Source organism: Saccopteryx leptura, chromosome 5 (genome assembly GCF_036850995.1).
Source record: "Saccopteryx leptura isolate mSacLep1 chromosome 5, mSacLep1_pri_phased_curated, whole genome shotgun sequence".
NCBI classification, from domain to species: Eukaryota; Metazoa; Chordata; class Mammalia; order Chiroptera; family Emballonuridae; genus Saccopteryx; species Saccopteryx leptura.
The window spans coordinates 44,383,539-44,455,627 of NC_089507.1; the positions used below are offsets into that span (position 1 = coordinate 44,383,539).

Sequence of the window (72,089 nt, forward strand, 5' to 3'; positions counted from 1 at the left end):
AAAGCATCGACCTGGAAATGCTGAGGTCGCCGGTTCGAAACCCTGGGCTTGCCGGGTCAAGGCACATGTGGGAGTTGATGCTTCCTGCTCCTCCCCCCCTTCTCTCTCTGTCTCTCTCTCCTCTCTCTCCCTCTCTGTCTCTCTCTCTCCTCTCTAAAAATGAATAAATAGAAAATAAATAAAAAATAAAAAATTTTAAAAATTAAGATGTGAGATATTTCAAAATGTGATTGGTCATCATCTGTGCATTTGAGAGATGGGGTATATGGTGCACCTGTGTTTAAGCATGATATATACCTCTCATTTCATTCATAAAGAGGACAAAATCAAATTGCAGTATAACTTGCATGGACAAGAGGATTTCTCTCCCCTGGAAATTCTAGTAGTTTGAGCAGACTAACCATAACATTTTGAGTCAGAGCAAGTGAAGTGGTAGAATTGATTGACCTGGTTATAATAGTTGAACACTTCCTACAGTACAATTCATCCTTTTACCAATTTCACATAAATTAAATTATTTAATTCTGCATTGTAAAGTAAAAATATTCTGATATGTCTCATATGCTATTATTCTTAATGATTTCCTTTATAATTGACTTAAAATAATTTTTTAAGTTTATTTGGTATTGTAGTTCAATAAGCACCCCACTTTATAGATGGATAAAATGAGAGACATGAATACGGAGTCACTTATTGATAAATTTAGTTAAGTCATCCGAAACTTGGAATTAGAATTGTAGGTTAAGGTTAGAAAGAGAAACAATTAGCTCCAAGGCCAGCATAACGAATGAAATGAACAGGCAGTCATTGAACATAATATGATATGATAATCATTTATAGTTTTTTAGAATAATTTAATTCAATTAATAGCTACAATATTTCTTAGTGAGAGAGTGAGAGGAAGAAGGATAAGTGAGAGTATTAAACCACTTCATTGTTTTGGTATGAAGGTAAAGGGAAAGATAAAAATCAGTTGAGACTACTTCAGTGTTGTTTCAAGTCTTGTCTTTTACAGCCTTATTATGGTCATCTCTAATCTTCTGTAGTGCTCTGTAATCTCATTCTAATCTGTATGAATCACAAAAAAATACAAGGGCACTTCTCATTTTTCCATTCCATAGGTACCTCATCCTGGGTAGCACCTATCTGGTTCCTTCCTTGATTACTTTAAGCATTAAATGATTTGCTTTATTACTTTTTCTTTCAAAGATACCTTCCTCTGTGCCCCTCTTCTTCCTGCAGGTCAGACAACTGTAAGTTAAGTGTGTCCCCAGCTGGGATCATCATCCCCAGCTGTATTCACCATCACTTACATGGATTTTAACAATCTGTAATTTTACACTCACTGGATTTAGCTGCTCTGCTTTTAAACAGGTTCCTAAAATCTAGTTTTGACTCATTTCTGAGGAATTATTTTTTAAATACCAACAAATGACTACGCATATAGATCCCATGTCTAAATTTTTCATATATTCATATATATATAGTACCTTAAGACTATGTAATGATAATTTATGTTTTCAAATAATAAAATTATATATTTATAAATGTTATTTATTTTGAAAATAGATACTTTATTATAATAATATAAAAATATTATTCTTAGCTAAATGATTTACTATATATTCCACTATGTAATTAGAGATATGCTATGAAATTTATCATATATCAATTTGTACACCTTTATTTTATTTATATATATATATATATATATACATACACCATATATATATTTTCACGGATGCTGATAAATTTTTTTAAGACAGGGAGGAAGGGAGAGAGAGAAGGTGAGACAGGAAGATCAATTTGTTCTTGTATATGCCCTGACCAGGTATTGAACCAGTAACCTTTGTGCTTTGGGATGAAGCTCTAACCAACAAAGCCATCTGGCCAGGGCCTGATAATTTTTCTGAACAAACTATGGAGTTGACCTTTGTGTCTAAAGCTTTGAACCTCAAATCCTTTTAAATTTCAAAGTGCTAATAATGACAACAGTGTCAGATACAATAAAAAATTCTTAAATACAAATTATCAGTAACTTAGAAATGAATTACATATACTTCGTAACCAAAATCTTTCTCTTCTATGTGAACATCTTTATAATGTTCTTTTTTTTTTTTTTTAATTTTTATTTATTTATTTATTTTTTATAGAGACAGAGAGAGGGATAAACAGACAGGAACGAAGAGAGATGAGAAGCATCAATCATCAGTTTTTCGTTGTGACACCTTAGTTATTCATTAATTGCTTTCTCATATGTGCCTTAACCGTGGGCCTTCAGCAGACCGAGTAACCCTTTGCTTGAGCCAGTGACCTTGGGTTCAAGCTGGTGGGCTTTTCCTCAAACCAGATGAGCCCGCACTCAAGCTGGCGACCTCAGGGTCTCGAACCCGGGTCCTCTGCATCCCAGTCTGACGCTCTATTCACTGCGCCACCGCCTGGTCAGGCTATGTGAACATCTTAACATGAAGAATGTTACAACAATAATCCCAAACTGTAGAAATACAGAATAATGAAAAATTATCATGTTTTATTATATAAAATTCTAAGAATTATTTATTATAAGAGAAAAATTAAATTCAGCTTTTAAATGTAACTATATGTAATCAAAAATTGCACATTTCAGCTATGTTCTTGCAAGTCTACCAAAGGCAAACCTGTTGCATTGAAAACAATATTTCATAGAGATTAATGTTAAATAGGGATAAATGCATAGATTCCAACTTGATAAAAAATTTAAAAAGGAGAGGGAAATTATATTCATACCTTTTGAACTATTAGTACTTGAAAGAGCTTGGAGCAACTATACACACCAGTGGGAGCGTTAACCTGTCCTTAGGCACTTCTATAAAACCAGATAACATACTGAATGACAAAACTAAGAGGGGGGGATGAGTGGAAAATTATCCTCTTTAACATTAAAAATTCTTTTGTTTGAATTACACCTTTCAAAAACCAAAATAATTATGTCATATAAAATATAATTGTATATGGATAGGGTGTTTTTTATCCATAATCTTAGACAAAACCTATTTAACATCTGCCTGACTTTATGATAAAAACTTTTCAGCACAGCCTATTATCAGATATTTAGATGGGAGTATCCTAAATTTTTTGAAAATGAGCCTCAAAATAACATCATTTCCTGAAGTGTAGATAAGAAAGGCTCTTAACATGAATAATTTTGGGCAAAATTTACTTTCTCTAAAACAAAGAGACTTTTAGCAGGCCTTACTTTTTCTGAAAAGACTCCCTATTCCTAGCCTTGAGGCTGGTCTCCCAAACTGTGGCCTTGGACTAGCTTTGCAAAGTTGCAGGTGTTCTCAGAATGTTTCTCCCTGAATCAATGTTATAGATAAACATTGTAAGGCAGCTTGTTTCACTGCTGTGTCCTACTGCTATGCTTCCTCCCCTCCCTATTCTTCAATCAGTATGTAATTTTCCCTTTAAAAAACTAGCCCCAAACTGTCCCCACTGCATTGATTAGAAGGGCTTCGGCCTCCATGTGGTCTGCAAGCATAGCTAGCTAATAAAGGCTACCTAATTACCAAATTTGGCTTCGTGATTGTGTGGCAAGATGTTTGTTTCTCGCTGTTCCGATGCAGCATTCTAATCCAAGCCAAGTGAAAAGGGAAGTAATATGAAGAAACTGAACTTTCATGTACTCACCACTACCTGACATTAGAGTGTTTTACAAATACATATAATTTACTTTAAATTTAATTAAATTTATTGGGGTGACATTGGTTAGTGAAATCATATAGGTTTCAGATGTACAATTCTACAAATATATCTATTATAATTTAAATTGTATAATAATCATATGAAGTACGCTATTTCACCAATTTACAGATGAGGAAATTGAACTCTCATGTATTTATTAGTAAATGACATTGTTCAGAGTATTTTACAAATATATCTAATTTAAATTACATGTTAATCATTTGAAGCATGTACTATTTTACTTTCCCCAATTTACAGATAAGGAAAATGGTCATGGGACTACCCAGAACATAATTCCATTTCTTGATATGAAAAAAAAAAAACTGCAGACATCTAAGAAAAAAAATAACTGCAGTTTGCATATGAGTATAAACATTTAGCCACATATATTGTATTGTGCATCATAAAATCCACAGAGCACTTTATCTCTCCCTCTCTGAATGCATTTATTTCACTCTATCTAGTACTATAAATATTGTTTACATATCTCTTCTCCCATAGGTTTACATAAAGACCCTAAGTTTCTTGACATAAAAACTGAGCCTGACTTTTTACATCCTCTAAAATCCCTAGTAAATTGTTATATAGTTTTTAATCACTTATTCAGCATTTTAAAATGATAGAACATAAATCTGTTTCCTTCATTAAGAAATAGGAAAAAGGAAAAATATAGTTAACAGTGTCAACTACAGATATGGATTGAATTTTGACTCTCCTTATAATTACTCCCCTCACCCCCAAAATAAGTAGAAATAGATATATATGCTCCCACTAAGAATGAATCCAAAAAAAAAAAAAAAAAGAATGAATCTACCTAATGAAAAACTGAGCAAAATTGAATATATACTTTCTATCTACAGTGTTCTTATATTTAAGTATTTTGTAATTTTAAAAACATAACCTACTATATTTAAAATTTGGTATACTACTATTTAGTCACTAACTTCCAGTCTTTTGAATTTAACTGGTAAAATGTTTTAGAAATTATAGAATTTTTACAATAATTGTATTTTTAGTATTTTGGCATGCAAAGATAGGGAAATGGCTTAGGTCAAGAGCAGAGAATGAACCAGATAACAGAAGTCAGAAACACCAGGAAGGCATGTTGATAATATGGCAATACACTCATAATTTGAATGGTATCTAGGAAAATAACAGGAAGTAATAATGAAGTTGTAGAGATTAAGGATAATGATAGATTTAGCATTTAACCTCTTTTAGGATAAAGACAGACTTTTAATATTAATTACACTTCATGGGCAACAGAATAGATGTGCTAAAGAAAGGAAGAAATGGAAAATAAATTTCTGGCACATTAGCTTAGATCATTTTAAAGAAAGCAAGTGAACATATTTTTCAGGAAATAGGGAATATGGAAAGATCAAGTTAAATACTGTAAACAGTACAATGAGAAGTGAAAAGTGTTCTCTTTTAGTGATTAAACATTTTTAGTGTCCAGAGAACGGTTTTATCTGAATTTGAGAAGTTATGTCATGGCTGGTAAAGAATGAGGATTGTATGAGTACTGAGAGAAAAAATACACACACACACACACACACACACACACACACACACACACAGATTGCTTTTTAAAGAAATATAGTGATTGAGTGGTCAACCTAGAAGTATACAAAATCATGGTCTGAGCATTAATAACTATTATTAGAACTCATAGCAGAAGGAAAATGATTTTACCTCTAAACTTATAACTATAATCATTCTTGAGGTGAAAGTCATTACAGTTCTTCCAATAGCCCCCCAATGTATATTTGATTCTGAAATACCTTTAAAAAGATGTTAACCTTTAGAAATATAATTTTACATTTATATAACACTTCACATTTCCCAATCTTTCTAGCTTCAAATATTGTGATCTCACAATAACAATATGAGTTAAGGAGAATAACTGCCTATCTTTCCAAATGAGGAATTTTTTTTCTAAGAAGTATCATTTGACCTTGCAGAACTAGTAGCATTGCCTGAGCCACAACTCAGTACATCAAATCCTAGGTCTAACGTTTTTTGGGTTTTTTTATCTTTTTATTATATTTTGTATAGGGGAAGTAAAAGCAAAGATAAAGAATGGGACTACATCAAACTAAGAAGCTTCTGCACAGCAAAAGAAACTGACAACAAAACAAAGAGAGAACCATCTATGGGAGACGATATTTTTAAACAACAGCTCAGATAACGGGTTAATGTCTAAAATATACAAAGAACTCACAAAACTCAGCAACAAACAAGCAAACAATCCAATAATAAAAAAAAAAGTCTAACGTTCTTTCTACCAAAAACAACAGGGGTTGGAACACTTCAAAGTCATAACCAGCACTTGACTTAAAATAGCCTGATATCTCAAATATGTGTAAATTCAAAAAGTTAGATACCCTTTCGTCTCCAGTCTCGAGGCTATGAAGTATTTCAATAGCTTCTTACAATTTTTTCATTATTCTCTCTCACAAAACCACTTGAGTTCATGTAGTAATCTCTATTTTAGAGAAGAAATAAACAGAGTATGTTATTTGTGGAACTTCACACAACAGATCAGTGACAGAACAGGCATTGGGAATTTTAAAATCTCAATTCCTGCTCTGGTTAGTTAGCTCTCAGTGTGTTAGAGCATGGTCCCAAAACACCAAGGTGGTGTGTGGGCTTGGTCCCTGGTGAGGGCACACACTGGAAGTGACCAGTGAATACACAATTAAGTGGAACAATAAATGAATGCTTTGCTTTCCCTCTTTCTCCCTTTCTTTCTCTGCCTCTCTAAAATCAATAAATTAAAAAAATTAATAAAAAAATGACAATTCCTTATCCAGCCACTCTTACTAAATAATCCAGTTCTTCACAAAACTAATTATACTTATTATAACAGGTTTATTATCTTACAGTAAACATATAAATTATTATGTATACATTATATGCATATACATATATCAAATATTTCATTGTGTATACTTGAATTATGTAATATTGGCAATTAGAAGCATCAAAGCAATTAGGAGGATCAAAAATTCCTTTTCCCTTTGAACCACGTAAAACCAAGAACTGAAAAAGATCTTCCTTCATTTTTTTACCTAAGTTAATGTACCCTGTTCTGAACTTAACTTTGCTGTCCATGATGCTGTGTAAGTTGTTAGATGAACTAGTGGTATGCTTACTTCAATGTAAGTGGAGGAGAGAAGTATGCAAATATGATACATATAAAGAAATGCAATATAATTAGAGATTAGATATCAAGCATGATTTCAAAATATAAACAACGTGGGTTGGGGTTGTCTGGCTCCTTATCATATTCTGGCTCCTTATCATATGTAGGAACAATAATGACTCCCTGAAAGCAACCAGTACCCATGAAGCTGTAACAAAATATTGTTCAGAGATATCTACTGATTGTAAAATTAACTTCATAGAAAAAAAAAACTGAATGTATTTTTCACCAAAGAAAAAAAAACATAAATATATCATATAGCATTTACAGGGTATATAAAATCTTATTGGATCACTAATAAATATTTGTGCTTCAATAATGTTACTATTTTATAGACTACCTTCTTTGAGAATGTTACAAAATACATGGACAATTTATTCATCAGTATTAAAGCACATTTTTAAATCCTATAACATGAAATGTGGGCAAAGCAACCACTTGGAAAAAAATTATTATTGAGATAAAATTCTATTCAAAAAATCATTTTCTTGGAATAAAGTTTCCTTTACCCAGATACATTTATGAGGGACATGAGGACCGGATGGCTCTTGGTCAGAAAAGAATGTTATACAAATTAAATGTGTGCTTTTTTAATACTAATTCTATTTTAAAATACATTGATGTATATATTAAATTTTAAATAGAAAGTTTCTATTATATATGACAGTTAGCTGCATTTACTTCTCCTGATTCCTAAAAATTTAAGTAATTTTTTTTTATTATTCTTAGTTCTCATAATTTCTGCCAATCAGATTCTACTCTGGTGCTACTAGTTCACAAGAATGTCAAGGAGTTATTTAACTTTCTATTTAATACTCCTGTGTTCATTATTTTATCAATGAATTATTCATTACTAAAAACAAATCACCCATGAATACAAGCAAGTAGTAATAATGAAGAAATAATTAAGGTCATGAAGCTGTCATTGTAAAAATCTAAAGACCAAAAAGAGGAAAATGTAAAAATTTAAAATGCAATTAGCTGAATGATGGACAAAAAACCCTACATATCTTTTTTTTTTTTTTTTTTTTTTTTTTTGGTGACAGAGACAGAGACAGAGAGGGAGCCAGATAGGGACAGAAGACAGGAAGGGAGAGAGATGAGAAGCATCAATTCTTTGTTGTGGCTCCTTAATCTTCTTAGTTGTTCATTGATTGCTTTCTCATATGTGTCTTGACCAGAGAGCTACAGCAGAGCAAGTGACCCCTTGCTCAAGCCAGTGATTTTGGGCTTAAGCCAGTGACCCTGAGCTCAATCTGATGACCCTGCACTCAAGCCAGATAAGTCTACACTTAAGCTGGTGATCTCTGGGCTTTGAACCTGGGTCCACTGCATCCCCAGTCTGACGCTCTATCTACTGTGCCACTGCCTGGTCAGGCAAAACTTACATATCTTGAATTCTTCCTCGGCAATCATATATAAGTCATGACATCTCAGAAATTCCTAAGGATTTTAATTCTTATTCTACCACTAAAACTATGTGGCCATTTTATTAACAATTATCTCAGCCTTCCTCAACCTTCAGAACTAAATTCTACTTTCTTATGCCTAGTTTGAATTAAATAGAATTGTAATCTATGTTTTCTACAAAGCAAATTTTTTCTAACCAAGAAGGCAAACAATAGTTTAAAATATATTGGTTCCTAGTTATTTGAATACTCTTATTCAAATTAAATAAGAATATTACATTTTTAAGTAGCTGAACAGTTTCAAACACTAATCAAAGACACTCTGGGCCATACTGTTTTTATTTGGAGTCAGGGTACGATGATGACGGTGATGAAGATGATGATGATGATGATTACAATGATGATGATGGTGATGGTGATGGCGGTGGTGGTGGTGATGGTGATGATGATTACAACCACAAAGAAGCAAGCCATGAAAAGCCTGCATGTATTTTTTTCTCATGTAAGACCTATGAGATAAGTATTATTATGCATTCTTTTCCTTTGAGAAAACAGTAGCTCAAAGAAAATATGTAAGTTGTTTATTATAACACCATCAGTGTGAGATTGATTCAGTACTTAAACTAAGATTTGTTTGACTAAAAGTTATATTATTTTTTATTTTATGACCTACTTTTAAGGGGCTATAGTGTAAGATTAAACATGGTAGATTAAGTAATTATATTTATCTTTGCTCCCTCTAAAATTCTACCACAATTACAATAAAGAAAAAAAAATAGCATAAACTCAAGAAGACAGAGCAAAGAGGAAAGGGGGAGATAATATACAAAAGAAGTAAATATTTGAAAAATGAAAAGCAGATGGAGGATAACTGACATGGCAACTAAGCAAAGGTAAATTCCTGTTGGAAAACTCAGAAAAGATAAAGGCCGAAATATAGGTCAGGTTTTAAAAAAGATAATTGATTACAAATCTTTAAAAGGTTGAAAAACTTTTAAAATTTCCCCCTTAAATCCCTTTATCTACATTTCCCATTCAGGAAATCACTCTGTCAACTGAACAGAGGACTCCAGTTTTAGAGAAATTGAACCTGAAAAGAATCTAATCTTGAGAACACTGGCAAAATTTGGAGTGGAATAAAGATGCTACTCTGAAAAAAGGAGATAGAGAATTCATATCCAAAATCATGACATCCTTCTCTGGTGCAGCTGCCCGCAGCCTCTCAGAATGTTAGCTAGGAAACTTAGATCACACCAACACCATCAAACCTGTATCCACTCCGCCACAGATACAAACTTGAATATTTCTCTCTTGAATAACTGACCAGTGCTAGAAGAAAGCCATTCAGTTACTGCAAATTGGTTCTTCAGGAAAACAGTAGTCTGTAGTCATTCACTTTGATAATATCTAACTTTTGATTTTATTATTTAATTAATATATATTTAATTTTGTTATCAATATAGTTAGATTTATGGCTGCTATTTTACATTTTTTCTATATGATTCATATCATTTTTCTTCCTCCTTTACTGCCCTCTTTGTATGAAATGGATCTTTTCTAGTAACATTTTAATTGTTTTAATAATTTTTAATTATATTTTAAAATTATTTTCTTAGTAATTGCTCTAGGATCATATATATATATGTATGTATATGTATATGTATGTATATTAAATATATATGTGTATATATATTTATATATATGTAAATATATATATGTATATATATGTAAATATATATATATATTTAATAACTTCCAAAATCAAGTTCTAGTGACTTGAGTCCTTTAAAATATAAAAGATCCACTGCTATATAGCTGCACCCTTCCCCATTTTTGTGCTGTTTTTGTAATACATACTATTTTATATATCTTACAAACCTTAAAATACATTGCCATAATTAATACATTTTATATAATATTATGTCTTTTAAAGATAAGAGAAAAAAAAGATCAAATATATATTTATAGATTTTGTAATATTAATATTCCTGTTTATAATTTCTTTTACTCTTTATATTTTTTCTTGTGGATTCAAGCTACCATCTGATGTCATTTTCATATTTGAATAAAGCTTTATTCACACTCACCTGTTTTTGCTGTTTTGTCAATACATTACATTACTATATGTTATAACTTCAACAATATAATATATTCATATTGTTTTATACAGATACTTTTTAAATGAGTTTTTTAATAGAATAAACATGCACTTATATTGTCATGTATTATTGCCTACATAACTGCCTTTACGGATACTTTCTACATGTGTGTGTGGATTTGAATCACTGTCTGGTGTCACTCACTTTCAGTCTGAAGTACTGTTTTAGTATTTTTTTAAGGTAGAATTGCTAGCAAGTAATTCTCTCAGGTTTTGCTATTTGAGAATATCTTTATTTGACCTTAATTTTTAAAAGATAGTTTTGCTAAATATAAAATTCTTGGATGACTGATTGGTTTTTTACTTTCATCACTTTGACTATATTAAATGTGCTGTGCCACTGTCTTCTGGCCACCAAAAACTTTACATTTTTTTCTATATGATTCATATCATTTTTCTTCCTCTTTTACTGCCCTCTTTGTATGAAATGGATCTTTTCTAGTTAACTGTTAATTATATTGTGGTTAGCTTATACGAACTGAGTCATTTTTCTCTTTATAATTTTAAGCTTTTCTTTCTTTCAGTATTTTGACTATGCTGTATCTGGGTTGATTATCTTTATATTTATCCTACTTGTAATTAGTTAAGCTTCTTAGATGTGTTGATTATTGTTTTCAGCAAATTTATGAAATATAAAGAGACAGATAGTATCAGGGGTGCTATTTTTTTAAAGGTGGTAAAGAAAGGAAAATTTCTGGATGTAAAGTTTGACCAGAGTCTTGAGTTAAGTGATAGTAATTTTAGCCTGCTCATGAATTTAGAGCTTCTAATCTGCTTTGTGTTGTTTCTCTCTTAAATAGGAAAAGACAAAACATGAACTCCAGATATATTAGTGTCCTATTTTTGTGTGAAATATTACCAGAAATTTAGCAGCTTAAAACAACATCCTTTTATTAGTTCATTCACAGTTCACTAGGCCAGAAGACTAGAAATGGCTCAACTGAATTCTCTGCTCATTGTTTCAAAAGACTGAACCAGTGTCTCAGGATGTCAGTGAGGCTGTATCTTCTTCTACAGTTTAAGAAAGAATTCACTACTAAGATCATTAATGTGATTGTCCAGATTCTATTTCTTATGCTTATACAACTGAGGTCCTTTTTCCCCGTTGACTTTTAGTTGAAGGCCAGTCTCAGCTATGTGGACTAGCCCCTGCTTATAACCTCTGGTCCTTTTCATGCAGGGAAGTTTGCTTCTTCAGGGCTAACATAAGACTTTCTCTCTTATCTGCCAAGATGGGGTCTTTTAAAACATAATTTCATCAGTGACTACCCTACCACCTTTGGCATATTATATATACTAATCAAAGAAGTGACAATTCTATCATACTGAGAAGTCTCAACACACCCAAGAAGAGAAGATTAGGCATATATATCAGGTACAAGAATATTGGGGCCATTTAGAATTCTGCCTATAACACAATATATTTGCAGGTATTTGAAACAAAAATAAAAACCTTATAATAAATTTAGATAAAAAGAAAACTTCATAAGAAATATCTCTGTTTAATATCTTAAGAGAGATGAGAGAAAACCTTGACCTCAGGAAACAGGAATAGGCAATGATAAATAATAAATAATTATAAAATCCCCAGTCAGGCACATGTAAGAAGCAATCAATGAATGCACAACTAAGTGGAACAACAAATGAATGTTTCTCTCTCTTTCCTTTTTTTTTCTATTTCTCTAAATTTAATGAATAAAAAGTTTTAATTAAAAAAAGTACTACCTATGGTCAATATCCTAAGAGAAATGAGAGAAAACCTTGACCTCAAGAAAAAAGAATAAGAAATGATACATAATATATAAAAAGAGAATAAAGAGAGCTTAAAAACTAAAATTATAATTGAAGATTTCTTTAAATTTATATAAAGTTTTAAAAGTAAAGCTAAAGACAAATTCCAGAGGTATGGAAAAAAGAAAAAAAATAAGGAAATTAAAGGCACAATTCAAAAGCTTCAACACCTAAATACTGCAATTTCCATGAGGAAAATTTAAAAAATAAGCAAAAACATTAGAAATGAAATAATATAATATTTCCTAGAATGAAGAAAGATGTTTCCAGATGCAAAAGACCAGTTAAATAAGAGAAATTCTATTCACAACATGTCATATCATTGTATAAATTCTGAGACTACGTAGGAAACCCAAATAAAAATTTTAAAAAGATAGAAGGTGACAGAGGACAATCTGACTTTCGGTGGTGGGTATGCAACATAATTGAACGACAAGATAACCTGGACTTGTTATCTTTGAATATATGTATCCTGATTTATTGATGTCACCCCATTAAAAAAATAAAATAATTAAAAAAAAAAAAAAAAAGCAATGTCACATGAAATATCTGGTATAAGAATGCCATATAACATACCAGCTACACTGGAGATAGAAGACAGTGGATCAGTATCTCTCACCTTCTTTGAGAAAAATATTTGCAATATAAAATCCTATATTTACCAGAAATATTAGTCACAAAAGAATAGAATAAAAAACAGATTAGACATTCATAATCTAAAAAGTTGTAACTCTCATTTACCACTTATCAAGAAGTTATTAAGAGGTGTACATCACTAAAAGGGGGGAGTGAGCTGAAAGAGGAAGAAATAGTATTAGGAATCATGAAATTCAAAACTAGAAAAAAGAGATTTCCCAAAATTAAGGCAGAGGGAGATCCTAAAACAGCTTCTGTATTTCAGCCTAGAGAGAAATCTATATTTTATAGTAAAGATCCTAGGAGCAATGGCTCCAAGAAAAATTGGATGACCTAATGTGAATAAATGTATTGACAAGACCACTATAGGTTTTCCAGAAATTTTGGAGTATATTAGTAACATGTACATAAAAGATTTGCCCCCCAAAAATTAACTAAGTGGAGATGTACAGGGTGGCCACAAGTCATTGTATTAAAAAGTAATATAATCATAGTTAACTATATAGCTCTGCTTGAAAATGTATACTAACATAGAGTATACTCCCTAAAGAAAAGCTTTTCTGTTTCCTAGGAATGGAGAGCAATTCATCATCAGTTTTTGAAAATCCCAATGCCGTTTATCCTACATGCTAAAACAAGATCATTAATAAAACCCTGTTATAAAAATTGCATTGATGAAATGATGGTGTCCTTCCTCTCTTCCTAAATTCTATATTAGATTGTGTTCTTTTCTTCTTTCTTTTCTGGGTTTTTTGTTTGTTTGTTTGTTTGTTTGTTTGTTTTGTGATAGAGAGAGGAACAGATAGGGACAGACAGACGGGAAGGGAGAGAGATGAGAAGCATCAAGTTTTCATTGTAGCACCTTAGTTGTCCATTGATTGTTTTCTGATATGTGCCTTGACTGGGGGGGGGGAAGGGCTACAGCAGACTAAGTGACCCCTTGCTCAAGCCAGTGACCTTGAGTTCAAACTGGTGAGCTGTGCTCAAACCCAGATGAGCACTCACTCAAGCCAGTGACCCTGTGACCTTGGGGTTGCAAACATGGGTCCTCTGGGTCCCAGTCTGACATTCTATTCACTGCACCACTGCCTGGTCAGGCTCATTTTTTCCTTTTTTTAAGTGAGAGGAGGAGAGACAGAGTCAGACTTCCTCATATGTCTGGACAGCATCCACCCAGAAATCCCCATCTGGGACCATGCTCAGAACCGAACTATTTATAGCAGCGGTCCCCAATATTTTTTTGGGCCACAGACCAGTTTAATGTCAGAAAATATTTTCATGGACCAGCCTTTAAGGTGAGACGGATAAATGTATCACGTGACCGAGACAAGCGTCAAGAGTGAGTCTAAGACAGATGTAACAGAGAGAATCTGGTCATTTTTTAAAAATAAAACATCGTTCAGACTTAAATATAAATAAAACGGAAATAATGTAAGTTATTTATTCTTTCTCTTCAGATTGGTACCAAATGGCCCACGGACAGGTACCGGTCCATGGCCCAGGGGTTGGGGACCATTGATTTATAGCACCAGAGGCAGAGGTTCAGCCATCCTCAGTACCTGAAGCCAACTTACTGGAACTCATCGAACCATGGCTACAGAAGAGGAAGAGATAGAGAGAGAGAAAAGAGGGAGGGGTAGAGAAGCAGATGGTCACCTCTCCTGTGTGCCCTCGGACATCCACAAACTGGGCCGATACTCTATCACTGAGCCAACTGGCCAAGGCCAAGATTGTATTCTTATGTGTTATATTAGATTGTGTTATATGCTTAAATCCCTGAGTGGCTTCTCTTAATTTTTAAAAACAATTTGAAACTCTGAGATTTTTATCTCTACCTATTTTTCAAGGCTCACTATACTCTCTTCTTTCTGCTCCATACGCTCTCATCACCAGTCATACAGTGAGAGACTCATGATGTTTAATATCTCTGCACAATGGCACATGCCAATCATTCCGATAAAAACATTGTCATTAACTCTGCTTCTCTCTATATATAATTTTCACCCTATCTTTAAGTCTCTACCCAAAATTCACACAGCCTAGATAATTCTTGAATATTGAGCAAACAGCTCCTTCCTTCACCTTTGCAAATGCTTTCTAACTCAATAAGCAATGCTAAAGTCCAATTTTCCAAATTCTAAGACTAGATGTTACTCAACATTTTTTTTCTCTCCTCTATGCCCCTCATAAAATCAGGGATTAAATTCCATTCATTCTACTGAACATCTCACCAGATAGATTCTCTTTTTTTCCTATCTCAATTGCCTATCTCAGTCTCAATTAAAAACAGTATTATTTCTCCTGTAAAATGTTACAGCATCCTGTGTCTGGACTTCCTGTCTTGCTTCTTATTCCAATCAATCACCCATAACAAAGCTACAGTGTTAAAGGGATTATGTTTACTATCACCCCAGTTCAGAGCAAAATGTCAAACTAATTACATCTTATCCTATACAATGGACATTAAGAAAGGCATTTCTTTCATTTTTCCACCACCACTGTTGTCCAAATCTTCACTTTCTGTTCTACTAGAGGTCCCAATTAAACTTGTAAAGCTATATGTTTTAGCTTCTTTACAAATAATAGGATAATGGAGCTGAGGAGAAGCAAAAGTTGTGAGTCAAATGTCACTTTGAATTGATGGGTTTTGGTCAAATAAGTTTGCAAATATGATATATATGTTTGCTAGCTTATTGCTTGCATTGGGTGTGGGGGACAGGCTGTAAGCAGGCAGGGTCATTATAGCCTAAGGCTTAGTTTTAAGACTAAGACTTTCTCACCCTTTTAATACTAAGATCTTTTCAAAACTAACCTTTTCCCCACACCCTTGACTGTTGCATGAAGAGGGATGATGCACTTGCATGAGGAATCTCATAATGCCTCAGATAAGTGACTTTGTATCAGAGACTTCTTTGTTTGTATATTGGATTAAAGGTTTTGATTTCTACATTATAAAATGGGGCAGAGGAGCCCATGTTGGAGGAGAGCAGATAAAGGCCATGTGGAGGAGAGGAGAAGCAGCCAAGATGGTGGAGTGCTGAAGGAGAAGCCAGTTTGTGCAGAGTTTGTGCAGAGTTTGTGCAGAGAGAAGGAGATGGGGAACAGAGGTGAATAAGGCTGGTGTAAAGCCAGGAGCCTCCATCATGGCCATTCACATGCAGATTCGCATTGGATTCGGACAGACGGTAATGAAATAATGGAGCCAAGAGCTGGTGGGCCATGATCTTTAATCCTAGCTTGTACCCAGCGGGCAAGTAAAAACACATGCTGGGCTCCAAAACCCACTCATTCAGTGCTCACAAAGCTACTGACTTTATCTGAGTTTCCTAAAATCAAAGGTTTCTAGCTCACCAGACTTATTCACCTCTGTTCCCCATCTCCTTCCTTCTCCCTGTACAAACTCTGCACAAACTGGCTTCTCACTCAGAACTCCACCATCTTGGCTACTTCTCTTGGTCTCCTCCACGTGGCCTTCTCTGCTCTCCTCTCTAATGCTAATCTTTGGAACCAAGAGAGCAAGCTCCTGGTCTGCCCCACTTTATATTGCAGAAATCAAAACCTTTAATCCAATATGCAAAATAGGGAAGTCACTTATCTGAGGCATGATGGGATTGTACCACCCCACATCAAAAAAGATTGGGAAAGGCTTAGTCCTAAAACCAAGCCCCAGGCTACAAGGATCATTGCCTGCCCACAGCCTGCCCCCAAAACTCATTAATATCACCTAGGTGATGGGCATCCACGTGGGCAGCACCATCTTTAACAAAGTGAAAATAATATATTTTATGTGCCCTACGTGAGGTAGAAAGCTTTGATTCTAGGAAACTTAGATAAGTCAGTGGCTTTGGGAGCCCTGAATGGAAAGGGAAGTGTTTTTCCACTGTGTGTATTTCTTGCCCACCAGGTACAAGGTAGGATTAAAGCTAATGGCCCACCAGTTCTTGGCTCTGTTGTTTCATTACTGTCTGTCTGAATCAAATATGAACCTGCATGGACCAGGCAGCTGTGATGGTGTCCGCGGCTACTAGTCATACAATGGCCAATGGAGTGATCATTGAAGATTTGAATTTTCCTTGGACAATGTTGGGCGGATAAAATGTATTATGCTCACTTTGTTAAAGATGGTGCTGCCACGTGGAGGCCATTGCCCAGGTGATATTAATGTGTGTTGGGGGAGGCTGTGGGCAGGCAGAATCCTTGTAGCCTGGGGCTTGGTTTTGGGATTAAGCCTTTCCCACCCTTTTTGATGTGGGGTGGTACAATCCCATCATGCCCCAGATAAGTGACTTTGTATTAGAGACTTCCCTATTTTGTATATTGGATTAAAGGTTTGGATTTCTACACTATAAAATAGGGGCAGAATGGGAGCTTGCTCTCTCTTGGTTCCTGAGATTAATATTAGAGGAGAGAGCAGAGAGGAGAGCAGAAAGAGGCCATGTGGCCAGGAGAAGCAGCCAAGATGGCGGAGTGTTGAGTGAGAGGCCAGTTAGTACAGAGTTTGTGTAGAGAGAAGGAAGGAGATGGGGAACAGAGGTGAATAAGTCTGGTGAGCTAGAAACCTTTGATTCTAGAAAACTCAGACAAGTCAGTAGCTTTGTGAGCACTGAATGCGAGTGGGTTTTGGAGCCCAGTGTGTGTTTTTACAGCCCATCAGTTTTTGGCTCTGTTGTTTCTTTACCAACTATCCGAATCCAATGCAAACCTGCATGGGCAGGGCTGCTGTGACAGTGGCCTTGACTACTGGCTTTACAGACAGGTACACGAATTGTTGGTCAAGGAGTCAACTTCCAAGTAGCTCCTTAGTATTTGATATACTTGTAACTGAAAGTGGGGTCATAGACCACTAGGTATTTCATCTCCTGGTACCTTAGAAGAAATGCATACCAGGCTTCATTCCTGTTGGGCAGATAAAATATATTATGCTCACTTTGTTAAAGACGGCGCTGCCCACGAGGAGGCCGTCGCCCAGGTGATATTAATGTGTGTCTCTGTGGGCAGGTAGAATCCTTGTAGCCTGGGGCTTGGTTTTGGGATTAGGCCTTTCCCACCTGTTTTGATGTGGGGCGGTAAAATCCAATCATGCCTCAGAGAAGTGTCTGTATTAGAGACTTCCCTGTTTTGTATATTGGATTAAAGGTTTGGATTTCTTTTTTTTTTTTTTTTTTCTTTTTCTTTCTGAAGCTGGAAATGGGGAGAGACAGTCAGACAGACTCCTGCATGCGCCCGACCGGGATCCACCCGGCACACCCACCAGGGGCAATGCTCTGCCCCTTCGGGGCGTCGCTCTGCCTCGAGCAGAGCCACTCTAGCGCCTGGGGCAGAAGCCAAGGAGCCATCCCCAGCGCCAGGGCCATCTTTGCTCCAATGGAGCCTTGGCTGCAGGAGGGGAAGAGAGAGACAGAGAGGAAGGAGGGGGTGGGGGGTGGAGAAGCAAATGGGCACTTCTCCTATGTGCCCTGGCTGGGAATCAAACCCGGGCCCCCCGCACGCCAGGCCGACGCTCTACCGCTGAGCCAACCGGCCAGGGCAAGGTTTGGATTTCTATACTATAAAATGGGGGCAGAACGAGAGCTTGCGCTCTTGGTTCCTGGGATGATTAGCATGAGAGAGCAGAGGGAGCAGAGCAGAGAGCAGAAAGAGGCCATGTGGCCAGGAGAAGCAGCCAAGATGGCGGAGTGCTGAGTGAGATGCCAGTTTGTGTAATGTTTGTATCTGGGATAAGGAAGGAGATGGGGAACTGAGGAGAATAAGGCTGGTGAGCTAGAAACCTTTGATTCTAGGAAACTCGGATAAGTCAGTGGCTTTGTGAGCACTGAATGTGAGTGGGTTTTGGAGCCCAGTGTGTGTTTTTACTTGCTCGCCGGGTGCAAGCTAGAATTAAAGACTATGGCCCACCAGTTTGTGGCTCCGTTGTTTCTTTACCGACTGTCCAAATCCAATGCGAACCTGCATGGGCCGGGCCCTGGATACTGGCTCTACAATTCCAAACCTACTCAATGAAAATATGTGTTTGAACAGTATATCTGGTGATTCTCTCTAAAGAAAACTCCTTTCTCTAAAGGAAAAGTTTTCTACTAATGGACTCTGCCCCGTGCTGCCCCTCTTCCAGAATTAAATGACATTCCTTCTTTTTCAAATGTCATGACTTCTTCCTCTGGTCTCAATCTGAATCTTATCTAGTATCTAAATATAGAAAAACTTGTTCTGCTAGCATGCATCTAAATGTTCTTGTCTGGAAATTCAGCCAGAATCTTCTTTCAAGTCCCAGCCTCTGGCTTCCAGAATCTTTGAGTCATACTCATCAGAGCGATATGGCAATGGAAAAGCCCTCAAGCAGTTGGTGAAAGAATTTTGAATGCTGCGAGGTGGAGAAACAGATGGGAAACAATAGTTTGAAATTTTGAAATGAATCCTGACACTTGAATATATTAAAATACAAACATAAACTTGCCAGTCCACACCATAAAACACCTTCAGTGGCAAACTGATGCTCTCAGGAGACAATACATTCTCTTCAACATGTCTTGCAAAGCAAGCTATGTTGGACATTTACTAATTTATGGTCCATTTCCTCTCCTTATTTTTCTCGGAGTGACCATGTCTTTCATCCTTAATCCATGTGTTTCAGTTGAAGCAGTTTCCATCTTTAATTCCAGGGGTGGGCATGAAACCTAAACCTAGCCAATCTAAACATGACCAGCGTGACTAGAGAAAAAAAGGGCATATATCCCAAGCCACCTCAGTTAGATTCAGAGATAATCATAGGTCTTTCACTTAAGAAAGGGTGTTGGCCAGATGGCAAATATATAGTTTAGGCTCTGAGGATCCAGTGGTACAGTGTCTCAATTACATATTTATCTTTGTTTGTTTACAACCTTTAACAGGGATAAAAACAGCATTCTTAGCTGGTTACCTTAGTTAGTTCAGGATGCTTAGAACACTATAGATTGGGTGGTTTAGAAACACAGGTATTTATTTCTTGCAGTTCTGGAGTCCCCGAATCTAAGGTGAGAATGCAAGAGGTCAGGTTCTGGTGAAGATCCTCTTCCAGGTTACAGATGGTTGTTTTCTTGTATAGCCTCTCATGGTTGAAAAGGCAAGAGAGGTGTCTGGGGTTTCTTTTAAAAGCAGTAATCCCATTCATGAGAACTCCACCCTCATGAGTTAATGATCTCCCAAATGCCCCATCTCCTAGTACCATCACACTGGAGATTAAGGCATTAACTAATGAATTTGGGGGAAATGTAAACATTCAGACCATTATCACTGGCCCTAAAATAAAATGCTTTGGAATGGATCTGGCCCTCAGGCTGTACTTTGTCTTGTTTGGGTCGCCTGTTATTTTAATACTGCTGCTGCTGCTTTTTCTAGATCTTTCTCCTTCTTTTAGCTTCTTCTTTATGTTCTTAATAATAGAGGGTAATATTATGATCACCATATGCTGCAATCAATTTCAATGCATTAAGAATTTAATTTTCAGAACAATCTTAGAAAGAACATTTTTTTTTTCCTATTTATAGACAAGAAAACTGAGGCATAGAGATTAAATAACTTACCTCCAGTCACACAGATGGTTGATGGAGAACTCGGACTTGATTGAACTGATGAAGCTACTTCAACTATCAAAGTATCCTGTTCTTAATTTTATTATAATTATTTGCCACAGGGCCTGGAACAAAGAAGTACTCAGTATATACCACCACATGAATCCTGTATGTATTTTAATCATAGAACTTTCAAACTGTATTATAGGAAATTATGTATTAAGCCTAATCCGGAAGGACCCGAAACATTGAAGACACGAACAAAGTCCGTCGATTACACATCAAAGCTTTATTGTCTAGCTTGGCCAAGTGGCGGCAACTCTGAGGGAGAGTGCGCACCGGCCCTTTGTTCTACTTAGTTTTTATAGTTTTGTAAGTGGGAAGTACAGAAGTAAAAATTGTACTTAGGAGCCCCTTACCACTATTGGTTATAGCCATATGTCCTTTAACATGATAGGACTACGTTCAATTTGCAAGCCATACATTATTTTGGAGAAAACAAAATTTACAAGTTAACACAATGGCAGAAAGATATCTTTTTACATATTAAAAGGCATTCCTATATTATCTAGTGTTTATCTGCTATCTTTCTGTCCAGAGTTACACATGTTAACCACACACATTTACATAGGAGAGGTAGTTTCCATGGGAACAAATGCCTGCAAATGGTCCATTGCTATAAGAAAAGGTTTATTTTGGCTTTTCTCTCCCTGTACCTGGCTAGCCATTCACCCCTTTCCCCACAGGTGTGGTGGAATGTCTGGGAATCCATGTTTTCCTCCCCTTTGCATTTACAATACAATGCCAAGGGCCATCCTGGTCATGCCAATCACACAGTACAGAGACTATTTCTCTGCACACCTTAACCCAAATTAATAAAATGTCCTTCAAGCCTCTTAAAATATTAATATTAATTCTGTAGTTTTTGGTACCTTACAACACCTGCTGGTGAAGTGGCTCAGTGGCTCCTCATTATGTATATATTTTCTCCATTTGCAGAGTTGTTAGTTCTATAAGAAGAGGTAGCCTGACCAGGCCATGGTGCAGTAGATACAGTGTTGGACTGGGACCTGGAATACCCAGGTTCAAAACCCCAATGTCGCCAGCTTGAGCGTGGGCTCATCTGGCAAGGCTCACCAGCTTGAGCCCAAGGTCACTGGCTTGAGCAAGGAGTCACTTGGTCTGATGTAGCCCCCCCATTCAAGGCACATATGAGAAAGCAATCAATGAACAACTAAGGCACTGCAACAAAGAATTGATGTTTTTCTTCTCTCTCCCTTCCTGTCTGTCTGTCCCTTCTCTCTGTCTCTCTCTGTGTCATATACACACACAAAAAATAAATAAAATAAAAAAGAAGAAGAAGAGCAGGCAGCTACTCATATGAGTCTAGAAATTCTTAATATTTAACCCAGTTCTTAAAAATGTATTAGGTGTTTAATAAAAATAATGCTAAATTTTTTGTTACTATTCATTTGGTAACTATTTAGTTCTGCTTACAGTGAAGAATTTAATCATCGGTAAGCCAATGATGATCAGGATAAAACATTGCTTTAAATCAGTGGAATACATTTAATAAATACAACAGATTTTTTAATACAATTATAAGATGTTTTCTTTGCTTTGAAATTTAGATACTGGGGTATAAACACACATATTCCAAGTGTTCACCAACCATAAGATTACATGTGTCATTATTTTGTAAAAATCACTTTCAATGTTTATGGATTGCTAAAGTGACCCAATTAAGGGATTAGCAGGCAGTTTCCACTCCATGATACTCACAAACAAAATTAGTTAAATCTCACTTTTGAATGATACATAATTTCAAAACAAAACATTAGCAAGCCAGATTTTGTAGTGTATTAACTGAAAAGGTAATAATTATTTTTTAAACCTTTTCACACTGCAGGGAAAAGACGCATGATGAGATTACTGCTAAGGATAGACATTAATTTAAATAAAAACATAATAAAACAGGAACAGGCCCACAGCCAGGCTTGGAATAGCCCAGAACTATGACTGTGGGCTTCATGATTGGAAACTGGGCTAACGTGTGTGCTCAGGTAGGTTCACTCCTGAGTTCTCCCTGTGCTATCCTCCCCTGGCAGCCAGATCCTCCACTCTCCTCTCCACTGTTCTTTCACTTAATCGCCTCAGCTTCTACTCTTCCTATGCCCTTGACTCTGCCTTTCTTCTTATGGTTTCCACTTATCATACATAGTATTTGTTGCCCATAACTTTTAATAACAAAAATAAAGTTTTTTAAACTGGGCTACATTACATATATCATATGCCTGGATGGTGATTACATGTTTTAAAGACATTAATTCCTACCAGGTTTATTAATAAATGTAATACAGTTGCAATAAAAACACGTTTTCTATGGTTCAATGCAAACCTGGTGATTTTTTGTTCCATTTCTTTAACAAACTATATTAGAACCTCACCAGGCAGTGGCACAGTAGATAGAGCATTAGAGTGGGACACGGAGGACACAGATTTGAAAACCCAAGGTTGCCAGCTTGAGTGTAGGCTAATTCGCCTTGAGCATGGGCTCACCAGCTTGAGATCAGGGTCAGTGACTTGAGCGTGGGATCAAAGATATGACCCCATGGTTGCTGGCTTGAGCCCAAAGGTCACTGGCTTGAAGCCCAAGGTCACTGGCTTGAGCCCAAGGTTGCTGGCTTGAGCAAGAGCAAGGGGTCACTCGCTCTGTTGTAGCCTCCTCCCCACTCCCATCAAGGCACATCATAAACAACTAAGGTGCCGCAACAAAGAATTGATGCTTCTCATCTCTCCCTGTCTGTCTGTTCCTATTTTTCCCTACCTCTAACTCTCTATCTCTGTCAGAAAAAAAAATGACATTAGAATTTTGATGAGAATTGCATTAAATCTGTATATTGCTTTGGGTAATATGGCAATTTTAACTATATTGATTCTTTCAGTCCATAAACATGAAATATTTTTCTGTTTCATTGTGTTCTTTTCCATTTCCTTTAATAAAGCTATATAGTTTTCATTATATAGATTCTTTACATTCTTTGTTAAGTTCATTTCTAGATACTTTTGTTGTTATGTTGCAATTGTAAAAAAAATTACTTTTTTTAGTTCATTTTCCAAAGTTTCACTGTTGGCATATATGTAAGCAATAGACTTTTATATATTGATTTTGTATCCTGTGACCTTACTATATTGGTTTGTTGATTCTACAAGTCTTTCGTGGAGTCTTTGGGGTTTTCCTTTTTTTTTTTTTTTTTTTCTGAAGCTGGAAACGGGGAGAGACAGTCAGACAGACTCCCGCATGCGCCCGACCAGGATCCACCCTGCACGCCCACCAGGGACGAGGCTCTGCCCACCAGGGGGCAATGCTCTGCCCCTCCGGGGTGTTGCTCTGCCGCGACCAGAGCCACTCTAGCGCCTGGGGCAGAGGCCAAGGAGCCATCCCCAGCGCCCGGGCATCTTTGCTCCAATGGAGCCTTGGCTGCGGGAGGGGAAGAGAGAGACAGAGAGGAAGGGGAGGTGGAGAAGCAAATGGGCGCTTCTCCTATGTGCCCTGGCCGGAAATCGAACCCGGGTCCCCCGCACGCCAGGCAGACGCTCTACCGCTGAGCCAACCGGCCAGGGCTGGGTTTTTCTATATACAGGATTTTGGCATCTGCAAAAAGTGAAACCTTTACTTCTTTTTCAATCTTAATATCTTTTATTTCTTTCTCTTGTCTGATTGATTTGGCTAGAACTTCCAGCACTAAGTTGAATAGGAGTGGAGAGAGTGCACAGCTTTTTCTTGTTCCTGATTTTAGAGGAAAAGCTTTCAGTTTTCACTATTTAGTATGATATTTACTGATGATTTGTCATATGTGGCCTTTATTATGTTGAGATATTTTTCTTCTATATCCATTTTATTGAGTGTTTTCAACATACAGGGATGTTGTATCTTATCAAATGCCTTCTATGCATCCATTGATAAGATCATATGATTTTTGTTCTTTGTTTTGTTGATATGTTGTATAACATTAATCAATTTACATATGTTGAATCATCCTTGTGCTCCTGGAATGAATCCCAGTTAATCATGATGTATTATTTTTAAGGTGTTATTGTATTCATTTGCTAATATTTTGTTTAGGATTTTTGTATCTGTATTAGAGATATTGGTCCATAGTTTTCTTTTTTTGTAATGTCCTTGCCAGCTTTTGGTATGAGGGTTATGTTGACCTCACAAAATATGCTAGGAAGTATTTCTTCTTCTTCTTCTTCTATTTTCTGGAAGATTTTGAGACAAATAGAAACCAACTCTTCTATGAATATTTGGTAGAATTCACTAGTGTAGCTATCTGGTCCTGGACTTTTATTTCTGCGGAGTTTCTTTATAGTTGTTTCTATTTACTCCCTGCTTATGTGTCTACTTAGCCTTTCCACTTCCTCATGACTCAGTCTAAGAAGATTGTAGAGTTCTAGGAATTTATTCATTTCTTCTACATTGTTGAATTTGATGCATATAGTTTTCATAGTATTCTACAATGATCCTTTGTATATCTCTGAAATCTGTGATAATTTTTCTCTTTCATTTTGGACTTTTTTTATATGAGTCTTTTTTCTTCTTCCCTTAGTGAGTCTAGCCAGGGGTTTGCTATTTTTACTGATCTTTTCAAAGAATCAGCTCTTTGTTGTATTAATTTTTTCTATAGTTCTTTTTGTTCTCTGTTTCATTTATTTCTGCTCACCAAAGCATTCCTGACAATAAAGAGCAAAACTGGAGGTATTACAATACTTGAATTCAAATTATAATACAGAGCCATGATAATCAAAACACCACAGTACTGGCAGAAAAATAGATACATAGACCATTGGAATAAAATTGAGAGCCTAAAATTAAACCACATAAATATGGACAAATCATCTTAAACAAAGGAGCCAAAAACACACAATGGAGGAAAAAAAAAACTCTTTAATAAATGATGCTGGGGAAATTAGAAAGCTACATGCAAAGGAATAAAATTTGACTATTGTTTATCCTCCTACATAAAATTAAATTCAAAATGGATCAAAGACCTAAACATAAGATCTGAAACAATGTTACATAGAAAAAAAGATAGTCATTAAACTCATGGACCTTGGCTTTAGAGAAGAACTTATGAATTTGACCCAAAGGTAAGGGAAGTAAAGGCAAAAATAAATGAATGGGAGTATATCAAATTATAAAGCTTCTGTACAGCAAAAGAAACTGACAACAAACAGGCAGCCAACTAAATAGAAGATAAAATATACAAAAAACAGCTACAATAAGGGGTTAATATCCAAAATACATAAAGAACTCACAAAGCTCAGCAACAAACAAGCAAGCAATCCAATTAAAAAATGGGGACAGGACCTAAACAGGCACCTTTTTCAAGAGGACATACAAATGGCCAACAGATAGATGAAAAAATGCTTATCTTCACTAGCTATTTGAGAAATGCAAATCAAAACTGCAATGATATACCACCTCAAACCTGTTAGATTGGCTATTATCAACAAGACAGGTAATAACAAGTGTTGGAGAGACTGTGGAGAAAACGAAATCCTCGTTTGCTGCTGCTGACAATGCAAATTAGTACAAACATTATGGAAGAAAGTATGGTGGCTCCTCAAAAATTAAGAATAGAACTAACTACCATATGACCCAGCAATCTCTCTACTGGGTATCTACCCTAAAAACTTGAAAACTTTGGCACATAAAGACACATGCAGCCCCAAGTTCATCACAACATTGTTCACAGTGGCCAACATGTAAACAACCTAAGGTCCTTTTATAGATACTGGATAAAAAATATGTGTTATATATATACTCCTTAGCTATAAGAGACGATGACATAGTGTCACTAAGAACTATACAGATGGACCTTGAGAACATTATACTGAGTGAAATAAGTAAGTCAGAAAAAGCTAAAAACTATGATTTCACACATAGGTGGGATATAAACCGAGACTCATGAACGTAGATAAGAGTGCAGTGGTTACCAGGGGTTGGGAGATATAAGGGGGGTGAGAGTGGGAGAAAGATGTTAAGAGGGACAAATATAAGGTGACAGAGAATGATTTTACTTATGTGATGATATATAACATAATCGACTATTCAAATAATGCAGTGATGTTTACCTGAAATCTATGTATACTTGTTGATCAATGTCGTCCTCTTAAATTTAATTTTCTAAATTAAAAAAAAATGTTGTCTTTAAAAAGATGCTTACGTGTGTGCTTGTGTATCCTAAAGTGAATCTAAAAGGATACAGTGAGAATAACAATCTTAATTTAGAAAATATTAATAAAAATAAAAGAACTCTATTGTGAGCAATTAAAACATATTTTAAAGTTTTAATCATGAACACAGAGTGGTTTTATGGGAAAAAAGTTAGTGAGTTATCATGGTTTTCTGGAAGTATAGTCTAGTAATAAGTAAAAAAATACATATTATAAGTGAGGTATTACAAATTAATAAGGAAACAATACTGAGAAATAAATAATGTTAGGAAAATTTGCTAGCAAGTAGGAAAAACTCTCAAACAGGTGTTTACTTTCCTCATACAACAAAATAAATCCCAGATAGATTAAGTTGGTAAATGTAAATATCCATATAAAACCAAATGTTTACCTTCAATATAGTTAAATAGATGTAAATTAAAACAAAAAATAAATGCAATTTTTTTTACTACTCAAACTAGTAAATATTCATAGAAATTGTACTTTTTTTGCTTAAATACTGCTGGAAACAGATACAATGAAATACTCTCCAGTGATATAGATAGTTATTGCTAGTTACAATATTTTAGAAAATAATTTTTCACTATGAATAAAGAGGTTCAAAAAAGTTTATACCCTTTAACCAAAAACTTGCCTTAGTAAAAACCAGAAATATGTACAAATATGTTCAGTTTTATAATATAAAATATATTTTTTAAAAATAGGAATTTCAAATATCAAATACAAAAAAAATCACTTACAAGAAGATTACAATACTTTTATTAGGACAAAAGTATTAAAATCATATATTTATTTGAATATTTAAATATCTCTTAAAATTTTAATATATTTAAGTCATGCACAACTAAAATACCATACATTCAGAGAATGATAATTTTATATAGTTTAGTAGAAGAGTTTGAGCTTCTAGCTACACCATTTACTAGTTTGGGGGCATTATACATAGCATTTCTGCTTTCTGGGGTCTAGTCTAGTAATAAGGAGGCAGGGGAGAGCTTAACACTATAGTAGATTTAAAGATTATATAAGATGGTTATAGTAGATGTTTAATAATTTTTAGCTCTCTTCACATCCTCCTCCTGATGTTTTCTCTAGAGTTGTATCTAATAAAAATAGGCACATGTGTGTGCTTTCCAGTTAAATTATATTACATTTACAAAGCATCAAATAAATAGAGAAACCCAGTTTTACTTAGGAGACAATTGAAACCAAGAAATAGTTGTCTGTGTTCACACAAACACAAAGCCTCAGAACAGCGATGAGGATCCAGGTCTTCTGGCTGACAGTTTACTGCCACCAAGCACCCATGAAATATCAATGCTATTATTGAGGTAGCCTGTGAAGACCTGAATGCCTAAAGGACATCCTCCCACATCTGAACAATTACCTTCTTGTTTCTGGTATCTCTAAGGCATCCGACTTGGACGTGCCCTAACTTATTATCTTGGTTCTGTTTCAGTTTTAGCACGTATTCAAATGCTGGCAATAATAAGGCTATCTGACATTTGAAATGCAAGAGTGGGCTTTTCTTGACCATCTAGATTGGGTAACTTTATAAGGAGGAGAATAATGGTAATGGAGAATTTATGCAAAAAAGACCTAGCATTTATTTAAAAAACAGTGAGTGAATTGATCCCCATCCACTAAACTGATTTAGTTTTAGAGACTCAGTAACCCTAGGGATGTATTTGCTGAATATTTTAAAAGATCTTTTTTGACCATAAAGATTATTACAGCATCACTATCTTTGTATCTGCCTACTCACCTTTGGAAAACAGGGATATAAAACTGAAATAGATTGTGCTTCATTCTGCATGATTGTTTCGAGATGTGTGGGAGAACTGTGTGTTCTTTCTTGCGTATCTTTGTAAAAATACATTACAGTGATCTTGCCGGCCCAAGGTGTGGTAGTGCAGTGCCGTGTGGAGTTAGTAGTGTATCGTGGGAAGAAAAGCTGTAGGAGGCTGGTGTAATGTGTCAGGAACACACATCAGTTATGAGTTAAAGATGAGTCAAGTGTGTACCTAGCAGGCAGTATAATCTTTCACGCAAGTGGGGCAAAATTTATTCTCAGTATACTTTGAATTCGATTTGAGCCCACCTATTGAAAAAATCTAGGGAATTGCTTCCAATATTACCCTCAGAGTTAAATATAAAGCAAAGGTAGCCATGGTAGCACAGGAGGAACCAATTTTCAAAGGTATGGAAACACTGCACTTCCATTACCACCTTGGAATAAAAGCTAACTTCCTAATTTACCTCTAATTTAGAAGCAGTGCTGGGTTTTAATATGCTGGGCACAATAAAACTTAAATTAAAAAAAATAGAGTATATAAACAGGTGTCACATTATAATGTTGCACACTTGAACCTTATATATAAAAAATTGATTATATAGGACAAACTCAGAAATTAGTATAGAATTGTGTCCATTTTAAATATTTAAAATTGGTTCTTAAAATTATGTCATGTGACAAATAGATCAATAGAAAATATACTTTTAATTGTTCATTACTACTAGTAATGTTGCTCAGAATTTATTAATCAATACATTACACATTGAGAGCCTATTCAATGGTATAAGGTATACAGATTAAATTACATATTCTTCTAGTACCCCAGTCTACTCTAAACAAAATACATTTTTAGTTGTTTTTTTTTTACACTGCAGCCAATGGTCATCTTATGCAAATATTTCACCAAAATTATTAAAATTTTGTCTTCATCTGTTCCACAATTAAATTGCAAATTTGTAAGAGGAGGAATGTTAATTATATTTTTGTTTATATGCTAATCTTGGTATAATATGTAATGCAAAGCAGGCTCTCAATAAATACTGATAAATAGAGTTCAAATAAAATAAACATGTAATAACTGAGGTATGAACTATAAAATACCATGATTATAAACAAATGAAATAGGGAGACAAGAAATCGTCTAAGTCTTAGAAACCTGAGCCCTGATGGGTGAAGAACAGTTTGTAATACAAATGTTTCACCTTGTTTGTCTTCTTAAAGCACTATCACATTAATTCGTACATGAATCCTCAAAACATCATACTCCTATCTATAGAAAGAAGGTATCTGGTCGTAGGCCTTGCTGGCTCCACTGTGGAGATGATTTTCTGTCTGGCAGTGTGTAGCACTGAGTCAACACTTAAGAATAATGCAAAAAAAAAAAAAAAAAAAGCCAAACTGACTTTTAGCCATCAGCCACATCCAAGGGATGTTTTAAATGAAATAAAATAAAATAAAAACATTCTAAACATTGATATCCAAAACAATAATGTTTTACCTTGTTCATTCATTCATTCACTTATTTATTTCTTCATTCACTCCATTCATTCATTCATTTGGCAAAATGAATTATGTACCTACCATGTAACAGGCACTATTCAAGGTTGGCGAGCAGGGAGACTGTCCATTTCAAACTCCTTTTATTACTTTCTAAGGGCAGAGACTGTCTGGGAACAGCCTCATTCAGAACACAAAAGAGGACACATTTCTCCAAGTTTTCAGAAGAAGCATTTTTAGAAATTAACAAAAATAATTTCAAAACAAAGATAAGCCTAGAGAAAATTGTAGATGTTACAATTGTTATTTCCTCTTCCAAGTTATTTAATTGAACTTGGGGGAGAAGGAGATCTTCAGATCCTGTTTAACCAATTATGATCAGTAGTTATTCTACTCTGTTTTCTCTTAAAAAAAATTGTAACTTTGAGTGTCAGAAAATTGCTGAACCCACAGGAATATCTCCCCAAGGTCATCCCATAACTAGCCTTTATTTACAAGGACTCTTCACAGTGAAAATTCAATGAGCATATCCATAAGAGAACTCCCAAATGACATACATGAGAATTGCCTGTATAAAGTGGTGTCAACTCAAATCGTATAGTGAAATATTCTAATGACATCATTTTGAAACTTGTATGCAATCAATCCCTGTATAGATCTAAGGTCTGAATAAGTCATGCTGAATTCTACCACATGATTGACACTCAGACAACCATTTCAAGTGAATTTCATGAATTATGCCTAGAACTTTTTGTCCTGGATTGCCTTTTGGCAGTTCAGCAAGTCTCTCACTTCTATGCTCATCCCTGTATCTCAGGGTCTGAAAGCCTGAGGACTATGTTTTCCAGAATCTCTGGTTTAATTCCCATGCCCACACACAAGAGGCTTCTGTAGGAGATTTGGAAGGAAGAAGGAAAGTAGAATAGGTTTTTCAGAATCTTCCTGTGAATCACTCATCTCAGTTCTGGCTGTGATCATCAGTAGTTCACTACACTTTTAAAAACTTCTGTAGCAACCCAAAAACAATGGATTAATTTTTTTTAAAGAAAGAGCCATTGATTAAGAAAGATTTCTTGAGTATTTCTTATATAAACAAGGTACTGACCAGCAAAGCTTTGTTGATACAAACTCAAATAACCATTTCCCTGCCATGAAGGAGCTTATTTTTTTTTTATTATTATTATATAGACAATTAAATTTAACAGTGACACTGGTCAACCAGAGTACATAGATTTAGAGAAAACATCTCCATATCATTTGGACAGCCGATTATGCTGTATACCCATCACCCAAAATCTAATCATCATTGGTCCACCCCATATTTGTTTCTCTTTATGCCCCTCCCCCTCCCCCAAAACCTCCCCTTTTCTACTTTCCCCTCCCCCTAGTTACCACTGCACTCTTATCTATATGAATTTTTATAACTATATGACTACAACAAAAGACTAAAATGTACAGAGAATTATTTTCTCTCATTTACAGATGGGGAGAAGAGGCATGCTAGTTTCCCTTCAACTGAATACTGACTGCAGGAACTTGACCTTGTCAACTTGCCGAGACAATGCAGAAATCTATGACAGCATATGGGGTAGACAGAAACTCACATATATAGACACAATAATTTTATAAGCCTCCTTTATAAGATACCAAACTAAAAGTAAAAGATATCATCAAGACTACATTTTATCACATTAAAATAGCCTAATTTGTTAGGCTCTGGAGGATTGATTCCGAACCACTTCTGGCAGTCAGGAATGTGATCTAAATGTATAAATATTAGAAGATGAAGTTTCTTTTACCTCATGCATTTCAGAGTCTCCTCATTTGAATAGTATTACAGTATAAACAACTGAATAAAAGTGTTTATCACATTCTTCATTCCTACATTACTTAATGGATACCTACTTCCTCATATCAGATGAAAGAAAACTATAATGAGGAAATGATGAATAAATCATTTAAGTTAATTATCTTTCTATATATAGTTTAAGACATGATTTTAAAACTAAAGTGCTTATAATCCTAACATTCTTTGGGATGCATTTAGGATGTCAATTCTACATTAAATTCAACTAAAAGACACAGAGTTGTTTTTATATAAGAGATGAACTGATTCGGCACTAAACTTTTGATGTTGTCTTTTTATTGAAATCAGTGAAGAAGCCAAAAGGGAAACAGGTTAATTTGTTTTTCATATTGTATTTTAGTTTGCACATTTCTGTTAACAAAATGTATTTTTCTTAAACCCTTTTGACACTACTCTAGCATGAATATTATATATGAAATAATTCATTAGGTTAACCAAGGGATTAACAAAATATATTCAGGAGCACTTCATGTTAAAAAACAAACAAAAGAAAAAAAGGGGACTCAAAATAATCTCAGCCAATATAAGTCATGGACCTTTTCCAAACTTAAACTTTTTCTATTAGGCTTCATGGATTCTCCAGAGCTTTGTTCTAGCAAAAACCCTGCATTTTCCTTCTTTAACTTATTGAAAGAACCCAAACAATAATCTTTTTATTTAAAATGTAAAGCCATATATACTAGAAATCTGAAATATGTCAACGTGAAAATAAGTCATTAATAATAAATTAGAAGCCCTGGCCGGTTGGCTCAGTGGTAGAGCATGGCCCTGGCATTCAGGAGTCCCAGGTTTGATTCCTGGCCAGGGCACACAGGAGAAGTGCCCATCTGCTTCTCCACCCCTCTCCCTCTCCTTCCTCTCTGTCTCTCTCTTCCCCTCCTGCAGCCAAGGCTCCATTGGGCCAAAGATGGCCCGGGCACTAAGGATGGCTCCATGGCCTCTGCCTCAGGCGCTAGAATGGCTCTGGTCACAACAGAGCAACGTCCCAGATGGGCAGAGCATCGCCCCCTGGTGGGCATGCCGGGTGGATCCCGGTCGGGCGCATGCAGGAGTCTGTCTGACTGCCTCCCTGTTTCCAACTTCAGAAAAATACAAAAAATAAATAAATAAATAAAAATAAATAAATAAATTAGAGAACATATCCAGGGCAAAAAGGAAAGTTTATTTTATATTATCTTAAAATAAAACCTAATATTTTGTAACACAATATTGTTAGGATGTGATTTCAGTGAAAATATAACCACCAAGCACAGCAATATAAGAACAAATGAAGTCCACTTTATGGCCACAGTACAGTTCAGGGTAATACCACCATATCTCATGTCACAAGGTTGGTAATTGGAATATTAATCAATGCAATGCCATAATGCTTCCAAAGAAGACAAATGTCTCTAATTTGATCTCCAAATGGAAAGTGACATTGCTTACTATTGTGTCTAAAATAGTAATGATAAATGAATGAATAAATGAATGAATGATGAGTAGACTAGTGAATGAATGATTGTAATCCTGATTAGTCCAAGAGCATGTGAGATACAGAAAATAACAAATACAAAACAGCATTCTCTAACTAGAAAGAAAGCCATTCTCAAGTTAAATAATCATAGGCACTTTGCAGGAAACATCTCAGGAAATAAATGCCAATAAAAATCTTTTAATAAAAAACTCAGTGCTTGAAATGAAATATTAGCAGAAATTTAATTTTAAAAATGTTGAAAACTGAAAATAAGAATCCTAAAATAATAGCATGGTTAATTCACAAAGCACCTTTAGAATGGCTGATTAATGCCCTGCTTCTCATCCTCCGGTTTCATCAAATGCCTAGAGATGATCTTTTCAAAAATATAGATTTATTAAACTGACAGGTGTATTTTGAAAAAAAAAAAAAAAAGAAGTGTGCAGATGATTTATCTGTGACCTCATCACGGAAAAACTGGATGTTCATATCACAACCAATGAATTACCTTTATTGTTGTTAAATATTTGTATGCTTCAGCTAATACATCATAAAATACATAATGATCTTATTCCAGAGAGAAGATTCAGATAGATTTTTAAATTTGTTCAAATGCTTAGGCTAAAAACTATTTCAATTATTGTTTTTAAGAAGTCTCTGGTAGGATACAACTTAACCTGACAATTTCAGTTAAAATTCTCATATTTATAGTGGTCAAAATGATCTAAGCACCACGTCCTAAAGAGTGCTGTCTTAGTCTGATTCCTAGCTAGGTGTGATATGTTACTAAAGAAAAAATGTTTTCCCCTAGGCTTTTAAAATAATTCTTTTAGATACAAACCCATGTATTTATATTTAATTTTTGTAGACAATATAATAATTACAATATAGTTTAGGTTATTTTGACAGAGAGATACAAAAATAAGTAGAAGCTTGATTCTCTTTTTTAAGTAATAGCCTAAAATATAAGCTTGTACACTGATTCAGAGGCTCTGTGGTATCTGGTATCCAGGCTTCTTTTGCCCAAAACTGCATAGGTGGTAAGCCTTCCTCTGTGTAGTAAAGATGGCTCACTACTATCTAGTGAAGGAGGTAAGGGGAAAAACATGACATGATGTTCCTAACATTTAAACAACAATCAGGAAAGTGCAACCAAATTTCTATGCATCTATTCAACAAAGATTGATTACATGATATATGTATATATAACCAATATATGGTTGCAAAGAGGGCAGAGGAATCTAGTTTTTATTGTGAAAGCCATGATCCAGACAAAATTCAAGGTTTCTATTCTATGAGAGAGTAGATAAGAATAGATATTGTTTCCTTGTTTTGGTTTCCCCCTCAAAATAAGTGCTGATACAGGAGGTGATTTTAATATTAATCTCAGAAAGCAAAAACAAGGAAATGGGTAAAATTAAGAAGAAAACCTCAAAATAATAAAGCATCAGTAAGCAGTTTATTTCTATGGGTCATAAGGTTCTAGTCCTCTGGGTAGACTTGGAGAGACGATATGAAGCATGTATCAGAATCATCCCATCTGAGGAAAAGACGCCGAGGCATTGATTTATGCCATCCTCCCCACTGGATGAGGTTTCCTCTATAGATGTTCATTACCTCATGTGCCCTTATGCCATAGAACAAGCTTGTGCCATGTCAGAGAAAACCCTTAGGCAAAAAGAAAAAGAATTACATATAATTGAGGTAGAGAGCCAGCAGCACACCGGGAATTTTACTGCGTTTGTAAGTAATCTCAGGTGAGTTATAAAGGTATGGGACTCCAACAATATTTACAACAGGCAAAAACTAGCATTCTTTGGGTTTCGTTAATATGACTTTTTCAACTTAGAAAAGTTTGTCTCTTGTTAATAACAAGCCTACAGTGGCAATATCAAAAGAATATTCCCTGTAAAATATACATTTCATATGTGTTCATATTTAAAAATAAATCTAAAAACAGTCAAAATATTATAATTTTAGGACATATTTATATGATCGGCTTGAGTATCTTTAATGTGAAGACCATAATTATATACTGTTCTGGTTAGTCAAAAGCAACTATATCTGGCATTTATTTAAATTTTTTTATTGATTGATGTTAGAGAGAGAGAAAAAGAGAGAGAAACATCAGTTTGTTTTTTCACTTATGCATGCATTCATTAGTTGATTCTTGTATGTACCCAGACCAGGGATAGAACCTACAACCTTGTGTGTCAGGACAATACTTTAATCAAATGAGCTACCTGGTCAGAGCTTGAGAGTCATTTTTTTAGTGCAGAAATTACACACTCTAATAGTTTTGAAAATATAAGGTAAGTATGGCTTTTTCAGAGGTAATATTAAATATCATGCCTTTACTATCATACTCCAAGCATTCTGAACTATACATATTAATACTGTGTTGTATCATCTATCATTATAAAATATTTGAAGACAAGATATTTGTTGTATTACCTTTCTAATTCTCTTGGAAATATACTTATGCATTGTTCTGAATTACTACTTAAGTAGTAATTAAACTGAAAACTATCCTCATTTTAACTTCACTCACAAAGAATAATGAATAAAGACATAAATCTCTACCCTGCAAATAGAAGTCACTGGAAGAGTATAATAATAATATAGTGAAGAAAATACTATTACTTGTACTAGTAATATAAGAACAGAGAAAATACTTTGAAAGAAAGCTTCTCCTGCTGGGTTCTATCATTCAGATCCTACCCTAAAATTAGGTCCTGGATGGGATTTGGTTTACATATGGAAATGATTTTCTTGGCCACTTCTGGAGAAAAGAATGCAAGTCATTATCCTCAAGCAAAGACCAAAGAAGTAAATTAATATTTAGTTAAAATAAATTAGTTGTATTAGAAATTTACATATCTTCTACAGAATGTAATAATATCTAAATCAGGATAATACAAAGAAAATATTTTCCATGATGAATCTAATCACAGGTAGGCCCACCTGGAGTGCTATTCAAATTTCTTAGCTAAAATAGCAAATTTAATTTGCTAAAATAGTGCATTATGGACCTTGAACAATATCATATTTAAGCTACAGTACCTATAATATTATTTCTTTTATATTTTTTTCTGTTTTTAAATTGAACATTTTTAACACTATGTTTTTAACTAAACTCACATCTGATTAAGAAATATTCTGTGCTTTATTAACAATATGACTCTGGGCTAGAAGGTAGTGAAATATATAGACTGGTCTCATATTAGCAGAAAAATTATGATGACAGATTATACAGGGTCTACCGGAAAGTTCTGTCCATCTCTATCACAGGTTTCAACATATAAGCACATGTTTATTTGGCGCATGTGTGCCTCTCTATTTTTATCATTTAATGTATACATACTGACATAGCAAATTAACTAAAACAAAGTTGATTCACGTTAGTCTTATGTGTGAAGCGATAGTGTACCCATGGCTACTGATAAAGTTCATTTATGCCACTGTATTGTATACAAATTTCAACAAGGAAGAAATGCTACAGAAGCATGTAGAAATTTATTGAAAGTGTTTGGTGAAGGTACAGTTTCTGATAGGACATGCAGAAGATGGTTCGAAAAATTCAAAACAGGTGATTTTGACCTGTTTGATAAGCCACGTTCTGGGCGACCATCTTTGATCGATGACGATGTTGTTAAGACCATGTTGGAGCAAGATCCTTTTCTGACAACATCGGAGATTGCAGAAAGGCTTAATTCAACTCAGCAAACCATTTCGGACCATATTCAGAAGATAGGATTGGTGTGGAAATATATTATTTAATAAAGTTTATTGACGGTAAGAAAAATTTGTATTTTGTTTTATTCCAAAAACAGACAGAACTTTCCGGTAGACCTTATATAATCTATGATAGTTATAGAAGTGGGTTTCAGCCACACTCTATATTGGAATCGTGTAAGGCAATTTTCAAAAGTATCTTCATGTCTGGTCCCCATCCCCAACCAAAAGAATTAGAATCTCTCAGGCAGGAGCATAGTATTTTTTTCTAAAGACTTCCCAGGTTATTCCAATGTTGCAGGGAAGGTTGAAAACTATCAAATTGGGTAGAAAAAAAACCCATATTGTTAAAGTAACATTATATTTTATCTATTACATTGTCAAATCATAAGGACACTACAATATTAAATAAAATAATATTAAAGATGAAAATTTAGAATGCAAAGTATCCTATGAAAATGTAAAATATGGAATGAAATAGTCTGTCTCTTAAATAGTAAATCTTCAATTTTCTGATTATTTTCCTTGTGTTATCTGTTATCAGATAAATTGAATGATAGTAACTAACTTCCCCAGAGGACTCTCAATGGTTAAGAGGAGCTGCACCATCAAACTAGATGAGGAAATAGTTTTTACTGAGCAGGTTTCAGAAGTAATAAAGTAAATTCAATTACACATATTCTTTCTTCTCCCTCTTTTTAAATAATACTCAAATTTTGCTTAATCTTAAAATGAGAAGGCAAAATTACAGATGAAAATCTTAACATTTATTTTGTAGATATTTTCTTCCTTAAAAACCAATAATTATATTGTTTTAAATATTAAAAGTTACATATAATCATCTTTTATTTTAAAAGTATATTTATTGTTTCTGTATAACTCAACTAAAATACATGTATTTTACATGTTTTTCAGTTAATTATAACTCCTCATCTAATATATATAGCAATAAATTATATTAGGACTAAAAAGCAACTTCAGGTTTACTCCTTATTTATTTATTTATTTTTGTGTGTGAAAGAGACCTAGAGAGAGAGAGAGAGAGAGAGGAACAGACAGGAAAGGAGATGATGAGAAGCATCAATTAATTCTTTGTTTTGGCACCTTAGTTGTTCATTGATTGTTTTCTCATATGTGCCTTGACCAAGGGGCTACAGTAGACCAAGTGACCCCTTGCTCAAGCCAACGATTTTGGGTTCAAGGTGGTGAGCCTTGCTCAAACCAGATGAGCCTGCACTCAAGCTGGCGACCTCAGGGTTTTGAACCTGGGTCCTCCGCATTCCAGTCCAACACTCTATCCACTGTGCTACTGCCTGATCAGGCAGGTTTACTCCTTATTTTAAGTTAAGGGAAAAGTCAAGGGTCAAAATAACCTCCTCCAGATTACATAGAATAGGAATCCTCAACAAGGAGTCTCAATACACTGCTGTCATTAATTTTGAACCATATTGCAAGAAAAGTGTAATTAATAATAAAAAAATATAAATTTTGTTAATGAGTTTCAGTTTTCTATAGCAAAGAATTTGTAAGTCTATATCTGCATTTATATATTTTCTTCTCCCCTGAATGTCAATATGCTATTTTGAGTAGGTGCAAAAGTATTAGATTTATGATCAGGATGTTAAAAAATTACATGTGAAAATTTATCACATAAGTAATTTTTGTTTACTGTGTGTATTTTGTCATGACAAGTAAAAATGTTGAAAATCTCTAATATAAATATAAAGAACTTGTAGAATTAAGCTAAAAAACTTCAGGTTTTTAAGCTTATCTACTCAATAATCTTTCTACTTTGACCAGTAATAATCCATGTCTTAGTGGAGCATCTTAAATGTATCCTTTTCACAAAATGTTAAAATGGAAGCTTTTGCTAAGGCTCCAAGAAAAGAATTGTCAAATATCAAAGTAAGATGTCCATCTAAATTCAAATCTTAACGTACTTGATGAAGAACCAGTTGGGCCTGATGTTGGTATAGTGGATAGAGCCTTGGACTGGGATACAGAATGCCTGGGTTTGAAACCCTGAGGTCACCAGCTTGAGCGCAGACTCATCCAGCTTGAGTGCGGGTTCATCAGTTTGAGCACGAGGATGCTAGCTTAAGCATAGGATCATAGACATGACCTCATGGTCACTGGCTTGAGCCCAAAGGTCGCTAGTTTGAAGTTCAAGATCACTGGCTTGAACCCAAGGTCTCTGGCTTGAGCAAGAGGTCATTCACAGCCCTGGCCGGTTGGCTCAGTGGTAGAATGTTGGCCTGGCGTGCTGGGGACCTGGGTTCGATTCCCAGCCAGGGCACATAGGAGAAGCGCCCATTTGCTTCTCTACCCCCCCTTCCTCTCTGTCTCTCTCTTCCCCTCTCGCAGCGAGGCTCCATTGGAGCAAAGATGGCCCGGGCGCTGGGGATGGCTCCTTGGCCTCTGCCCCAGGTGCTAGAGTGGCTCTGGTTGCCACAGAGCGATGCCCCAGAGGGGAAGAGCATCGCCCCCTGGTGGGCAGAGCGTTGCCCCTGGTGGGCGTGCCAGGTGGATCCCGGTCGGGTGCATGCGGGAGTCTGTCTGACTGTTTCTCCCTGTTTCCAGCTTCAGAAAAATACCAAAAAAAAAAAAAGAGGTCATTCACTCTGCTGTACCCCCCGGTCAAGGCACATATGAGAACAATCAATGAACAACTAAGGTGCCACAAGAAAGAAGAATGGATGCTTCTCATCTCTCTCTCCTTTCTTGTCTGTCTTTCCTTATCTGTCTCTCTCTCTGTCTCCATCACACACACACAAAAAGAATCAGTTGGATGATTCGCTGACAAAAAAAATATAAAAGGAGTTGGTGTTTACAAACTCCTCTCACATGAGAGGTGCTGGTGCTCACCGCTCCTCCATGTTAGGTAGTCCCTTTTTGCTGTTAGGGGTGAATATCTTCAGCCATTGATCTGAGACAGTGTCCTGAGAACCGGTTCTGTGTCCAGGCTGCTCAGCAGAAGGAATTCCCCACAGGAGCTGCTCTCTGGCAAGGCTAACAGCTTTCAGGAGATGAGGAAATGGAGGCTCCAAAAAATAAAAGAAGTTCTCAAGTTCTCCAGCAGCTGCGCCATTGATCTGGCTTCAAAGGCGGGTGGTCTGACATCAGTGAGTGAGTGCTGAGCGATCCCACACTACTGCTTCCTCAGTAGACAGAAATGTGCTGGGTGCTCGAGCCGGGAAGACCAGGATGAGCATGCGTCTGTCTCACTCTAGGGTGGAAAACAGAAAAACTTCTAGAGCAGAATGGGACCTGCAGCAGAAGGGATGCACCAGGCTTAATTTACATTCTAGGGGGCGTGCATTTTGGAGTGGAGGGGAAACCCCCAGCAGAAGGCCCCTCGCAGCACGGACACCCCCTTCGTGTCTGATGGGAATGCACACTGACTTCCTCTTTCTGACTTGTCTTCGAGTTCCTTTGATTCTCATCTCCATCACTGAATAATCTCATTCTACCCTCACACCGTATTCTGAGAGAAAGAATTCTTACTATACCTGCTCTTGAGGGAAAATAATTCTACATGAATCTTTTTATGTTTCCGCACAGTAAGCCCTTGCCAGTTGGCTCAGTGGTAGAGTGTTGGCCAGGCATGTAGAGGTTCTGGGTTCGATTCCTGGCCAGGGCACACAGGAGAGGCTCTCATTTGCTTCTCCACCCTTCCCCCTCCTTTCTCTCTGTCTCTCTCTTCCCCTCCCGCAGTCGGGACTCCATTGGAGCAAAAGTTGGCCCCGGGCATTGAGGATGGGTCCATGGCCTCCGCCTCAGGCACCTGGAGTGGCTCTGGTTGCAGCGGAGCAGCACCCTAGATGGGCGGAGCATCGTTCCCTGGTGGGCACGCCGGGTGGATCTTGGTCGGACGCATGCAGGAGTTTGTCTGTCTGCCTCCCTGCTTCTCACTTCAGAAAAAATAAATAATAAAAATAAAAATGAAAAAAATATATATATAAAAGGGTTAGATATAGACAAAAGTGAAGTGGTTACCAGGGAGAGGGGGGAGGGTGGAGAGGAGTAATGAGGGACAAATATATCCTACATAGGTGGGATATAAAACTGAGACTCAGGGACATAGATAAAAGTGAAATGGTTACTGGGGAGCAGGGGGAGTAAAGAGGGACAAATATATTGTGACAGAAAATAATTTGACCTTTTGTGATGGGCATGCAATACAGTCAACAACTCAAAAGCTGTGGAGATGTCACCTAAAACCTATGTATTCTTATTGATCAATGTCACCCCATTAAATTTAATTTCTAAATAAATAAATAAATAAAATTTGCTACTCATATAGAAAAAAAAATATATAGAAGAGTTTCAAGAGTTGTATGCAAAGGAAAAGGGTCTTATTAAACATAAATTTAAAAAGAACTTTTGGTTTACTCTGAGTCAAAAAGTCCTGGGAGTTTTCCTTTGGCATAGATTTTAACTATAAACTCATCACATGTTCACAATTTGTTAATTAGGTGGTGATAAATAATCTGCCACTGGGGTTCTCCTCACCTATCCCAAACTAAACTTTGAACTTAGATTTCCCATGTGGAATTGAGCATCTGAAGGAAGGCTCTTGTCCCATCCTCTAGGTAAACTAAATTGAGTCAATTGGAAATCTCCCTGTGAGCAGAGACAGCACTGTGCATAGCACCACAATATACCCCTATTAAATTCTTCCTGCTTGATTGTCCTATTAGATAATAAAGAATATTCTAGTGACCATTTACTCCAGCTTTATATAATATGTAATTTTGATATTTATATCATCTAGGATATTAATCATTATTTTGAACAGCACAGGGCTGAGGTCACAGTTGTGTGGCATAATGTTAAATGCATTAAAAATTCCTTCCAAGCTGGTCTTGACATCTTAATCATATCCTCTATAGAAAGCTTTTCAACTACTATATGTCACTAAGGCCTATATTTTTTCACATCTTAACATATCCAAAATCAAAGGAGTGGTTCATAATTATATCGAGTGGTCAGTGATGTCATTTCATTACCAACTCTTAAACTAACATCAAAATGAGCAACATCCTTTGTCAAATATCAGTTGTCCATAAAGGTGTGGGTTTATTTCTGGGTTCTCTGTTCTGTTCCATTGATCTGTATGTCTGTACTTATGCCAGTACCAAGCTGTTTTGAGTACAATGGCCTTGTAGTGTAGCTTAGTATCAGGAAGTGTAATACCCCCCACTTTAAATGGAAAAAGATAGTCTCTTTAACAAATGGTGTTGGGAAAATTGGACAGCTACCTGCAAAAACTGAAACTGGATCACCAACTTACACCATTCACAAAAGTAAACTCAAAATGGATTAAAGACTTAAATTAAATGTAAGTCATGAAACCATAAACATCTTGGAAGAAAACATAGGCAGTAAACTCTCCAATATCTCTCGTAGCAATATTTTTGCTGATTTATCTCCATGGGCAAGTGAAATAAAGGACAGGATGAACAGATGGGACTATGAAACGAAAAAGCTTTTGCACAGCAAAAGACACCATTAACAAAATAAAAAGACAACCCACACAATGGTCGAATATATTTGCCAATATGTCTGATAAGGGGTTAATAACCAAAAACTTTTTTTTTCCTTTGGAACAGGTATGTTTTATTTGGAAATCCAACTTGTTTGGAGGGCTCAGGGGTCCCCACCTCCCCTCCACATTTCCCCTTCCCCATTTCTGTTCCCTGGGGGAACATTCAAGGTCCAATGCCATGTGTCTCTGGAGTCCTGGGCCCCTTTCCTGCCTGACACACCCCTTACCTCCTCTGCACTGAGGAGTAGGGGAGGCATGTGAGGAGGTGGGGGCCTGGAAGAGTTGGATCAGAATGGTATATGCACTGACAACAGCGTCCACTGCTGCCTGCCCAGGGCTGAGGCCCAGGAGAGGCTGGCAGTGGAGGGGGGGATTCACTGTGGGTGGCAGGCTCTTGCTATAGGAAGCTCCCCTCCTCAGCCCTGGGACCCCCTGGCCTCCTGCTTACCCATCCTTCTGAGGGTATGACTCTGAGGTAGATTTCACAGAGGGTCGCTGGGGTGTGGGAAGGGGGTTAGCTCTTTTGAATTTGATCTCCACAGCACCCTGTAAAAGTTAGCAGCAGGAAGATAAACAATCCAATCAAAAAATGAGCAAAATGAATGAATAGACACTTTTCCATAGAGGATATACAGATGGCCAATAGGTATATAAAAAATGTTCAACATCACTAATTATTAAAGAAATGCAATTTAAAACCACAATGACATACCTCATATCTATTATTAACAAAACAACACATAATAAGTGCTGGAAGGTGTGGAAAAAAGGGAACCCTGCTGTACCGCTGGTGGAAATGCAAACTAGTGCAGCCACTGCTGTGGAAAACAGTATGGAGATTCCTCAGAAAATTAAAAATGGAACTGCCCTTTGACCCAGCTATCCTACTTTTAGAAATATTTCCTATGAATACCAAATCACTGATTCAAAAGAAGAAATGCACCCCTATGTTTATTGTAGCCTTGATTACAATAGCCAAGATCTGGAAACAGCCCAAGTGTCCGTTAGTGAACAAGTGGATTAAAAGCAGTGGTACATATACAATGGAATACTATGCAGCCATGAGGAAGAAGGAAATCTTACTTTTTGTGACAACATGGATGAACCTGGATACTATCATGCTAAGTGAAATAATCTAGGCAGAGAAAGAAAAATATCATATGACCTCACTCATTTGAGGAATTCAATGAACAATGTAAACTGAGCAACAGAACAGAGGCAGAGGTGGGATCAAAGGGACTAGAGGGAAAGTGGTCAGAGGGAAAGTAGAAGAGAAGATGGGATCAGAGAAGGGAAAGAGATTAGTGAAATTATATATACATAACACAGCTTTATAGAGAACAGGACAGCAAATCCTGGAGGGAAGGGGGGAAGGCATAGGGTGGAGGGCATATGGGAGGATCTTAGGGGAATAAGGAGGTGGGGGGAGATACATTCATTGGGACACTTGAATTTATGTAAACACAAATTAAAATTTTGGATGGCAAGATGGCGATGAAGTTGTCGGACGTACCAACTTCCACCTCCCAGAACCAAAGTGAAAAAAAATTATGTCAAAAATTAGACTAAAACAGCTTTTTCAGTAAATATAATGTATCATTTCTATGGAATTAGAAAGTACTATATTGATTGAAAATGCTTTATTTTTTTTTTCTTTGCATTACAGGATAATGAAAGCTACAAATAATGACATCTTAAATTCATAACAGATTTATAATAAAAACCATTGTATATTATTTTATTATTTATTTAAATGTAATATATAATTATATATAAATAAAATATATTATGGTAAGTATGTTAACATAAGTAATTGGTAAATTATATTATTACTTACATTATAGGGCTGAAGTCTTTGCAAATTCTGTGGACAATGCCCACATTGTTCTGCAGACTGTCAATGTCCAGATTGCTGCTGATAACTTCAGAGTCAAATGTAAGATGGAGCTGGAGATGCAACAGTGTGTGGAGAATGACATCGTTGGGCTCCATAAGGTCACTGATGACACCAATATCACTTAGCTGCAGCTGGAGACAGAGATTGAGACTCTCAAGGAAGAGCTGCTCTTCATGAAGAAGAACCACAAGAAGGAAGTAAATGGCCCACAAAAACAGATTGCGAACTCTAGGTTGACCATGAAGCTGGATTCCTCCAAATCTCAGGATCTTAGAAAGATCATAGTGGACATCCAGGCCCATTATGACAAGCTGGCTCAGAAGAACTAAGAGGATCTAGACAAGTACTTGTTTGTTCCAACAGATTGAGGAAAGCACCACAGTGGCCACCTCACAGACCAATGAGATAGCAACTGCCAAGATGACACTCTCAGAGCTGAGACATACACTCTTGAAGATCAACTTGGACTGAATGAGAAATCTGAAAGCCAGTTTAGAGAACAGCCTGAGGGTGGTGAAGACACGCTATGCCATGCAGATGTAACAGCTTAATAGGATTGTGTTGCATCTAGAGTCTGAGCTACCCCAGACCTAGGCAGAGGGGCAGCACCGGGCTCAGGAATAGAGGCCCTGCTCAAATCAACATCAAGGTCAAGATAGAGGCTGAGATTGCCACCTTCTTCCACCTGCTGGAAGAAGGAGAAGACTTAGAGCTTGGTGAGGCCCTAGACACTAGCAACTCCATACAATCTGAATTCAAAAGACCACCACCCATAAACTGGATGGGCAAAGTGGTGTCTGAGGTCAATGATACCAAAGTTTGGAGGTATTAAGGTAGCAGAAGTGGGGCACTCCTTTAGGGGAAGGAGGCCAATAAAAAAGTTCAGAGATCACTTAACAGAAAGAATGAAAAAAAGATAGAAAGAGAGAGGAGGGAGGAAAAGAAAGAAAATAGCAAGTATTGGCCTAGATGTAGATAAACTGGAATACTTGTGCACTGTTTGTGGGAATATAAAATGGTACAGCTCTTCTGGAAAACTATATGGAGATTCCTTAAAAAATTAAAAATAGGACTACTATGTAATCCAGCAATTCCATTTCTGAATATGTAGTCAAAATAATTGAAAATATTCCCCATGAGACATTGCACTCACGTTTCATTGCAGCGTTATTCACAACAGTCAAGAATTGAAAAATACCTGAATGCCTATCAACAGATGAATGGATAAAGAAAATGTGGTATATATGTACAATACAATATTATTCAGCCTTTTTTATAAGGAGGTAACCCTGCCATATGCTACAACATGGGTGAACCTTGAGGAAAAATAAGCCACTCAAAAATAGATAAGTACTACAAGATTTCACTTATATAAAATATCTAAAGTAGTCAAACTCATAGAAACAGAAAGTAGGATGGTTCTTGTCAGGGGCTGGGGAATGAGGTGTGTGGAAATAGAGAGCTGCTATTCAGTAAATATAGAATTTCAGTCAAAAATGGTGCAAACATCATATAAATAAATATACTATTAATGCTTAATAAATATTGATAATTTTTGAGAAACAATTATAAAGTGTTGGCCCTGGCTAGTTAGCTCAGTGGTAGAGTGCCGACCAGGCATGTAAATGGCCCAATTTCAATTTTCCATCAGGGCACATAGGAGGCCAATGCCTTATCCATTAGGCGACTGGGGCTTCTCTCCATCAGGGCACATAGGACAAGTGTCCATCTGCTTCACCACCCCTACCCCTCTTGCTTTTCTCTCTCTCTCTCTCTCTCTCTCTCTCTCTTTCCCTTCTAGAGTCATGGCTCAATTGGTTCAAGAGAGTTAGCCTCTGGCACAGAGGATGGCTCCATTGCCTCCGCCTCAGGCACAAAAAAAGGGCTCAGTTGCTGAGCAACGGAGCAATGCTGGGTGGATCCTGGTCAGGGTGCATGTAGTAGTCTGTCTCTCTGCCTTCCCTCCTCTCACTAAAAGATAAAAATATAAAAAAATTTTAAAACAATTATAAAGTGTCAAAGATGTCAATAAAGCAAGTAATTGAGCCAAGAACAAGCAATTAATTATCTATTAATTAAACAACGTTAAAATTCCTTAGTGGGCAGTTTTTCTTGAAGGTTGCATGATGATATTTTGGTAGCCTACTTCTCTATTGTCTTGTTAATCTTTGCTGAAAGAGCTGGTAAAAGATCTATTACTATTTCTTATTATTTTGTCATATACTAACATTCAATTAATGCTGTTTTTTATACCTAATATCAATATTCTTAATGATATCAATAGCAAACTGAATATATTAATATTATGCAACTGTGTAGCAGTAACTGAGATTATACATAGGTACTAAAAACATGACCAAGAACACTTGAATCCTAGTATAAATTCCGCCTCTTAGTTATGTGACCTTAGGCAAAATCCTTAACATTCTCTGGATTCACTTCTCTTTCTGCAAGGGTGAGAATTAAAAACTGAGGTGCCTTTCTGTACCAACATTTTTTCTTCAGTAACCTGAATACAACTGGGCCTTCTTGCTCTGCCTTATGGCATATTTCCAAATACCATCTCATTCAACTGATAAAAGGCCCACATTACAAATGCACTACAATGTATTTTTATTCAAGTTTCTTAAATTGATCAGACCTACATTGCAGGACACAGAACAATATGTTCTAAAATTCTTCTTTGCTACTTTTTGTTCCCAAATAGACACAATAGTTTGCCTAGAAAATATCTCTTCTCAAATGTATTTTTATTCAAGTTTCTTAAAATGGACAGAGACATACATTGCAAGACACAGAGCAACACGCTCTCGAATTTTTCTTTGTGCTACTTTTTGTTCCCAAATATCCACAATGGTTTGCTTCAAAATATCTCGCTTCTCTCTGACCCTATATAGTACTTGATTTCCAAAAGTCTTTCCTTGCAAAACTCCCTTCAGTTCTTCAGCATGGGCATTTATTGTTATAAGCTCTCTCACCCCTCCACACTTAGCTGTATGTTATGTAGATCAGTTTAGCCTTTTTAGATTTCAATCAATTCTTTTTTACCCATTATTCCAATCAGCCCCACAGAGCAAAGTAGGCAAACACTTATAACTTAATTCTTTTCCTTTTATTTGTATAAAATTTTTGAATGTTGCCAAAAATTCACTGTGTCCCAATTCTGATCCAATCATGCATAACATTGAATAGAATCCCTAGGAATATCCTTGCAAAGAGACTCACAGCTTTGGCAGTACCAACAGTAGTATTACTGCCAGACACAAGATGTGTAATTAAAATGGATGACACAATGGTTTTTCTCTTAGGCAAAATGTTGGTTGTTGAGAGAGTACATTGCAGAGCCCAGATCTTGGCTAAGAAATACAATATAATAAGTGAGCTAGAGTTATACTTTCTTCTGTTTTGCAGGGGATTCTTCAACTGTGTTTTGGGTTCAAAATACGATGCAATCTTCTTAACCAAATTGCTTTTAGAAATTAGCTGCAAAATATTATATTAAACTAATTACCAATACTTTATAAATGGATCTTCCTCAAAATAGGTATGAAGATGTAAAGTAAACCATAGGAAACATAATCAATAAAAGTGTAATGACTATGCATGGTACCAGATGGGTACTGAAAATATCAGGGGGAATATTACATAAAGTAAAGATTGTCTAACCACTACACTGTACAAATGAAACAAATACAATATAATATAAAATGTTTAAATTATATACTTTTGATTGAATTAAGAAAATATTTTAATAAAAATGTAAGAAAAAATTAAAACAATCTTCCTATCATTTGGCTTTTTATTTTTATCTACCTAAGTGTTGATCAGAAAATAAACTATTTATTATTACCTGTACTAAGAGATATAGTCTTTAAAAGAGAAATCCCAATGATATGGAAAAACTAAACTGCTAAGGATTATTACTCATATTTCACAGAGAAAGACACTGACATAAACTATCTAAAGTGTATGTTGAATAGCTAGTCCTTCACATTTCAACTTCACTGGCTAATCTGGTTAAAAAAACACTACTAGGTTTAAAATAAATTTGAAAGATATTTTCAAGACTTTTGACTTTTTAGGCATTATCAATACTAGCTTTTGTTGAATCCAAAAATTTACCAAAATTACTTCTCAATTATCATGAAACCAAATGGTAAAAACCGACTTTTTAAACAATTAAATTATTAAGCCAGTCCAGGCGGTGGCTCAGTGGATAGAGCATTGGACTGAGAAGCAGAAGACCCAGGTTTAAAACCCTGAGGTTGCCGGGTTGAGCACAGGCTCATCCAGTTTGAGCACAGGCTCACCAACTTGAGTGTGTGGTTGCTGGCTTGCGCCTAAGTTCACTGGCTTGAGCAAGGGGTCACTCACTCTGCTGCAGTCCCCCAGTCAAGGAACATATGGGAAAGCAATCAATGAACAACTAAGGAGACTAAGGAGCCACAATGAAGACTTGATGCTTCTTATCTATCTCCTTCCTGTCTGTCTGTCCCTCGCTCTGTCTCTCTCACACACACTCACAAAAAGTTATTCAATACTTCATTTTTTAGCAAATTGGGGAGGCATTTTAAACTTTCCTCAACTAAATACTATTTTCTATCCTATGCCTGGAATTTCAGACTTCTGAAACTACAATACATGCTTTTCTTCTGTAGTATTGCTTAAAAAGCAAAAACACACACACACAATCGCACAGTTCTTGTTTCCTCTTATTCCATGGAAGCATGTCTCTTTTACTCTCAATTCTTCTCTTTTGGATTTCTTAGAAGAAGGATGTACCAATCAATCAAAGAGAAGAAAATGCCACTTCGCTGTACCACAGCATGCCAGTTCTGGTGTCCGATACTCCCATGGCTCTGTTTACATGAAACCATTCTTCTCATAGCTCCTGATGAAGGGGTAGCCCAAGATGGCCTTAACTGATACAATTTGCCTTAGCTCCCTTGTGGCTGAACCAGGAACAGATACTTAATTCAAGTTCAACAATAATCAATATGCTCTTCAGCAATACATGAGGTTGCTGCTATTGAAGATAAGGTCAATTAAGTTGATTTTCTCTAGCACGTCAGCTTGGAGCAAACTGAGTGATTGATGGAATGGCCCAAAGATGAACAATTGCTTACAGCTGATCAAGAAGCTATAATCAGGGCTTAGAGAAAGGGAAGTTGAATCTCAAATGAGCATCACAGAAAGCCAAATTCACGAGTGGAGAAAAAGAAATGAAACTTTAATCAAATGCAGGAAAATAAAAATAAATAAACAACAGGAATAAGGAGAATAAATGACTAGATAGAAGATAGTTAATTAATAATTAGATATAAGATATATGCCCTTTCCTATTTGGATTACTGCAATAGCAACCTAACTGTAGCCCTGTTGCTATGCTTGCCCATTAGGGCCCATCCAATCTCCATAAAACAGTCAGCATAATCTTTGAAGTCCTGGATGCTACCATTTGAGTCCAGTGCTTGAAATCTCCAAAAACTTCCCATGGTATCAAGTATAAAATCTAAGATCCCACATGAGCTACTCAGTTCTTATTGCTTCAACCCATCTTGCACCACACTTCCTTCCTGCTCACTTAGCAATTGTACCTGAAATTTTTTGTCTCTAGATCTTTTCTTCATGGAGAGCTCTAATCACATGTCAGCTCTTCTGAAAGGATTTCCCTGACCACCTACTCTAAAGTCACTCTCAGTATCTTTCAACCCCTCTCATAGTCATTCACCCATCATCTTTCTCTATTTTCTTTTGAGCACATGTCACAAACTGCAGTTCTCCTATTTGTTAACTGGTTAAGGTCTGTCATCTTTTCGGAACACAAGAATGTAAGGAGAAACCTTGCCTGCATCCCCAGTGCTTAGAACACGGTAGGAAATCAATAAAATAATAAAGAAATTGAATGATGAAAAAATAAAGAGTGGAGGGAAGAAAAAGGGAAGGAAGGCAAGTGTGAAGAAGCTGCAAAGATGTTCCTCTTACAGAAATCCCCAGTGCTGCTTTGATTTTAAAAGGAGACTTTTTTTTTTTTTTTAGATTCTGCATTTCCTCCAAGAGTCTTTGGGTTTCTTATAGTTCTATAATTCTTGCTTTGTATGTGATATAATCGTTCCTATATTCCTGGTTGTCTCATTCATGAACACAAAGCTTTCTAATAAATACTGATATGAAGTAACTTGTACAAATTTCAGTTCCTTATTGATAAAAGAAGAAAAATCCTTATAGTCATAGTAGTCATGGCAGAGAAAAGCTGATCACTTAAGAATAAAAAGAAAAAATTCAAATTATATTTGTTTTTAGTTTCTATTACCCTATCACAAATTATTTCATCTAATTAAGGTTCCTCTTAATATAAAATGTGTTCATGTTAAGATTTTTAGAAAGTATAGAAAAACACTAAGTAAAAACCTACCATAATCACACAAACCCATGATCACTGGTAATGTTTTTGTATGCATTTTAAATAAAAGTGAAATTGTCATTTCAGAATTATTTGTAATGTGATCTTTCACTTATTAACATATCTATACATAGTTTTGCCTTAGGATAAATTTAAAGATTTATTTCTGTTATGTATTATTTTGTCTTCTGGGTCACAATCATTTAATTATAAAAGACAAAAATTTAACAATCAAATTAATATCAGTTATGCTTATTGTTTAAAAAAATTTAAGGGAGGGTATATTTGTAGACATGATGAAACAGCTAGCTTTTTTCTTTTTAACACTATTGCAGAATGGTGCAGATACAATGATCAAGTTAGATATCAGAGAAGAAAGATACTGCCTCAAAATATGCACACAGGAAATATTAGCAGGACCCAAACGAGCATTTTTAACTTACCTGGGTTTTTTAAAAATCTGCTGTGAAGAATGAAATATAAATTGCCAATCAGATGACATATTGGCAAAATTCCTGTTTACAATCATAGATGCATTTAGGGTTTGCCCATCAACATATATATATATAAACAGTTTTTAAAAAACAAATGCTGAACCTTTCCACTGGCCTCAGATCTATGTCTGTGTTTCTTTAAGCAAGACAAACTGGAGGAAAGAAACAGGAGGATAGATGGGGAAAGAAGCTGTCTTTTCCATACATTTTTCAAAGAAGCTCCGGGTTTGAAATCCACCGGATGAAGAACTGCCTCACATGCTGAGAAGAGGATAGTCTCTCCTTAATCAGAGATGACACAAAATCAAGACTTTTCAGGGCACTACCTGCAGTAAAGGGTAAGTATTCTGACAATGTCAGTGTCTGCAAACATCTCCTAATGCCACCAGGTAAAAAATAATCACCATCAGCAGTATCTAATGCTTATTCAGCTACTCATGGACCTAAATGACCCTTACTTAGATTTCTGCTGCAAGATTTACAGAGGTAAAGAAGCTGAAATTCAACTAAAAAAGGAAAGTCACCAAAATAGAAAAATATCAAAGTAGGATATGTGATCACCAATAATCAGTAGTGTCCAAACTGCCAAATAGCAGGCAGTAGATAATGATCTTCTATTTACCGTTTCAGATCTTATTACGTGTCATGAAAAATAGTCTTTACATATGTGAATAAAGTATATATAGACATATCTATATTAATATGTAAATAGATATAGATATAGATGATATAGATATAGATTAGATATAAATATAGATATGGTAGTGTGCTAAAGTCAGCATAACAAATGATATTGGTTATCTCTTACTAATTCTGCTTCTTTAGTTATATCACATTGGTAGCTGGGAATTGTCAATGGCAGGAGTTTGTAAATGGTTATTTCTCCTTTTCCTTTTTCCCATAATGCCAGTTATTAACTTACCAGCAAACTCCTGGAAATTAATTATATTTTTGTGAATTAGATATTTACATATATACATTCTTCTGATGGATAAAATAAGGTATAAAACAATAAGTGCAGGCTATGCTGGCTAATGAGATCAATATTGGGCCCAGAAATCAAATTTTTAATACAGATCATTTAATATGAGCAAAAAGGAACTTGATTTTTGCTTATCTACATTTACACTATCTTTCTTTCCCATACAGGGCCTACTCTAGAATCAGACTTCTTTCTTTTCTGAGAAAGGTATTCCTTTGTATGATAGATTGAAGTTGCTCATTTTTTGTTGAAGGACATTTGGGTTATTTCAGGTCTAAGGCTTCCATGAATAAAGCTGCCATAAACTTTCTGTCTACATTCATTTGAGAACACATGCTGTCATTCTCATAGATAAATAACCAAGATGAAATTGTTGAATCGAAAAGTAGGAGATGTTTGACTCCATAAAAAATGACCACACACTCTTCTATAGCAGTTGTACATTTTTATAGGCGTGGAGGAACAGTATATAAAAAATATGTGAATTTGAATCAGTTGAACATGAACTTTATAAAAGGATCTCTCTCTCTGTCTCTCTCTCTCTCTCTCTCTCTCTCACACACACACACACACACACACACACACACACACCAATGGTTACAGGAATGACTGAGTCATTTACTCAGGGCAGGCTAAGATGTCCTGCTGCAGGTTCCTCTGAAGGGAGGATGTTCTTTTCTCTTGACTGCTGGCCTAGTTACCATATTTTTCACTCCATAAGATGCACCTTTTTTTCCCCTAAAAGTGGAGGGGAACATGCCCATGCATCTAATGGAGTGAATATTTTTTAGCTGCTGCGGTGCGTTGCACAGGTAAGCGTATGTAGAATGAGCGCCAGCAGGAGCGAAATCATACCCACCATGTCAGCATGTAGAACTCCGGCATCTGCTGAGTGATCTCTTGGTTCTGATTTCCACAGTCGTGTGCAGCGCCCGAGGAGGAAAGGCGAGTGATGTTGTGTGCGCGAATTCATCTGGCATCGTCCAGGGCAGATGTGAGAGGTGTGCTGCAGCAGTGGAGGGCTGCACTACAGCTGCTGGAGCTCTGTGAGAAGTGCTGACATACTTGCTGCCCTATTATTGGTGCTTGACCAGTTTAGAGCTCATATTACCAAAACCACCAACAAAAAAATCTTTAAACAAGTGAAGACTCATCTAGCTGTAATTCCTGGGGGTTTTACCAGCCAGTTGCAACCTCTCAACGTTTCCATCAACAAACAGTTTAAAGTCTTTATGAGAGAAGAGTGGAACAAATGGCTGGCTCCTGGTAATCATGATCTGAGACCAACTGGACGAATGAAGAGACCCCATCACTCAAGTTTGTGAATGGGTGAAAGCATCATGGCAGTCTGACAAATGAAACTGTAGTATAGTCATTCAAAAACTGTGGCATTAGCAATGCCTTAGACGGCATTGAAGATGGTATCATATATGAAAATAGCGAAGAAAGTGATACCAGTGACTGTGAGCAACTGAGCTTCTTTTTTTTTTTTTGTATTTGTCTGAAGCTGGAAACGGGGAGAGACAGTCAGACAGACTCCTGCATGCGCCCGACCAGGATCCACCCGGCACGCCCACCAGGGGCGACACTCTGCCCACCAGGGGGCGATGCTCTGCCCCTCTGGGGCGACACTCTGTTGCTACCAGAGTCACTCTAGCACCTGGGGCAGAGGCCAAGGAGCCATCCCCAGCGCCCGGGCCATCTTTGCTCCAATGGAGCCTCGGCTGCAGGAGGGGAAGAGAGAGACAGAGAGGAAGAAGTGGGGGAGGGGTGGAGAAGCAGATGGGCGCTTCTCCTGTGTGCCCTGGCCGGGAATCGAACCCGGGACCCCTTGCACGCCAGGCCGACGATCTACCACTGAGCCAACCGGCCAGGGCCAGCAACTGAGCTTCTTAAATTCTGACACTAGCAATGATGAATTCCTGGGGTTCCTGGGCAACTAGAAGAGTATTTGAACATTAAAGTCTCTTCTCATTTGTCAATAACAGTGCTAATGGTTGTTAATACTGCTGTTGAGTTTAGATTGTTGAAATATTATTGTGGTATATTTTATTAAATATTTTAACACCCCATTGGTTCAGAACATTTTTTTCTTATTTTCCTACTTAAATCCCTAGGTGCATCTTATGGTCAGGTGCATCTTAGAAAGCAAAAAATATGGTAATTATTTCAGAATGTGGTGCTCTTTCTTTGTTCCTAGAGGTTATGCACAAAAAGCCATCATGTAATAGTCTCCAGCCAAAATTTTCCCTTAAAATAGGTAGGGTCTAAGACTGCCCCTGAAGCTCTAGAGAACTCTTCCTCATCGATGTGCACAGTAGGTGGCCAACTTTGGAGCCCAGGCTGAGGCTTCCCAGTCTGGTGAGATTTGTACTTATTCATAACTCTCTTTTTCTTAGTCTATTGCTTTAACTAGCTATTATTCGATAACCCAGGCTGATGTTTTTTCGTCTGGTGATGTTGTATAGCTCATCGTTGCATTGATTCTTTTTCTTTATCCTACTTTAGGTTACATAAGTTCAAACCCTTTTTGATTTTTGCCTTCATTATTATTATTTTTTAATTTTATTTATTCATTTCAGAGAGGAGAGAGAGAGAGAAGGTGGGGGGGAGCAGGAAGCATCATCTCCCATATGTGCCTTGACCAGGCAAGCCCAGGGTTTCAAACTGGCAACCTCAGCATTCCAGATTGAAGCTTTATCCACTGTGCCACCACAGGTCAGGCTTGCCTTCATTATTTTTATTGTTATTAATCATAATAAATTTCCCCCTGTAATCCATCCATGAGTAATTTCAACTCTGTACCATGCCTCAGGCACAACATAGAATGGGCCCCAGAAATATGTGAGTATAGACCCCAGAAGTATGTTCCATGCCGTCACAAATATTTGTTGTTGTCAGTCTTTAAATTTTAACTATCTAAAAAAATGTGAAGTGTTATCTCTTTGTGGTTTATTTAACAATTCCCCAATGAGAAATTATTTTGAGCATCTATTTATGCTTATTTGCCATTTTTGTACTTTATTTTATAATGAGCTGCTCAAATTTTTCTGTTCCTTTTATTGATGTGGTTTTCTCTCTCTCTCTCTCTCTCTCTCTCTCTCTCTCTCATTAAGAGAGAGAAAGACAGACATACAGCCTTTCTATCTGTTTATGTTTCTCTGAGAGATAAGAAGCATCAACTTGTAGTTGCAGCACTTTAGTTGTTCATTGATGGCTTTCTTATACATACCTCGGATGGCTCCAACTGAACCAAGACCCCTTGCTCAAGCCAGTGACCTTGGAATCAAGCCAGCAACTTTGGGCTTCAAGCCAGCAACCTTTGGGCTCAAGCAAGTGACCATGTGTCATGCCTGTGGTTCTACCCTTAAGCTAGTGATCCCGCACTCAAGACTGCGACCTTTGGTTTAGAACCTAGGTCCTCAGCATCCCAGGTCAATGCTCCATTCACAGCACCACCACCTGCTAAGGCTGGTTTCTCTTTATTAATGACTTGTAGAAGTTCTTTATGAACCCTCATAAAAGTCCTTTCATATATATATAGGTTGTTTTGATTTTTGTTTGTAAAAGTGTCTTTTGTTTAGATAAGTTTTTAATTTTAATTAAATACACTTATTTTTTATTTAACTTTTCTAAGAAATATTTGCTTAATATAAGGCCTGAAACTTTTTAATGTTTTAACTTAAAATGATTAGGCCTATGATCTGTCTTTAATTACATTTTCAGAATGGCATTCAAAAGTCACCTTTTTTCCTTCCTTCCTTCCTTCCTTCCTTCCTTCCTTCCTTCCTTCCTTCCTTCCTTCCTTCCTTCCTTTCTTTCTTTTTTTTCTTTCTTTTTTATAGTTATCCTGATGTTACAGAAACATTTTTTTAAAAGCTTTTTTTCCCTTTTGGATTATACAGGCACATTTTTAAAAATAACTTGATCCTATATTGTGAATCCATTTTTGTACTTCTACTGTAGTCCACTGATCTAGTTGTCTACACTAATGCCAATATCACAGTATCCTGATTATTGCAGCTTTAAAGTAAAACGAAGAATTAGGTAATAAAGTCCTCTCACTTGTTTTTCTAAGATTTTTTTTGTTTTTTTCTTCTGGGATTTTTATATACTTCTATACATATTAGTATTGGTTTATCCTTCTCTAAAGAAAAAAATCACTTACTAGAAGTATGTAAGGTTTTCATTAAAACTATAGCTAAATTAGAGATAATTTTATAACATATATTTAATCATTTTAAAGTAAATTTAGTACATCTTTCCACTTATTTAGCTATCATTTATTCTTTCTCAGTAATGTACTGTAATATTATATAATATAGACTATGCAATGCAGCAGTGTACTGTTGCTGGTATATAGAAATGCAATTATTTGTTATAAATTGATTTTATATCATGGGATGATGCTACATCTAATCTTTATGCTCTTCATTTTTTTTTTGAATTATTGAACTAGTAGGACTTTCAGAACAATGTTGAATGCAATAATAAAAGCAGATATCCTTGCCTTTTCCTGATCTTAAGAAAATGAATTCAAAACTTTACCATTATGAATGATGCAGACAGCAGCCCTGGCTGGTTGGCTTAGCGGTAAAGTGTCAGCCCAGTGTATGAATATCCTGGGTTTGATTCCCGACCAGGGCACACAGGAGAAGTGCCCATCTGCTTCTCCACCTTTCCCCTTCTCCTTTTTCTCTCTCTCTCTCTCTTCCCTTCCTGCAGCCAAGGCTCCATTGGAGCAAAGTTGGTCTGGGCGCTGGGGATGGCTCCATGGTCAGGGGCTAGAATGGCTTGGGTTGCAGAGGAGTAACGCCCCAGAGAGGTTGAGTATTGCCCCCCCTCATGGGCATACCGGGTGGATCCCGGTTGGGTGCATGAGAGAGTCTGTCTGTCTGCCTCCCCCACTTCTCACTGAGGAAAAATATCAAAAAAAAATGCAGACTGCAAATTATGATAGATGGGTTTTAGAATATTGAGGACATTTCATTCTATTTGTAAATTGCTGAGAATTTTTATTATTAAAAATAGTGAATTTTATTAAATCTGTTTTGTTTTTAAATAGTTCTGTTTTTTGTTTTGGTTTTTATATAATATTTGGTTTTGTTTTCTTTTTGCATCTACTACAATGACTATATGATTTTTCTTCTTTATTCTGTAAATGTGGAAAATTACATTATATGAATAGAGCTCTGAGATATAATCTAGTTTTTAAAAAACCACAATATTAAGTGTGCAATTCAATTAGTTTGATCAAATATACACAAAAGGTCATGTAGCAGTCACCACAATCATAATCTAGAACATTTCCACAATCCCAAAACTTATCTCATGTTCCTCTCCCCTCCCGTCAAACATGGCCCTCATTTCAGGCTCTGATAATCATTGACTGGGCTAGGATTTTGTATGGAAACATGCAATATCAAATTTTGTGTGTTTAGAGTCTTTTATTAAAATAATGCTTTTGAGAAACAACTTCTATATTGAATTGAATTGGCACATTTATCAAAAATCAATTAACTATACATGTGTGGGCCTATTCTTTTCCATTCATTCATGGTATCCTTACACCAGTGCCAAACAGCCTTGATCAGTGGTCCTCAACCTTTTTTGGGCCACGGACCAGTTTAATGTCAGAAAATATTTTCACGGACCGGCCTTTAGGGTGGGACGGATAAATGTATCATGTGACCGAGACAAGCGTCAAGAGTGAGTTTTAGACGGATGTAACAGAGGGAATCTGGTCATTTAAAAAAAATAAAACATCGTGCAGACTTAAATATAAATAAAATGGAAATAATGTAAGTTATTTATTCTTTCTCTGCAGACTGGTACCAGTCCGCAGCCTGGGGATTGAGGAATACTGGCCTAGATGACTATCATTTTATTCATTTCTTTTCTTTTTTTTATTTTAGAATTAATTTAAGAATTATGTAGTTTAAGTCTTCTGACTTTGTTTTTCCTTCAAAAATTATTTTGCAAAGTCTAAACCCTTTGCTTTTTCACAAAAATTTTAGCATCCCCTATACACTTCTCATAGTCTACCTTTAAATAATACTATACTTCTTGAGGTGCAGTGTAAGAATCTCACATTTTCTTCTAGCCTTTGGCTTATATTTTCATACATTATACTTCTGTATATGTTATAATCCCCACAATATTTTTTTTTACCTTTGCTTTAAATAGTCAACTGCTGTGTGACCAGCAGTGCACAGTGGTTAGAGTGTCAGCCTGGGATGCTGAGGACCCACGTTTGAAATCCTGAGGTTACTGGATTAAGCACAAGTTCATTCGGCTTGAGCACAGGGCCACTGGCTTGGCTGGAGCCCCCCAGTCGAGGCACATATAAGAAAACAATCAATGAACAAATGGTGCTGCAACTATGCATTGATACTTCTCATTTCTCTCCCTTCCTGTCTGTCTGTCTATCCGACTATCTCTCACTAAAAAAAAAAAAAAAAGAAAGAAAAAGAAAAAGAAAAATAGTCAACTGCCTTTTAATTTTTATATATATTTTTTCAACATTATTCATTTTTTCTGTAGATTCAATTTTTCTTTCTGACAGTTTTGTTTTCAGATTGATAAACATTTTTTGAAATGCACTTCTAATCTTCAGATTTTATTTCTCTTAAATGTTGTTACTTTGCCTTCACTTGAATAAGATGAAAGTTCAGCTTACATAGTTTTTTATTTGAGCACTGTAAAGATGTCATTCAGTTGTACTCTGGCTTCTATTTCCTTTTTTATATGGCAAATTAAACATGCTTCTTTCCATTGTTTCATGGTAATGTGTCCTTTATTTCTTGGGCTACTTTCCAGTGTTTCTCTATACCTTTGGTCTTCAGCTATGTGAATATGACATTTCTATATGTACCTTTCTATTTATCCAACTTGAGTTTGGCTGAACTTCTTGAATATTTGTAAATTGTTTGGCAATTTAAAAATAGTTTTCTTCATTGGCTGGTTGACTCAGTTAAGAGTATCGTCTGAAACAACAAGGTAGTGGGTTGGATTCCTGGTCAGGGCACACACGGGGAGCAACCAAATGAATGCACGACTGAATGGAACAAATAAATGGTTCCTTGCCCCCTCCCCTCTCTCTCCCTTCTTCTTTCTGTCTTTAAAATAATATAATAGTAATAATAATAATAAAAGTCCTGGCCAGATAGCTCAGTTGGTTGGAGCACTGTCCTGGAGCATGGAGGTTGCCAGTTTGATCCAGGTCAGGGCACATACAGGAACAGCTTAATGTTCTTGTCCCTCTCTCCCTGCTTCTCTGAAAAAAAAAAAATTCTGCCTCATTTTTCTTTTTTCTCTTTTTAAAATTCTGAGTACATATATTTTTGACCACTTGTTATCATCCCACTGGTTACACAGGCACAATTCATTATTTTAAATATATTTTTCTGTATGTTTGAATTTAAATAACAATACAACTTATGTGTGTATTTATATATGCTTTTTACTACATACATGGATCTATAATTTATATATAAATACTATACCGAATGAATTATATACTATAATATAATTGTATTAGCCAGTGTTCAAGCTTACTGATTCTTTCTGTTGCAGAGATGTTTTCTCTGTAAAGGTAATTGAAAATGATATGATATCATTTAATGATAAATAATACAAAACATTGAATGCGACCCTTATGATGTGCATCTTCTACTTGATTATTGTTATTTCTTTTTTAACCTGTGAAATGAGTTCAAATACTTCCTTCAAAACATATTACTCTACGTACCTCTGTTGACCTCACATTACCTTTCCCAAAACAATTCACTTTTCCTTCCCTCTTTTGTGTCACTGCTCCTTTTTCTCTGGTCTTGATTGTAGCAGTATGTTTTTCATTATCACAGATGGAGACAGGATGCCTGGAAAACTGGTAAGTACTGGATTTTGTTTTATCCCCTAGGTACGTGATGAAACTGATTTCTTTTCTGCTGCCCAGAGTCGCTGAAATGGGAGACCTACTGCTATATGCTCTTCTTGAAGCATATTGACTGTCAACACCTCTGGGAATCCCCTACTGCATCTAGGGAATTCTGTATTTCATACTGAAAAAGTGTTCTTTTTCTTAATGATAAAGTGGTTCCCTCCAAAATACAATTGAAAGATCATTGCCACTAGCTACTTCTCTTCTCAGGAAAGGGTGCTCTCTTTTTAGCAGGATATTGACTGATATAGGTAAATAAGCTTGTTTTATCATTCAAAGACTCCATTGGGCTTGCAAGCTTTTCTTTATCCAGAATGATAGAAATTGTTGAGTTAATGAATATTCTGGTTGATGAGGATATAAAGTCATTCTATTCAACTCAACAAGTATTTATGAAGTATCTAGAACACATTCTGAATTGTGTTAAAGTAGAAGTATTCATAATGCCAAAACTGTTAAGGTCCTGGAGTCATTCTCCAATATCTGAAATTTAACATGTCCCTTTAATACATGTATAATATAGGCAGCTTCCTAAACCCCAAATCTGTAAATAGTAATAATAATTTACCTAGTTCAGAGAAGTAATATATACTTTACATAGATATTATAATTATTATCACTTAAAATATTTTTTAATATTAGAGAACTGTATAAAATTATTCCTGCTCTCAGGAAGTTTGAATTAAGCAAGAAATTATAATAAAAATATATTATATATATTTATTATATTTATTAAAATTGCCAGGTCCATATAATTATATAAATTATAGCACTATTAATATGTGTAATAAAATCAGGGAAATTGTCATTTCCTAGAGCTTTATGAGCAACTCTTAAAAAAAGATGACAATATAGATAGATACAAATTAAGTATATAAATAAAATTGGGATACACAAAAAGAATTTAAAATTTTAAATATTGTTTTACATCCAAAAAATTCTGGATTTTTATAATATATATGGATTAATTCAAAAGAGAAAGAAATAGCTTATCATCTATCAACTCATGAGCCCTAAAATTTTTTTCTTTGCAATATAATTAAAGAAAAAAATGCCAATGTAAGAAAGTCTTGTTTCCTGTTTCTTTAATAAAGTAGTGTCACTTCCTGGTAGCAGAACTAAAGCCTTCGTGTAGATGGGCAATGTAAAAGTACAACAAATTATATGTGAGCTAGATGCTTGCAAAAAGCCTTTGCTGAACAATTATTTATGCTCTAGTGATCTAGCAATGTGTTTTGTGTTATTTTGTTTTATTTTTATAAACCATACCAGGAATCTCTTCCATCTGAACCAATTACACTAAAACTGTCTGTTCTATACTTCCCTGAAGTTTGGTGAACAGAAAGTTCCCTGCCTAATTGTGGACAATTAGTAAACTAAAGGAAAATTACAAGATATGATTCATTTTCCTTGCTAGTGAAATTGCATCTTTCCTAATGACTTATTGGTATCTGCTGGTGATGTTCAGTGACCTTGGAAACACTATAACATGTACTTGGAAAGATGCCAGTTCAGAAGCAGTTCTGTCACCTGATGCCTTTCTGGGGTATAGTTTCCTTGTGGAAACAACCACACCTTCTTTCACACAATTTAGGTGGGACAGTCATACTCCCTTGGACAAACACTAGCATATGATCTAAACCAGGCTACTCAGAATTTCTCTCCAGGTGTTTGTGTCTAGAGCAGAATAGCCTGAGTTAAAAAAACACAGTGAAAGTTGCCACTTTTCTCTGCCACTAAGTCATGTGCAGTTGACTCTGTTCTTCACTACATCTTCTCACAAAACCTTCAGGAACTAGAAATCGCTGTACAACAAATAAAAACATAACCATCTCATTTCCCAATGGATTCAGATGAACTAGTATTAAAATTACACATAACAAAAAGCTGAGATGTTGGAAAAGAACCAAGTTGTGTATATAAGGAATTGTACATAAATGGCACACATATTTATGTCGTATTAAGGCCACTAGCATCTTACCATAACTAGCTGAAAAGGTCACCACTTTATGGACAGTTGGACATGTTTTACTGAGAAAATAATGATTTTTCTCTTTGTTTTTATGCTTCTGTACTAGTAGACTGGTTTGGCAATATGTGAGACCTATTACGCGTGTGTGTGGAGGTAGGGGGAGCAAACAATTGAGGCTGCTCTAAGGAAAGGGGCTTAAGGAGACTTTTCTGAGACTTGAAGCTGCCCTAGTTTCTTTTCTTCCCACAGCTCGGGTCTTCAAGTCTTCATGTCAATTTTGTGAGCTTCTCTATGTATTTTCAAGGAACTAGTCTTTTACATAAATTAGATGAGTCGATTTCAATTTTTAGCAACCAAAGAGCCCTAAGTGATATACGACCATACAAAGAATATTTCCAGTTGTCAGCAGAACGTAAAAGAAAGCATTCAGAAATTTTAAAAAATAACGTCAAATAAAATGCAACAGGACAGCCAAAAAATGAATAGTTCCTTTTTTAGCTAAAAATATTTCATTCTATAGATACACCACTTTTTGTTCGTCTATAAATTAGTTGACAAACATTTGGGTTGTTTCTAGTTTTTGACTGTTAGCATAATACTGCCCAGGAATCTTCATATTCAGGATTTTGTGTGGGCCTGCTTCTGGTGCTCTTGAACACATATCTAGAAGATAAATGGATGTGTTGTATTGGTAACTCTATTTGTAATTTTCTGAGGAGCGACCAAACTGTCTTCCAATGTGTCTCTCGGGTTAATCTGAGTGGACAAATCGGTCTCTGAAATGACGCTTGCAAATGCTAGCATGTCAAACACTCCATGATATATCTGACCCTAAAGGATTCACAGATGACAGCTGTAGTGTCGCTACAGTAGCTTGGTTCCTTTTTCCGCACCTGTCAGGAGAGGCCTTTCTAATGAGAGACTGTTAAACTCTGTGATTGATCAAGTTCTCAAAAACAATTTTCTCTTCTTCCTGTTATTGGTAGTTCTGAACGTTAGGTATCATTTCTCTCCCCGTGTAATCAAAAAGTACCTAAGTATACATAATTGCAAGTAGAAAAATTGGGGAAAGAAATTGGGCATTGGCAGTTTATTCATTTTCATTTGTTTGTGAATTATTAATATAAATGCATGCACATAGGCCTTAATGCAAGTCAAAATGTTTCTGTAAGAAAGATTCAGCAGTTCAGCTTTACAATGAGTATAAATAAAAAGGTTAATCTTTCTGGACAATGACAGCATTTGATTTTTTTTAAGTCAAGTAAATCTCATATTGGTAGCAATTAAATAATGTTTATAGCATCTTTATCATATAGTAGATTCCATCCATTCACTGTACTTTTTTAACTGAGTTGTTCTACATATAAGTACATGTTTGTAATGTTGTCTGCCTTCTGTGCTATTCTTGTAAGTTGGCTGTTAAAATATATTTAACTACAAAAAAAGAAGTCAGCCTTGTGATTTTTTTTTTACGTTTTAACATCATGCATTTAAGTAAGCAGAAAATTAAATTATAAATTATAATTATATAGTTCATCTACATTTTTATGATAGACAATTTTACTGAATGACATATAATATTTTTCCTAACTTTAAGAGACAACATACTTTTCCAACTTCGAGTATAAATTCATGTACAAGGAGGTAACTCCTGTAAGCATTTTATTGCTAGATATTTTTACATGTATATCACATCTAAATAAACTGTAAACTCCTTGGTTATGGAGGATACAAAGCTAAGAGGTAATACAATTAAGGGAGCACAGAGCTGAGTAGAGGGCTCTAGAATATGAATCCAGAGTCTGTTTCTTATGACCACAATAAATGTGAAGACACTCATTTACTAATCCTCAAATTGTCCAATGATATAAAATATGTAATGATACCAGCCTCAAAGGAATGTTGGAAAATTAAATAAAACACTATGTAAAAATAAATATCTTGCATGACACAAAAAAGTGTGAGTTCTTTCCTTTTTTTTTCCTTTTTTTTGTGAACCTCAGGCTTTAGGGAAGATCCTTGCATGGTAAGTACTCAATACAAAATGTTTAGAGGATGATGTCATATTTCTTTATAAATTTTGATCTCACAAGGTAAATCATCACTAGTTCTTTAATAATTATTTTCTAAGCTATCTTCAAAGATAAGGTAAATATTTTTAATGTGTCTTTTGGAAATTATTGATGATTAAAGTCAGTAACCCATTGTAAAAAATATACTATTTTTTGAGAAACAAAAAAATATTTATTTTCTCATCAAAATCTACCATATAACTTTGGTTGTCCTTAGTGTGGGCTCTGATATTTTTGATTCCCCTCTAGAGAATATGGTAGAATTATACTTCTCTGCCTCCTGTCCATTAAATGTGGCCATGTTTGGCCAACCAAGTATAAGTGGAGGTGGTATGAATCACTTTGTGGTAGAAGCTCAAGGGACAAGGTGCAGTTCACCCCGTGATCTCTCCCTCTACCCTGACAACCAGCAGCATTTTGGAGAGCAGTAGTTCTCAAGCATGGCTTGTGCCATCTCAGAGGTTGTTTGACAATGCGTGAACACATTTTTGGTTGGCATGACTGGGCTACCCGTATCTATGATTGAAGCCAGGTCTGATCTAAATATTCTGCAATGCAGAGTACAACTCTGACTCCTTCTACCTTGGGGCAATAAAAACTTACCCAGCCCATACATCAACAGTATCACTGCTGAGAAACCCTGGCTGGGAATAAGGAAGGTATGGAGAGTAGTCGCTAGCTGTCCATAAACAGACACAAATCATAAGCAAGAAATAAACCTTGGCTATTCTGGACTATTAAGAGTTTTAGATTGTGTGCTATCACAGCATAGCCTAGCTTTTCCTGACTGACACATTTATTTTTGTAATTTGAGTAAAATTAGAACACAATGTACTTCCCTTCATAATCTTTAAATAATTTAGTTCTGAAATTACGGTTTTAGTACCCGTTGAATACATGATTGCTGGGATTAAAATTGAGGTTGAAATGCATTTAAAATTGAATATAAATTGATCAATTCAGATTTCAAGATAGTAGACTGTCTTTAGAGTGAAACGATTGTTCATGAGAAGAATTTGATGTCCTTACTCTAAGAAATGCAGCAATCCACTCAAATGCTTGAGGAAAAAAATTATAAAGTTTGCTTTTGAAAATTAAATGGCAGATTACAAATTCACTGAAAAAATAATTATATATCACTTTAGTTAAATATTTTAATGGTAACTACTATTTTGCCATAAATTATTTTAGTATACATAATAATCATTAGAAGGATCATTTTTTTTTTTTTTTTTTGTATTTTTCTGAAGCTGGAAACGGGGAGAGACAGTCAGACAGACTCCGCATGCGCCAGACCGGGATCCACCCGGCACGCCCACTAGGGGCCACGCTCTGCCCACCAGGGGGCGATGCTCTGCCCCTCCGGGGCGTCGCTCTGCCGCCTCCAGAGCCACTCTAGCGCCTGGGGCAGAGGCCAAGGAGCCATCCCTGCTCCAATGGAGCCTTGGCTGCGGGAGGGGAAGAGAGAGACAGAGAGGAAGGAGGGGGGGTGGAGAAGCAAATGGACGCCTCTCCTATGTGCCCTGTCCGGGAATCGAACCCAGGTTCCCCGCACGCCAGGCCGACGCTCTACCGCTGAGCCAACTGGCCAGGGCCTAGAAGGATCTTTATATTTATATTTTATGGAAGAAAAAGATAGAAAAATAAGGAGAAAGTTATAATGGCAAGAGTTTTTTTTTCTATAAAATGTAATTCAATTGATAAAAAAATATTAGTTGTGATATCATGCAGAGATAAAACAAGTGCATTTTTCCTTTTAATTTAATTTATGAGGGTGACACTGGTTAACAAAATTATACAGATTTCAGGTGCATAACTCACCACTCCAAGTAAAGTTTCTATCTATCACCATTTATTTATGATATACTCCTTTACCTCCTCCCTTCTTCCCAGGCTATCACCCCACTGTTTTCTTGTCTATAAATTTTTCCTCTCTCTCTTTTTTTCTTTTCTGCTCAACCCCTCTACCGACCTCACCCAGCCCTCAACCCCCTAATAGCTGTCAGACTGCTTTCCATCTGTGAGTCTGTCTCTATTTTGCTTGTTAGTTCATTTTGTTCATTAGATTACACATATGAGTGAAATCGTATGGTACTCGTCTTTCTCTGACTGGCTTATTCCACTTAACGTAAGCTTGCTTTCCCTTTTAACAAGATTGCTCCCTATCCAAAAAGAGGATATAATGAAATACTACTTAGCCATAAAAAGAAAGAAATCTTACCCTTTGCAACACTTATACAATTTTAATTTGTTTTTAAAGTCACATATTTTCTTTTCTAAAAATAGTCAATTAATATTTTATTTATTACTTTAAATAGTTAACATAGTCACATCACTTCAACAAATTAAGAAATACAAAAAGAAAAATAGAAAAATGTTATTCTCCCAAAGTCTCCACCTATAACCATTATGCCTGGTGTAACACTGTTTATGAATGGCACCACTGGAGTGGGCCATGCTGTCATAGTATATCCAATTTAATCACACTAACCTCATTCACAGTAACCCTGTTATAGTTCCATAGGGTTATGCAAATATCCACTTTCTTATGCACATATAATATATTCATAGGCATATGTAATATATGCATGTAAATATATTTAAATGCATATATATATAGATACACACATCCATATACATATAGAAAATAATGTGAATTGAAAATTTCCCCCATTTTACCCTTTTCCTTACAATAAACATATCGGTAGGCTAGAACATAATTTCCTACATTCATCTCCAAGAAAATGTTCTCAAAATGAATACCTGACTGTTCTACATGCCTTACATAGATAAACTTTAATAACAGTCAAAGTTATTATTTAGTTAAATGTGAAGTGCATATACTTTATGCTCTGTACTTTCCAGCATCTCATTGCAGCACTTGTGGTCCTTCTCTTTACACACACTTCCTCAGATAATCTGTGTCTCCTGCTATTCATAGGTTCTCATTTTCAAGTCTACCATACCTTATTGTGTTTGCCCACACAACCTACCCTGCTGACATTATTAACCACATATACTTCCTATGTCCCCAATGTTATACATCTAATGATCTAATGCCTAAAATGTATTGATGATGACAAGTCTTTAATTGTTACCCTTCAGAAAGAAAACATACTGCACTTTTTTTTTAATTTTCATATGTGAAGTAAGTTTTTAAATGTTTAAAATATATGTGTTGCTGGACTACTCTCATTTTTAAAAGACTTTTTAAAAATGTTGTGTTTGGTTGACTTTGAAATCAGAGTATGTATATCTCCCCTTCTCAATATCAATGGAAATGACTTTCAAAATATTAAAATAGGGAAAATGTGATTAACCTTGAAAATTAAAAGTGTACCATCCATATACTAAAAGATCAAGGTATCTATGAAATATGCAATGCAGTTAGGCCCAGATTAGGAGCCACAGAGGACCAAATGATCAACAATGTCTTATAAAAGAGCTGTGTGCCAAGGACATATATGAATAAGGCCATGAGATTATGTCAAATAAACAAAATTTTGCACAGCCAAAGAAATTCAGCAAGATAAAATGGCAATCTCTGAAATGGAAGAAAATATTTGCAAATGATATATCTGAGAGAGATTAATATCCAAAATATAAGAAACTCATACAACACAATCCAATTGAAAAAATAGGCAAATAAATTCAGTAGACATTTTTTCCAAAGAAGACATACAAATGACCAATAGGTGAATGAAAAGATGCTCAACATCACTAATTATCAGAGAAATACAAATCAAAAGCACAATGAGATATCACATCACAGCTGCTAGAATGGTTGCTATCAAAAAGACAAGAGATAACAAATGTTGCAGAGCATATGCAATAAAGAAAACCCTATTTTAGTGGAAATGTAAATTGGTTGAGCCACTATGGAAAACACTATGGAGGTTCTTTAAAAGTAAAAATAGAACTAGCGTATGATTCAGCAATTTCACGTTTATGTTTATATCCAAAGGAAATGAAGTCACTATCTCAAAGAGATATCTGCATCACCATGTTAATTGCTTCATCATTTACATCAGCCCATTTATAAAAACAATATGTCCATTATGTCCATCAATGGATGAATGGATAAAAAAATGTGATTAGAGATAATATAGATACAGATATAGATACAGACATACACACACAAGGAAATATTATTTGGTCATAAAAGTGAAAATTCTGCCTTTGCAACAATGTAGATGAGCATTAAGGCCATTAAGTTAAGTGAAATAAATCAGACAGTAAAAGGCAAATGCTGTATGTTCTCACTCACATATGAAATCTAAAAAAGCCAAACTCATAGAATAGAATGGTGTTACGAGGAGCTGGGGGTGAGGGAAACAAGAGAATTAGGGATCAAAAGGTACAAACTTTCAGCTACAAGCCACATAAGTTCTGTTGAAGAGTGTACAGCAAAGTGACTGTAATTAACAATACCATACTATATAATTTGAAGTTATTAAGAGAGTAAATTTTAAATGTGAACCCCACAAAAATGATAATTATGTGAGGGGATTACCTTACTGTGGTAATACTTTGTCAGTATACAACAAACCCTCAAATAACATTGCTTGATCCTAATGTTGTTGAGAAAAAAAATTGATTCCAAGCTGGGGACACTGTGTGGAGTTTGCACATTCTCCCCATGTCTGCATGGGTTTTCTCCAAGGAATTCCCTTTCCTCTCCCATCCTAAACTGTGTACCTGAGGTATGTGCAATGAGCCCTGGGACTCAAGGGTGTCCTGCTAGAGTAAGCTCCTTCCCTGTACCCTAAGCTGCTGGGAGAGGTTCAGACCACCCAGGACTCTGAACTGAAATAAGTGGGTAAGAAAAGGATTATCTTACTTGTTTTTATTAATATTTCTTAAATGTATGTACTGCTCCCATTTATTTCAATGTTTAATATTAGAAGTGCTTTGGGTCCTTATTTAAAAGTTTGGTGATGTTTTTGTGACCAGAAATATGATGGAGAAAGTTAACTCTTGTGTATTATCAATTAACCTGTGGTAAATTGGTTTCATTATGTGTTGTTTCACTTAAAGTTGCAGTCTCCAAGAACCTAACAATGATGTTAAATGAGGGCTTACTCTACACATATATCAAATTATTCCATTGTGTGTTTGAAACTTATATATGGCATATGTTAACAATATCTCAATAGGCTGGGCCAGGGTAAGAGGGCCCTGAAAATAATACCATAGTATCCTCTAACTAAACAGGTGAGAGCTTTGATTTGTGGTCAAAATAAACACTAAGCTACTGATACCTCACTACAAAGAAAACCACAGAAGCAATGAAATGATACCACAATGAGAAACCAAAAACCCACCCTAAAGAATAAATTCTTAAAACTTTCACTACCTAATAAATTTTCTACCAGAAATTATCATGTCAGAAAAAAATGTTGATTATTCATTCTAGGAAGGTTGAAAATATATGCCACAGCAAAGTGTGATTAAAAAAATGTTTTACTTTCCAACTTAATGGTGATTATTTTTGTCTGTTTAACAGGGCATGCACACTTTATCCTTAAGATGATACATTTCAGACATAGATAATGTAACCTAAATGAGGCAATGAGATTTTTATCTCCAGGTAATTTGAATTTTGATCAGGTCTGGAGAGAATAAACACAGTTGCAGCTGAAACATTTGATGACAGATTTCGATGACAAAGTTCTTGGTTTGCTTAATGGTTTAGCTTGCCTTTCATTTTCCTGAATTAACCCATTATCTTTCCAATGAGTCCCTTTTTTGCTCATTGGGCTTATTGTTTTAGTTGCTAAAACAACAAATAAGCTTCACTGAATTTTTATATGATGGAAATCAAAACACATCTTGATATTAGAGCAAGTAATCATGAGAAATAGAAAATAATATGAGATCTGGAAATTTTTACAACAAAAAATATGAGGTCAAAAGTTATGTAAGCTCTGGAAATCTATTAAGTAAAAATAAAAGACTATTAGAATGCACCCACAAGTCTGAGGATCATAAAAGTATAAAAATAAGTGATTGCTATAAACTGAATGCTTCTAACTCCCCTTACTTCCCAATTTCTATGTTGACAATCTAATGCCTTGTGTGGCTATCTTTGACAACAGGGCTTCTAAGAAAGTAAACAAGAAGGTAAAATGAGGTTATAAGGGTGGGGTTCTGATTCCTTAGGATTAGTGTCATTTTAAGAAGAGAAATGAGAGAGAACTCTTTCTTTACCTCTGTCCTTGTTCCCATATGCCAAGAAATAAATATGTGAAGATGTGGTTAGAAAGCCACCATCTGGAGCCAGGAAGAGAGCCTTAAGTAGAAACTAAATCTGCCAGAACCTTGATTTGGGGCTAGCATCAGTACTGTGAAAAAATAAATTTTTGTTCTTTAAGGCACTCAGTTTGTTGTCTTTTGTTATGGCAGCCTGAGCAGACTGATAAGCCATGATGAAAAGAGAAGAAAATAGGCCCAGAAAATTCTATCTACAGGAGGAAAAAAGAGCTTAAGAATTTGTGATACTATAAAGCAAACAGATTCAAAATAATAAGCAAAGAAATAATAAGTAGAAACTTTCTTATGCTGAAAATAAACATCAAATGAACATTTAAAGGGTTTAGGAAATGCCAAACATACATAAAAATAAACATTTTAATGAATAAAGAACAATTTGCAAATATTAAAAATAAGTTACCTACAAAGAAAAAACTGAAACTGGCCTGACCAGGCAGTGGCGCAGTGGGTAGAGCACTGGCCTGGGACTCAGAGGACCCAGGTTCAAAACCCCAACGTCACCAGCTTAAGCACGAGATCATAGATATGACCCCATGGTCGCTGGCTTGAGCCCAAAGTTGCTGGCGTGAGCCCAAGGTTGCTAGCTTGAGCAAGAGGTCACTGATTTGGCTAGAGCCCCCCCCCCCCCACCTCCCGTCAAGGCACATTTGATAAAGTAATCAATGAACAACAAAAACTTTATGCTTCTCATCTCTCTCCCTTCCTGTCTGTCTGCCCCTATCTGTCTCTCTCTCTCTCTTTTGCTAATAAATAAATAAATATAACTAAATTTAAGTGTCTACTATACAATAATAAATGATAATAAGAATAAATTAATGTCTAAAGTATTCTGAAGAAAAGTTATTAGTACTTAAAAATGCTATATCACATTTCCTAATGTTTTTGGTAAGACAATATATGTAGTAATTAAGTTGGTCTTAATGTTATCATTAAACATTTCAACATACTAGTGAATTTACATTAAAGATTTGTTTCTCACTCAAGTCAGAAAGGGGGCTCACTTTCTGTTACATGCAATTATTAAGGACACAGTTTCCTTCCAAGATTAGCACAGTAGAGATATTCCCCCATAGTCCATGAAAATGAACTTTTGACATGGCCAGGCCTCAATGTAAGGGACTGGAAAATTCATTTAGCAACATGACCAGGTAAATGAAACAAGTTTGATAAACATCTAACCAGCACTGTGCAATAGAACTTTCTGTAGTAATGGAAATGTTCTATTTCATTGTCTAACATGGTAGAAACTAGCCAGTTTGGCTATTTAGCACTTCAAATGTGACTATTGTGACAAAAAAAAAAAAAAAAAAAAAAGAAAAAGAAAAGAATGTTTACTTTTAATTAATTTAAATGTAAGTAGCTATATGTAAGTGGTGACTTTCCTGTTGGAGAATACAGACCACACACCTAGGGAAACAGGATATATGTTCAAGGATATTTGTTAGTC

The 72,089-nt window shown here is 35.8% G+C and overlaps 1 pseudogene; it reads left to right on the forward strand.

The window, feature by feature from the left end:
* The first annotated feature begins 6,805 nt into the window (after positions 1-6,805).
* On the forward strand, positions 6,806-45,336 carry LOC136406469 (keratin, type I cytoskeletal 18-like; annotated as a pseudogene).
* Positions 45,337-72,089: the final 26,753 nt, after the last annotated feature.